Source organism: Lycorma delicatula, chromosome 1 (genome assembly GCF_047948215.1).
Source record: "Lycorma delicatula isolate Av1 chromosome 1, ASM4794821v1, whole genome shotgun sequence".
Classification (NCBI taxonomy): domain Eukaryota; kingdom Metazoa; phylum Arthropoda; class Insecta; order Hemiptera; family Fulgoridae; genus Lycorma; species Lycorma delicatula.
This window is the reverse complement of record NC_134455.1, coordinates 298,253,772-298,325,860: the sequence shown is the minus strand read 5'-3', so window position 1 is coordinate 298,325,860 and position 72,089 is coordinate 298,253,772.

Genomic DNA, 72,089 nt, shown 5'->3' with positions numbered 1-72,089 from the left:
CTTCTCCGGCTAGGCTTCTTACCTACCTCACTATCATCTGTCATAGTCGGAGATGCCCTGACCTAACAGTATACAAACAAAATGCTCGCTGTATTCCTTTTATCTAGATATTGGGCCACAAGCGTGACGACTACACGCAGCGTGTCACGGGCAGATGAAGAACTTCTGTATTGTACTGTCACTCTTTGCACCTCTTTGCCACTACTGGATGAAATGTTTGAAATCTAAAATCAACACACAGTTACAGAGATATCAGCACACACTTCCTAATAGACATCACGTGAACGCCTGCTTCTTTTCGTATTTAATTGGAGTAACTTCATTTTCGGTCAGAACAGTCATCCATCTTGTGGCTCTCCAAACCACAAATCGCAGACTTCTTCGGTCATGTGCAATAGGCCCGCTGGTATCCTTTCTGGCCGCAATTAAAACACAGTTTAGTGCGGTCGGGTCTTTTTCAGGTTGAAAACATGTGCATCAACCCCCATCATCTAAAGCAGCGCTTTAAATTATTGGATTTGCTAGACTTGTATTCACGTCAAGTATGTCATCTCTATACACCTCGGTTAACAATTATTACCATTCAAATTTGGACTGCTCGCCTCTTCTACTCACCTTTTGTAAGACGGTGATAAGAAAGTGGAGGTAACCTATGCTTCATAACCATAGGACGGAGTGGAACTCATACTGAGACTGGATTGAAGAACTGGTCCCATTGAAATATTCTAATGACATCGATTATGCAACATATTGTTTGACTTTAGTCAATGGTGATCGGTACCTGAGGAGAAATATGAAGGAAAATTGCACACTGTCCGGTAGAGGTGATGGACTTAATTAATTCAAAGAGGTAACTCAGAAGGAAGTGCAATACAATGTTAGAGGAAACCTGAGGACAGAACATTTTTCAACAGGGCTGCACACAGATTGAAAAGACTGCTTAAGACCGTTGGGAATGTGATGTTCACAGTTTTTCTCACTTGGATGGAGATGTACGCTCTTTGTGGAAAGCTGACCACAGCTTTCCTCAAGAACATATGGGAAAAAGCCTAAATATTTCCTGCACATCTTAGCAAGGCATATCTCCCAAACAATAGAGGTAGTCTTAATTATAGGGAAATCGTATCATTCGGATTCCGAATAATCAGATGGCCTCAAAGCCGTTCGATTAGGCCTATTTCAACGGGGGAGATCAGTATCTCTCTGTTGAAATAGGTTAGTTAACCAAAGGGAATGTCAAAAAAAGCTCCAGGTTTTAACTTGATGGCTCATAAAATGCTTGTTATGCTCCCTCTCAAGTCCATCATGCATATTACACACCTTTTCAATGACATCACTTCCAACTTCCATCACAGTGGAGGTTCTCTCAAGTATTGATGATTCCAAAACCAGGTAAACTTGCGTATGTCGTGTCTTCCTACAAATCAGCAAGTCTTTTAACGATTCTGTTGAAGTGTTTGAGAAACTGTTTCCTCAAAGACTGTGGCCGACACTGGAGCAGGAAAAATCTATTGCAGATTAAAAATTTAGATTCGGTAGTGGATATTCCATTGAACAAACACACAGGACAGATATTGTCGTTACGAAGTTCCTAGAAAAGAAGTTCTATTCTGCGGCCTTCTTGGATGGTCAGCAGGTATTTTACAAGGTCTTCTTGGTCTCTTTCATAAACTTCCCAACCCTTCTACCTGAGTTTGCAAAACTACCTCTTTAGACGTTTTTGTCGGATCTTATGCAAAGAAAGGTTTATCTGGATTCTCTGACATTACATCAGAGATTGCACGTGGCTCCGTCTTAGAACCTATACTCAATTTTCACTGCCGACCTTCCGGCTCCAGACCATGTCGGCGTCGCTCAATTGCTGGTGATGCAGCAATCCTGGTGTTGAAATTTGCGATGGGAAAAGGTAACTGTCCCTGGATCAACCTTGAAGGCATATTCATTCCACAATCTAATTGGGTACCGTACCTTGGGCTCCACCTTGATCGTCGTTTGACGTAGAAATACCACGTAAAAGAATTATAAAGTAGTTAAGTATAAGAAGTAGTAGATATAAGAACTTTTCTTGTTTTTTAGGCAGGAATTTACATTTGTCACGTCCAAAAACTTTTAATCTAAAAGGTGATCTTAAAACAAATTTGGACATATAGCATAGAGCTGTAGTGTACGACGAGTAAGAGTAACATTAGGATTATATAAAGTTCAAGAATAATTTGGCGAAGTCTATTGCAGAGGCACCGTGGTTGGCACGGAACGAAGAAATTCACTACTACTTATAATTTCCATACGTTCATGGTCAAACGTTTGGTTCAAGGTTAGGCGATAATCATGTAAATTTTCTAGCAATTAGTCTCTCCTATACAATAACGAAGTTGTCCGGTGACTGAAATACCTACATGTCTTAGACTTTGGGGAATCTAAGTGACTCAAATTGCTTCAATATCAGATTGTGATTATCATTTTTATATGCCTTGATAGGAGCCTACCCTATTTCCACTTATTTCCATGAGCTTTTTATGTTACTATTTGCCTGTCTTTTTTTATTATTTAATTGTGTTATAAAATTATTATTTTTTTCGTTAGACCTTTGTGAACTCTTGTATCTATGTAATGTTATTCAGTTTGGGTGTGTTTATGTATATGAACTTTACGTGTATATGGATGTATTTTATTGATATGTACTTTATTGAAAGTCTTCGTCGCAAACTTCTCATCATGTGCTTTTTTTAATACGATTTACTTGAAATTTCTTACTCGGAACCGATTGCAAATAACAAACTGGAGGCAAAAAGAATGTAACACTCCCTCCCAAAAAAAAAACTTTAATATCTTAGCTTGAAAAAATAACTTGTATATAACTGCTAAGAAAACTAAAATACTGCCTGTTGAAAAAACAGTAGAAGTTTGTAGCCCCAGTACAACAATATCTAGAAACATTTTTTAGGTGTATATTTTTTCTTTTTTTTATTGGGCTGAAGAAATAATTTTTTGTACCCCAATAAAATTTATCAGTAGACCAATAACTTTAGTTAACTTGTTAAAATTTAATTTCAACTTTTAACATTTTAAATGTAACTATTCATAATTTTTTTAACTTTACTTAATCCTTAAAATCAGAAAATAAAAAATCCGAAATTTTATAAAGAAAAATCGAATATTTGGAGGAGCAAAGTTATTTTTATATAATAATCTCTTTATAATTGCAAAATCTTTTGCTCAGCAAATAATACAGATGGTTTAACTTCAAGTAGATACCAAGGCCAATAATAGCCCTTTTAAGTGCTTTCACTTACATAAATCGCATAAATAAAGGGTAAAAACAAGAGTTAAATTAGATAACAGTAGGAGGTGAGTTTTTAATTGGTCCTCACTACAAAGTACTAAAACACTCTCAGTAACTTAAGTATAAACAATTAATAAAGTAATAATAGAACACTGTTTTATATTGTTTATATTATTAACCATTACAGCTGATACTTCTATTTGTAATGTGGTATTTAGGATCTCTCAGCATCTATTTAATATTATTAATATTTTACGGATACCAAATTAAAAAAAAAAATATAATAAATTTACTGAGAGTAAATTAATTCATACATAAACTAAAATTAAAAAAACAGGTTATTTGCAAACTCAGTTTCATAAACACTCATGCTTAACCCTCACGCGCAAATATTCACAATCGTATAGAAAATTTATCTTTATAAAATTTATATCCTGTTGTATTTTGTTAAATTACTTATCATTTTTATATAATAATTCTAAATGCTGTATTGTACATTGTAGTTTAAGACATAATATTGTTATAAATCTTTTGATTCTGAAGTTCAGAGTTCGAATATCGGTCAGACTTAGCAATTTTTTACTAGTCATTCAGAACAAAATTTATCTCTAGCAAAAAAAAAAAGTAGCTGTAACTAGGAGTAAGCCAGGAGTTACTGAAGAGTAAAAAAGTAAATAATATTGTATTCTAGATGTCATTTGTACGCATATACTGTTTCACAACTTATATATTTTTACTATTTTATGTTTTGTTGTATTATGGATACTTTAGTATGAATAATGTTACTATATGTAATATTATAACCATTAAAACCATACTGTAATTTATAACTTCCTTCAATGTATAAAGGCCAAGAAAATCTGACCGGTTATAGGTAAAAATAAATAATTTAAATAAATTAAATGTTAACTGATTTCATCAGTATATAGATAAGTTTAAATCACGTAACACTTCATAACATGAATTACAATCTTAAGTTGTAAAAGATTATTCTTCGGGATTGCATTTCCCACTACAGCATTCTGCTTTTAATGTAAAAGATTGAAATATTAGGCTGGATATAACTGGCCAGATAAGGTTTACTGGTCGGTAATAAGTGAATCACGTGTTCTTTGTTGAATCTCTGTTAAGAAACCTACTTCATCCCACCATAATCTTCTTTCTACAGCTATCTTTTCTTAATTTTTTTTAAGTAGAAGTTGATGTTTGGAATAATTTCGCTTATATCAAATTTTAGCATATGCATATATGAATATAACTTATACTCTACCGTTAAAAAATTTAAAAAACTTTTATTTTAATGCATAATATTATTACATGAATGTAAACATGTAAAAAGTAACTTAAATAAAATACGTATGTAGAAATTAAAAAGTAATCCCTGTAAACATTCAATAATCCTGTTAAAGAACGATGCCTACGGGGTGTTAAAAAATTATCGCATGAGGAATTGACGTAAAATCATTTTAAGTATATATATATGTATTTCACAGGGTTAGTGATGAGAATTAATAATATTATATTTTATGTAAATAACAATTTAAGCATTATATTTTATAATAATTAAGCAATTTTAAAAAAACCAAAAACAAAATATATATATAAATAATAATAATATAAACGGTAATTCTGTTACTTATAATTTAATTTACTGCTTACATATTTTAAAAACCCGAAAAACAAAAAAATTGATTTAAACGTAAAAATTGTATTCTTTTAAATTAACTGAATAGATTTTATCAATCAAGCATACTGCTTTTCTTTACTAAAGTCAATTATTACGTAATTCCATTAAAATCTATAAGATATTTAAATTAATTTGCTAAAGTTTCATGACGATTGGTTTACTGATGAAGGTTTATGAATAATTGTTCAGATGTACAGAAAATGTAGTTTATAGTAAAACATTTAGTTTCCTTCTGAAGTTGTTTTTATATAAATATTATATTTTGAAACTTTATTGTGATAAAAAAAAAACGAAAAATAGAACAATTTATAATTAAAAAATCTTTAATGAAAATGTTATTTTTATCGTTAATGAGTTTAATCAGAAGGAAGCAGGAAAGTAAATAAAATCAGTTAACATTTTTTTTTTTTTTTAATGGAAAAAATTTAATAAACAATTGTATAATATTGCTGCTCACAACATGGGTAAAAAAAATAAATTGCGTATAGTCTGTTAAATTTAATAAAAACTATAATAAATATCATTAAATAGGTTACATTAATTTTTGAGTTTAGATCAAACTTTTAATACAATATAAACAGATTCGTCAGACAGAGAATCTCCCTACAAGCAGTTAAGATAAGAAGTTACGTAAGGTTAGAAGTAAGGTAAGGTAGTTAAGGTAAGAAGTAGTACATAAGAAGCTACCTAGAATAAGAAGCTACCTAGAGACTGTTTTTTTCTCATTTGTCTAGTTTTCTGGTCATTTGGAAATGTTGATTTCAGATGGGCCGGATGTGCTTCCCGAGGTAGAAAATGTTGTTAATGAATGTAATAAATATAAAAAAAATACATTGCAATGTAAAAATATTTTAATGGTGTAAAAATAATAAAAATGTAACTACAGTATTGCCAGAAAAAACCGTTAAATTTTCATAAAATGTTAAAATATAAGAGAAAAGTTCAGCCTGGGGATCAATCAATTATTTCGTTCAGTTTTATCGTAAGTCTATAACGGAAAGATAGAGGAAATTCAATGTGTTAAATTCACCGGAAAATATTTTTTCCCTGGGGGTAAATTGTAAACTGTTCTGACAATTCCAGATGATTTAATTTTATCCTACTGAATATTCTTAATTTTTACTTTGTAATATTTTCTTCGTTCTAAGACTTATTTTAATATTTTTCTTTTCTAAATTTCTTTCTTCTAAAAACAGTTTAATTCTTTTTATATTTCTTCTATGTCAGCATTATCACGATCAATAAATACGTAATACCTCATAATACCAAAAGAATATACTGGCCTACCAATTTTTCTTTTTTTCCCAATATTAATAATTTTTTTTTTTAGTTTCAGAGATTATCTATCAGTTTATTATTCATACTTTTTTCATTATATAACTTTTTCTTCTTCCATTTGATTCTTCAAGAAAATGATAATTAGCTTGTTCTAATTCTAACTAACCAGTATTAACCATTTTTTTTTTAATTTTAATAATCTTGATTTATTTACAGATTTTAATTTAGTAAACATGTAAATATTATTTATTTACATATCAATTTTAAAATTACTATCTTTACCTTTCTCTCCCTAAGCTGACACATATACATCTAAGTTTTCTTTAAAGTGCGTACAATCATACATTAAAACTTGCCATCATTTTGTAGAATATTTTCTTGTATTTTGCATTTATTTATCAGATATTTTAGGTATAAATAAAATTTGTTTATATATATAAATATATATTTTTTTTTTTTAGATTATATTGTATGCATTACCCTTATAATCAATACATATGGATAAGCTTTTTCTCATATGGATGAGATCTTTTCTCAGAAATAGATAGTTATATGTTAATCATATTATATAAATTAATAATTTATATATATATAAACATACAAAGAAATGCTTTCCAGGCACCCAATGTTGGTGTAATAAGATTATTTACGAATTATTATTAGAAAATATCCAATAAGTAATGTCCTAAACGTAGTTCATTTTTGAAAAATTTTCACAATGTCTGAGTAACATGTTCAAAAATTTACAAGAAAAAAATTTTATTCTGAATCTTCTACAAATAGTTTAACCATTCCAATTTATTTTTTCTAAAATGTTAGAGAAATGTTTCTTCTTGTTTTATTTTGCTCTTTTTAGACAGTAAGCTCACTAAAGTTTGATGCCATTCATTTTCCCAAATGTTAACTTCAACGATAACCATGGGAAGAAAATCTTTCAATGATTCATGTAATCCAAAATTATCTGTAAGTTTTTAAAACCAATTCCCTTGAAATACACAGAGTGAACCAAAAGTATCCTTACAGTTTTTATTTTTTACAGGTAATTATCAGAATGGTAAATAATTTAAACCAGGAGCAAAGAAAGTAGATACTAAAGTAGAATTGGTATTGTGAAAATGTGGAGCAGGTGTGCACACCACGGTAAAGAGCTTTTAATACTCCCCCACCTTCACGCCAGACAATTTATTACAAGAAACATAAATTTGAAATTTCAGGATCGTTGGTTAATTTATCAAAATCTGGTGGTTCTAAAACTTCTATAACCAAAGAAAATCAGAAAAAAGATGCTCTAACATTTGTGAACAGTTCAAAGAAGCATATACGGAGTGCTTTTATCGAACTATCCATATCAATATCATCCTTGCGACACCTAATGGGTAGACTTAAATTAAATCCATAACATCCACAACTGGTGCATGGTGTGTTGAAGGACAAACCCGATATCCGATTATAGTTCTGTTAACTTAAACGTGACCAAATCATTTAGAAGCCAGATGGCATTGGTTAGATGAGGATTGATTCAAATTGACAAATGTGAACAGGCACAATTGCGTGTACTGGGCTGTACACGCATGTTATCATAATTTCTCAGCTGAATCAGCCTGGCCTGATAATGCGGGGTATGTGTTCAGACCAGCTTAATTTGATAAAATTGCGGATGGGGCAAATTACCTAGAAATGATTCGCATCATAGTAGGGCCACAACTCAGAACCAGAGCTAACTTTACCGAATTGTTCTTTCAACACGTTGGAGCACATGCCAGTTATGATTTGGTAGTAAGGAACTACCTTAACTGAATCTTTTTACAAGAAGAAGTTCCGAAGAAGAGACAGCATTGAATGAGCACTATGTTCACCTGACCTAACACCAATGGATTCCTTTTTTTGGGTTGTCATAAAGAACAACGTTAACCAGAGAAATCTCCACACATTGGATGAATTAAAAGAGTAAGAAGCATTTTTTGAAATTGATGCTGAAATTTGTGTTGTACTTTGTGTCATAGTGTTATGGAAGGTTTCGAAGCATGTTCATTGTTGAAGAAGGTCTATTAAAGCACTTACGGAATTAACCTTTTAAAAAAGTTAAGTGAAGTATTAAATAAATGTGCATAAATAGCATTGAACAAATATGAAATAACAAATATCTATAAAAGTACTATACAATGTATATCTACTAAGTGTAAGGCACCTTTTGGCCCACTCGTTATATGTATGTAGATTAACTTTTTCAACAAGAATGCTGTTACATAGTGCTGGTATAATTTGTTTGTTCTGTATGTATATTCCAAACCATTTGAGGATATGTCGTTTTAAGCTTCATCTGACATTTATTAAACCATTAAAATAGATGGAACATTTTGTTTTTGATAATGATTAAATAATCATATATTATTTTATATACTATAAAAATTATAATTATACACTATTATGTTACAAAAATCTATATATTCAACTGTTGGAAACAAATACAAATTTGTAATGATGAATAACAGAAATCTAGAAATACAGTAATAGCCAATATGACTGTTATCCAATGCAAAATAAGGGATTTAATTAATATAATGCCTAATTAGTTAACATAATACATTTCATAGTTATTCTGCTGAATTTTGACAACAATTTAGTTTATACTGTAACATCTATTTCTCTGAACTTGTCGACACACGATAAGAACCAATGTTAATATAATATTAGTTTTATTTTTAACTTTATGTCTTTTAGTTATTTGTATTAATTTTATTAACTGAATCTTTAACGTTGATTTATAAAAAGTAATATATTTTCATACATAATATATTTAAGGCTACTAATCTAAGTACACCACTAATCTAACGTACACCTGTACTTTGTGTTAGAGTGCCATATCTATACTTAAAACAGATTGTGGATGAAGAAGATATCTCAAAGGTCCATTTCTCCTTGGCACTAACCAGTAGAATGAATATATTTACTGATTTTAAAGAACCTCTCAATCCTGTCAATAAAGATCATTACATTTCTTGCATATAATATTATTAAGCTAAATGCAATAAAAATTGGTACAGAAGTGTAAAAACTTGCGATTCAGAAACTTTTGTTTAGAAATTAGGTTGTTTACAAAATGATAAAATTTACTTGGATTTTTCATTCAAATGAAACAATAAAATGTAAGCTTATCAGATCGTATTAATAAAATTTATCAAGAATCTCAATTCAACCGGTCATTTTCATACGATATTGAATATTTAAACTGAATCTTTTTAAAAATAATTTTTACTATAATTAAGTGCAATTAGATGATGACATGTTCTGTACTATTTACAACCAGGATTAGAAGAAAGAATTACCCTTGCCAAGATGGTGATTTCTATAATCCTGTATGCAGTGCCGATCTGGCAGCGAGAATTACGATTCAGAAGATGTAGGACATCGTTGAACAGGGTTCTAAGAAGGATTGCTCTTGGAGTTATATCCGCCAATCGGGCTGTTTCCTGTGATGATTCTTCCGTTAAAGTCCAACAGGGCTTAGAATAGGGTGGGGTGGCGACCGGAACGTTACCAGGCGGGTGTCTTCCCCTACGGTGCTACGGGGTTGGGATGAATTCCTCTTATGCTGCCTTCGTCATAGCGGGTGTGATGCCTGTGGAGTTGAGACTTGCCGAGCGTGTGGACCGGGCAATTTGTGTCTCGAAACAGGGTGTTCGGGAAAACGTACTGGTAACGTGGCAGAGATGTGGGATACGTCAACAGTGGGAAGGTGGACCTTTCACATTCTCCCTAATATAAGAAGGTGGGTCTGACGGATGCATGGGGGAAACTAATTTTTGGTTGACCCAACTCCTGACGGGCCACGGTGCGTTCAACAGTTATCTGTTTCACCGGAAGAATAAACTCATCGACGTGTTCCTACTGTGAGTGTGAGAATACAGTAGGACTCACCTTCTTTGAGTGCGAAAGGTGGGCGGACGAGAGAGCCCGACTCTGTGTGGAAGTTGGCCAGCTGGATGTAGACAATCTACTAGAGTTGATGCTGGTCAATGAGATGTGTTGGGGGGTGGTCGCCACCTTAGCAAAAAGCATCCTGAGAGTAAAAAACGCCGATGAACATCAGAAAGGATAATCTTCAGCAGTGTAGATGGTGAGGGGACAGTCGGTGGCCTCTTGGGGTTGTCACTGCTACTAACATGGTCAGGACTCCCGAATCCAACCCGCAGGGGGTACGGCAGCCCGTGAGTTATGCCATAAGGCAGGTATCCGGGCTGCAGTACAAATGTGTGAGGTATTTTAGTGGGTCGCCTCACTATGCGGGAAACCTCACCACATATCCACAAGTGTGGGCTTCTGGGCTTCTGGTTGCAGAATTTTCCTCCCACTTCCGGAAAAAAAAAAAATTCTTAACCTCATGACTCAGTTAAACAGTTAATCTCATGACCCCTTCAGTTAAATTCTTAACCTTATTTAATCAGTTTTACTAATTAAATATAATTTTCATAATATAATAGTTAGTTTGTGAGCAATCTCTGTGAAATTTTCTTATGTGAAATAAATAATTCTGAGAAAAACGTTTTAAAGAGAGTATTGTTATTATGTTACACGATACACAAAAACTTAAACTGAAAAGCCGATAATTAATACAACAAAGAATAAAATGTGAAACTGTAGAAATGGCCAATGAATAATATTACTATTAAAAAAACTTATCGTTTTACATAATAAACGTAATTGTTTTAAATACTTTTATTTTATTCACTGTAAAATCCTAGTAAGGTTAAAGAAGGATATCTTTGTCCTGAAGTCAATTACTAATTCAAATTTACTGAACCTTTGTTAAAATTTTGGCGTTGACTTCAAACATAGGAGCGTCCTCTTTGATTATTAATAAGAGTTCATTGGTGCAGAAGATATACCGGACAACACTAGACAAAAACAAAGAAAGAAAAAGAAGATGCGCAAAACATTTGCTGTTTGTGATGTCAAAACATTTGACATCCAAAGGAAAATGGATTTCAATTTTACTGTCACTATAAAAAGGCAGGTACCTTTAAAACACTATACTAATAGCTTCCACAAAAGAAGTAAATAAATAATGGGTATTTTTATATTTTTTAAGGATTATTAAATTTTGCTTAATTTAATTTAAATTAAATATTTCAGGGACAATTTCTTTATATACGTATTATATGAAATTTAAGTGTAAACTTACGAAGGTTATTTTTTTCAGGGTAGAAATATAACTGAAATATATTTCAGCTGTATAATAAAATATATTTGCCACTCATACAATAAAATTTGCTATATAATAATAATAATAATAATATATATATATATATATATATGAATTTTATTATCACTATCATGTTTTTATTTTGATAAATTACGTTTTCTAATTTTTTCTAATTTTTTAATCCACCTACTTACAATTAAATTACAAATATTCGAAAATTTGGTGAATATTGCTGTCATAGTGTAACTTTTCATTCTTTATAGAACTATTCAGAAATTTGACTTTGGTTATTAAAATTGAAAACAATGGTATTTTTAAATTTTATTGTTATTTTTTATATTATTTTATAAACAATTTAAAATGTACACACATAAATATAAGTAACTTAATTAAGTTAAAATTAGCAGGAATGTGTTCTAAATTTCATTAAAATGACTATTACTATGATATTATCAGTTTGTGATTGTATTATTGTAATGGGTTTAGTGAATAATTATGTGCAGTATGGTTAATATATTTATTTTCACTAAATATTGAGATGTCCGATGAAAATTGAATTAAAAAATCGAAACATCGTAAAATGAATAATTAGTGTAATAAATAAATTTTCATCCACAATACTACTAAATTTCAATTAACGTCATTCTAAAAAGTACCTACTACATATTTTTTTTTTTTTTAATAATTTTGATGTTTCATAACCATGTAACAGCTTAATTAATCAATTAATAAAAAAATGAAAGCACTGTAAAAAAGCAACGTAGTTAAAATTTTAGTAGAAAATTATATCATTTTTCTCATTATGTATTTTAACATCTATTTTACCAAATTTTAGATAATTGTAAATTAAAAATAATTTTAGAAAACTTTTTATAAAATTAATCAGCTAAAACATTATAAATTCAATTTTTTAAATATACTTTAACTATATTATAAGTAACTTATATTTTAATTTTATAAATGTTATTATTTATTTCAAAAACTTAAATTTTTATTTTCAAAGAGCCGTTCAATACTTCATAAGTTGCATAGAATCAAATGAGAACTGACAATTTAAATTTGTAGGTTAAGTTGATTGTTATTGAATGCACGTGTATACATCATTAAAATTCATGTAAAATACTCACTTCAATACTGCACATTAAAAATTTGCACAATGTACATTTTTTAATTAAACTTTAAAACGTTATTTCAAAAAGGCTCATGTTGTTCCAGTACCAAAGAAAAATAACAATTTAACAGATCCCAATAGCTATGGGAAAAATAATGGAAAAAATGATTAATAATCGACTCGTTTGGGTTTTAGAAAAATAAAACCTGATATCACCATATCAAGCAGGTTTTCGACAGTACCATTCCACCACTGATCAAATGATCAACTTAGAGAATATTATATATAACAGCTTTATTAAAAGGAAACATTGTGTCGGAGTCTTCTTTGATCTTCAGAAGGCTTTCGATATGACCTGGCGTTATGGAGTAATGCTCCATATACATGACTGGGGCATTCGTGGCAATCTGCCAGTACTGCTCAGCAACTATATGAATGACCGTACCTTCCAAGTACGCGTCAACAATGAATATTCATCTGAAAGAATCTTGGAAAACGGCATACCGAAGGGTTCGCCGTTGAGCGGTACCTTGTTTACCATCGCCATTAACAAATTGATATTAGCCTTTCCAATGGAAATCAGCAAAAGCGTCTATGTTGACGATCTGGCAATTGTGTATGCCAGCAAAAAGACTACTATGGTGAGGTACAAATTGCAACGAGCGATCAATGCTCTAAATGAAGTTGCAAAGAATAACGGATTCCAATTCTCACCAGAAAAAACATGCTGTGTACACTTTTGTAGGAAGAGAATTCCTCATCAAAGTCGTGCGTTGACAATTGATGATAATCCAATACAATATAAAGACAATGTAAGATATTTAGGACTAGTATTGGATAAATCCCTTACATGGGGATTACATATACAGGACTTGAGTGAAAGATGCAAAAGAGCCCTAAACATTATAAAATGTATATCGAACTTAAATTGGGGCTCAGACAAAGAGACATTATTAAGATTGTATAAAGCATTGGTTCAATCTAAAATAGACTACGGATGTATCGTATATTCATCCACTAGAAAGTCGCATTTAAAAAAGTTAGACGTAGTTCATAATAGCGGAATAAGATATGCAACAGGCGCTTTCCGCACAAGTCCGGCGGCTAGTCTGATGCTAGTCCGACTAGCCGGAATAATGCCACTACATTACAGAAGAGAGATCCTTTTGTTAAGATATGCAGCAAATGTATGGGCTTTCCCTGCTCAATAAATTGTTTACGAATCATCCTATGGCTGCAGTATATGAACATCGTGCTACATATTCCAGACCAGCCGGAATTAGGTACCACGAATTAAGAAGAAAATACGAAATTGCTATACCAGAGACACTAGCAATTTCCACAAGATAGAATACCGCCATGGCTCTTGCCAGCGGTAAATACAAGGTTCGATCTCTCTCAAGGAGAAATAAAAAAGAAATCAGCAGTGATCATCCAACAGGAATTTTTGGCAACCGTCAGTAGTTACGAAGAACATATTAGAATTTATACTGACGGTCTAAAACCGAACGTGGGTGGTGTTGGATGCTCAATATATGTAAATGGAGAAGCCCACTTTTGGAAACTGCCAGATGTGGCCCGTGTCTACACGGCAGAACTCACTGCAATTCAGCAAGCTCTTCGCTACACTGAACACTATTGCGAAGAGAGAGTGCTAATATGTTCCGATTCTTTAAGTGCACTTGTCGCAATTCGAAACAAGAACATTAAGGATGTCCTAATTGCAAACATCCTGTCCATTTTATACGTTCTATATCAACGAGGACAGCGATGCGTATTTGTATGGACTCCGGGGCATGCTGGTATTACAGGTAATGAAATCGCAGACGAAGCTGCCAGAAAAGCAACAGTCTGCGATGATTTGGATGCATTTCCTGTAAGAGTGGCAGATGTTAAAAACCGTCTAACAAACATAGCAAAAAACAAGTGGAATCCTGAATGGAGGAGATTAAATACAAAATTAAACACAGTAAAATCTTCTCCTTATAAATGGAAAAGCGACTATAAGTTGACTCGCCGTGAAGAAGTAGCGGTGACCAGACTTAGAATCGGTCATACGCGATTAACAAATTTATATTTGTTAACCGGCGAAGTGAGACCAATGTGCGGTGTTTGTAATAAAACACTGACAATCAAGCATTTTATAGAAGAGTGTACCATATATGAGGACCTCAGAAAGAGGTTCCGTCTTAGAAATAATATTACTGCTGATCTGGATAATGGAAATGAAGAAAATATAGTTGCATTTTTATACGCCAGTGGACTTCTTAAAAGTCTATAAAATGAAAGTTTAAAGCTGTGACAAAAGAATCTCTAAGTGGTAGTTAAAGATATATATAAGGGAGTTTCAAAGCGTGACACGTATAGTGACGGGAGGTAGCCCTCTTGCCTAGGCCGTTTTGGCTCACCTGCACTCAAGAGCAGTGAGTTGGGGTGTATCCGATGATGGCATGGGGGACCCTCAAGGGTGGATTGAGGGCGCGAGACTATAGGTGTGTGCGGTGCATGCCTGTAGCCTGTTTATAAGAAGGATACAACTGCCACGGTACCCTGGCGGGACTGATATACTGCTCAACGGCGGTTCTGGTCGCCCCAAGGGTGCTTAAACTATAAACCAGACTCGTAGAAGAAAGAGAGAAGGATGTGGTATTGATATGTTGAATTTTCTAATTTCATGGTCTTTTGAGAACCTTATCTCAAATTTAATATCGGGGCCCGTTACACCCCGTAAGTGTTATGTGTTGTACTTGTCTTTTGTGTCTTAATGTTTAATGTTGTTCACGGCGAATCAACTTAAAGTCGCTTTTCCATTTATAAGGAGAAGTTTTTACTGAGTTTAATTTTGTATTTAAACTCCTCCATTCAGCATTCCACTTGTTTTTTACTATGTTTGTTAGACGGTTTTTAACATCTGCCACTCTTACAGGAAATGCATCCAAATCATCGCAGACCCAAACCCATTGGCATTTAAATGATGTATTTAAACCTAATAAGAGACACTATGCCAAACCTACCAGAAAAAATCAGTGAAAGGTTTCCTTTTTTTCCTACGGTGTGAAAAATAGAGAAGCACATGATGCATTCAAGCCATCAAATTGCACATGATAATCTGCCTTTCATTTGGAACAGTCACCATTTTCATCACAGAGATGTTTTTATCAATAAATTTATTTTAAATAATTTTATTAATGCATTTACATAAATATATTGTTTTTATTTTATAAGGATTCTGCAAACGTAATTTTATTTCGGAACCATGCAAATTGTAATTTTATTTTAAGTCCAGAAAATGCATTTTGAATTGGTACGCCATCTGCTGAATGTGAAGTTAAAAGAAATTATTTGTCCCAACTTCATAAAAATCAATAAAATTACTGTGGAGTTTTATACAGACGTATAATACATAAAATAAATGCACTTAAGTAAAATTATCAAAAAAATACCCTTCTTTCTTAGTCGAATAAAAAGGAAACGTACGAAGCCTAACAGAAAAAATGAAATAATATATACAGTTTAATAGCTGCAAAAATGAATTATTATTTACGGAAAATTTTCAGGCAAAGCAAAATAAGGCACCACTTAACTTTTTTAACTTTTCCAACGTATGTCTATAACAACTAAGTAACGCAGGAAATTAGAATTAATTAATTAAGCTTCTATATACGCACTTTTTAATTGTGTTGAGAGCATCTCTTAAGAGTTAATTTTAAGTTTTTCTGATATAATTTAAAAAAAAGTATTTTCTTACTTCCGTTTCTTATGTGGGAATAAATTTGTTTTTTTCTCCTTTTTTCAGTATTATCGTTTGATGATGATGATGCTTCATATTAATTAAAACATTTTTCAGAGAGCTCCTTTCCTCCCAACAGACATGCGCGCGCGCTCGCTCAAAACACACACACACACAAACAGAAGCGTGAATTGGAATATTTTTTAAAAGAGTAAGCTAGCGTTTTACTTCATGAGCGGGATGGTTTTTAGAGTGTTTAGAGAAGTCAGTTGGGGTATGAATAGGAGAAACTAACACTGGGAGGGGCTGGTACGTTGTATGCCTGCTGACTGATTTATGAAGTAGAGTAATTGGAAGAAGTCTTGGCATGTTGCCTCTCAACTGCATGACCTACTCTCTCACTAGTCGCGATCCGCCAGCACTTTTCTTTTTGGATATATTGGAACTCGTCGGAATTTACAGCATTTGAATCGTTCGCTATTTTAGTTTTTACAGTTTCCATTTACATGGAACTGTTCACATATTCTGAAATAAATAGGGATACACTCTATACAGTAGTTCTTTTGCTAGTCCACATTACATGTTAGTAGTAAGCTATCCCTTAAATTTTCTATTGACCATTTATACGAACACATTCATTTATAGTTCAAAAGGATAATAAAGTGTGCCATTTTATAACTTCGTTTATGCAGAAGTAGAATAATAAGATTAGCCAGAACCTATTGTTTTTATACATGCATAAATATACGCAGGGCTGTTCTTTTAATACAACTGAACATTTGCAAAGTAACTAATTAACAAATAAAGTACATAAATAACGTGTTATGTCTAATGATTTTCATTTAATATCACTCGTAAAATACTTAAACAACTCGCGCGCCCACACACACACACACACACACACACACACACACACACACACACACATATATATATATATATATATATATATATAGAGAGAGAGAGAGAGAGAGAGAGTGAGAGAGAGTTATATGCAAACAAATCAATATTTATTTTTAGTTTTAATTTATTTCTATGACAAATATATTTAACATCATAACATAATAAAATAGTGATGACATAAAACATTAATAGAGCATTGTTTTCGCATTATGTAATAATTACGTTCTCATCAACATCGTAATAAATGATCTTTTCAATTTCAAAATAATGAAGGTTATTATCGTATTATGTTATTCGTAATAATAATTCATATCAGAGTTCCACGTATAGTTTTTCAATCACTATATATTTTTTTTCATAATGTATGAATACAATTTGGTTACGTCTTACAAACTTTTATATATTAAAAATATTAAAGGTGATTTTCTAATTAATAAAACTAAATTTTTAAATAGAAAATGTATGTCTTATTTTAATAAATAAATATTTGCTCCTTTATAAAGTTGTTCCATACAATTAAGATTATAAAAAAATATTATGATAATATATATTTATTTTATGTGAAACCAATTTTACTGAGAGCAAACCAATTTTAATGAGATTAAAAGGTAATGTCACGGAAATAAAAGAATAATAACTAGTATATTTACAATTGGCTCCTTAAATGGGACCGTAAGTAAATAGTTCATAATAAGCACATAGCAAGGGGAACTCTCATAAGTCTATCCATAACAAAGTTATCAGTAAGGAATGTTTTTAAAATTCATTAGTAAACTAATACAGCTGCCTTCACTTCATAGACCATAAAAACAAATAATAACCACTAAACAAATAAATACACAACAAAAAACAAATAAATAGTCAATCGATAGCGAGTTGATAGTCACATAAAGAATAAATAAACATTTAATTAATATACCGCTTTGTAATAATAGAACTTATAGATCAGGTCAGGAATAAGCACGAATACTAATACACGAGCGGCACCAGCGTTAGCCTTGATAAATTACGAGACCATAACACCTCATTCAAAGCGATATCATCATTTTTACAATACATTAGCTAGAACTGGTTTAAGTCCACATTATTGATTAAAATTATAAATAAATTATAAAATAAAATTAAAATCTTGTCTTGTTGGGATATCAAAATATTGTCTTCTTTTCTTTAATAATTAATTAGTATTGTTTGAAAAATTATTGAAAAGTAATATTTTTTCTATAAAAAAAAAGTATTTAAATTTATAAATTGATAGAAATAATTTTTGGACTAATCGGTAATTTAATAAAAATAAAAGCCGAATTATAGTTAAGGAAACTTTTTTTTATTAAGACAAAGTGTTGTTACAAAGTTAAATTTAATAAATCAAAAGAGTAATTCTGCAAAAAAAAGAGAAAATTTCAAACCTGAAATTAAAAACAATAATATCCCATTATAAAACGCAACCCAACCTTATATTGGTAGGTATTGAAATAATAAAAAGGCATTTGTAAATGTAAATGTAATTTTTATTATTACCATCTATTACCTTACATTTAGAGTAAATGCTGGAAGCCGCTATCTTCTTGAATACAAGCTTCAATTCTTTTTACAGCGTTTCTTGCAACTATTTTCAAAGTTTGTGACTGGATATTTAATACAGCTTGTTCAATATTGACTTTTTAATCGTTCAAGTGTTCGTGGTTTGTTGCTGTAGGCTTTTTCTTTGAGGTAACCCCATAGAAAAAAATCCGCCGCAGTCAAATCTGGAGATCTTGGTGGTCGCAAGCGTCGACCGATAACACGATTACCAAAGAATTCCTCAACGAAATCAGAAGTTGAACCTGCGTAGTTCGATGTCACACCGTCATGTTGTAACCAGCAGTGTCTGTCTTCCTCTTCCAAGAGTGCAATGAACTGAAATAAAATATACTGATATCGTTCTGCATTAATGGTGTACTCGAAAAAAATAGGACCGATTATTTTTTTCCGCGATATCGCACACCACACGCCCAACTTCCGCAGGTGTAATTGTTTTTCGTGATAAACGTGGGGATTTTCAGCACTGCAAATTCTACTGTTTTGGGTGTTTACGTAGCCATCCAAATGAAACCGTGCTTCATCTGTGAAAAATAACGAATCTAAAACATTAATTCCCTCACGCAGAAATTGACGGAACCGTTGACAATATTGTAGCCGTTTTTCTTTGTTGGGCTCAAGAAGTTGATGAACCGTTTGAATGCGATAAGGTCGTAATTGTAATTGTTTGGTCGCCCGATGAACACTTGATTTAGACAAATTAATTTTAGCAGACAAACGTCTGATCGATTTATTTGGCGAGGCGAGTAATCGGTCTTTGATTTCAGTGACTGTATCTGTATTCAACACTGACGCAGATCTTTTGTGTTCCTTGCTATTAACAGAACCAGTCTCTCTCATTTTTGCAACTAACCTTAATACTGATGTTTTGTTAGGAGCTGGTTTATCTGGGTACTTATGGCGAAACAAATCTTGCACTGCAACCGCTGATTTCGTATTGAAGTACGACTCAACAATGAAAACACGTTCATCTAGGGAAAATACCATCTTGTCTCTAGCAATACACTGAACATTATGATTGCATTGTTGTCACTATCGGTAGTTCTACTACGTCGCCGCGATGTTCAGATGTTGGACGAGTCCATTTCAGTAAGGAGTAGGGGAGTAAGCTAAACTTTTAATAGAAATAATTTTTGGACTGATCGGTAATTTAATAAAAATAAAAACCGAATTATAGTTAAGGAAACTTTTAATTAAGACAAAGTGTTGTTACAAAGTAAAATTTAATAAATTAAAAGAGGAATTCTGCAAAAAAAGAGAAAATTTCAAACCTGAAACTAAAAACGATAATTTCATCACCTAAGAAAAAATTGGATAGGAAAAAAGTTCTTCCCTACTGAATGTTAACTAATAGATGGAGGTAGACTTGAATAAATTTCTTATGAGTTATTATTTTTGGCTTGTCATTTTTTGAAACACGTAACTAAAGATAAAAGAAACATAAGGTCTAAAGAGCCTTTAATGCCATGTGAGCATGAAAGGGATCGGAAGAGACTAAAGACTAACTGGACAGAGAGGGTAAAAAATTAAGCAATGAGCATTGGGAACGTAGCAAAAAATGTAATAATATATAATTTGCCATTTATCTATATATACGTTTTATTATCTCTTGACCAATAAGAAACAAGTCAAATGTGGTTTTATGTTGTCAAATTTTATTTTATTTTGCTCAAAGAGGATTATTTATATAGATGTCGTTTTAGAAACACAGAGAGCTGGTAGTGGATAATTCATACCTCAAGAGAATAGCTGTTCCGTCAGCATAGTCGGTATTAATGTGACTCCTGTGAGATGCATAACTCCAGTAAAAATAATATGTTAAAAAAAAGAGAAAAAAATAGTAGCACATAGCTCTGTGGAACACCTGCCACAATGTAAAGAATCACGGAAAAGAAAATTTCGTAAATCTTTATATTTTGACACTAGGAAACCCTTTAAATTATATGATATTCAAGATTTTTTGATTTTTTAGAATAACATCGTTTATCAAATTAAAGTTCTTTAAATAACAATTTTTCTAAGTCTTGTGTAGAATGTATACCTATTTATTTTAATAAATCTCAAAATATATTATCTAACCAAACTTAATTACAAATAAAATTCATAAAAAATAAAAAGGTTTCTTTAAATCTCAAGTGAAAGGAAGATAAACTGTTGAGTATCCATTACTAAAGCTGCCATTTGAGTTTAAAAAAAGTCTCAAAAGTCTCTCATCTCTTTCTTTCGTTTCTAATATCATAAATATTATTATCATAATGTATATATATATATATAAATTACATGTTTTCATGTTTAAATATATAAAAATTAAATTTTTATTTCAACTCAACGTGAAACTATTACATACATCTAGCTTTTGGAACCAGAGCTTTTCAATGATATTTCTTGACAGTCTTGTTTCCGGTGTCCTTATGAGATGACCAAAGAAAGAGATTATTTTTTTCCGCATAGTACCAGGCTCTATTTCTCGATACACCACCTTATTTGGCACAATCCACCATTGGCCTTCTTTTTGGTGTTTTTTATTGATACTCGTTCTGATAATTCTCCTCTCTATTTTCAGAATTTTATCAGTTCGGTTTTTCTGAGTGCTTTTGAAAAGGGTCTCGCTTCCGTAGGAGACTTCTGGCTGAACTACAGTTTTATAATGTTTCTGGTTTGTTTTAGCAGAAAGGCATTTTTTAAATGTATATCTATATCTATACATTACTTTATATTACTGAAATTAATCTTTTTAATATTCATATTATTCCTCTGTACTGTTAAATTATATTTAAATTCGATTAAATATAGCACCTAATACAGAAGAATATTGAGATAAGACATAGCTTAAATTTGTTTTGTTAGTTGTAATGTAACTCTCATGTATCCTTGCATACCTCTACGTTATACCATAAAAATAACAATAAAGAGATTAAAAAGTATCCAAGAAAATCCAAAATTTATTAAAGGTTATCACTATTTACTAAAATATCATCACTATTATAAAAAATATTTGTCAAAAAAAACTATTATGAATTTAATAAGAAATATTATACATAAAATATAGTTTACCTATGAGATTTCCACAATCAGAAATTACGTCAGAAATATATTTAAAGAATATGAGAGTAAATTAGTACATGACATCACTCATATATATAAAGTTTTGATATGTACGTGGAATTTAAAATTCACATTTAAAACATTTGAAAGAGTTAAATGAAAAAATCTGTGACTAACTACTTGTTTAATTATAACCAACCTTTAGAAGAGATGCTGATTGAATCTCTTGCCCAAAATAACTACAAATAATTCTTACATTTTTTAATGTAGATTTACATGTATATGAAGGTCCAAATCTATTGTTGATAATATATTACACAATGATAGAATTGTAAATTATTTAGATGTCAATATCGAAATAAATAGTCAACCAAACTGAAACATCAGTATATAGAAAACCTACATCTAATAACATAAAAATTCATAAAAAATCAATCATCTTTGGTCTCAAAAAATTAAAACTTCTAGAAATAGTATTAAGAGATCAATCAACGACATACACAATAACAAAGAAAAGTTAAATAATCAAATAAATATCATAAAAAATATAACATAAATGGATATGAAACTAATTTAATTAATACTATTTATAAAAAACAAATATCAAAACACAATAACAAAATAACTACCTTACAATCAATACGTAATAAGAAACAAAAGAATGAAAAATATCCATAAAGTATTTTATATACTAATAATATAAAATTGATCTACATGTATTTGAAAAGAACCAGACAAGGAACGTTCAAATCTATTATTCATAATAGATTTGATATTGTATAATGATAGAATTTTAAATTATTTAGATGTCAATATCAAAATAAACAAAGACAACCAAATTGAAAACATTACTAAAACTTACAATAGAGAAATATTTATACCAGAATACAAACCTAAAAGCACATACTAAAATATTTAAAAAAAGAAAAAAAAAGAATAATAAAATAAACAATCTGTATTGAATTTATAAAATTAAATGCAATGATTGCGATGCTGTTTATATATGTAAAACAAATAGATCCTTTACAATTAGATTATTTCTTGGACATTATAGAAATTACAAAAATAATAAATTACGTTTATCTAATTAGTAAATCATTTACTAAATAATGAACATTCTATTTCTGATATTAACGCAAATTTAAAAATTAATAAAGACGACATAAAATGAAATATATTAGAAAAATCAAACCACATATATAAATACAAACAAAATTTCAATTTATGATGTTGTAGTTGTATTTAAGTCGCTAATGACTATAACTGTTGACGCGACTATTAATAAAAGTATAAAAAAAAGGAAAAAACTCAATTTGATAAACCATCAGACAATGTTTGAGAGAGATGGTCTTATAAAAACCGCAATAGATAGCTGCATTCGTGTAAATTAAAACGCAATCTTTTCTACAAAAAAAGTGCGTGGGTTTATTTGTTTGATGTGTCTGCTCACATTTTTATTTTAGCGGCTATTGGCGCAGAGCGGATAATGTGGTGCGCCGGGCCTTTACGCGCAGTGCACGAACGATTCATTCGATCGAACAATTTATCTAAATTTATATTTGTGTTTTGGGGATGAAAAAGGAAAATATTCTGGTTAGAGCTGTGTTAAAAAATGATATCTTAAGAAACAGCTAATCATGATTATGATTTTGAAGCTTTTTATTGTAAAAGGTTTTGTTGTAGTACGCTATATTCATGAACGTTATTTAATTACAATTGGCAAATACATTTAAGAAAATCATGTATAATGAAACATCAACCATGTAACATTTTCGCAGCGGGCCATAGGCCCGCCTTTTTTCTAGATTTCACTTTTTAGTATTTTGTTTTATTATTTTTATTATGCAATAACGAAATTATCTCAATAATGACTGATCGCTTCTCAGCCTCCGGCGTCGTACTGTAAAACTTGTATTTACTGCTACCGATAGCGATATATTGCTTCAACAAGTACAGCGTGCCTACGTTCACGTCGTCGGGGCTGACAACGGTCAGTGGCTAATAAAATATCTTATTCTTAATTTAGTAACCACGATTAACAATGAGATATTTTCAGTCTTATAAATACTTTCATGTCATAGCTGGCCAACGGAGTAAATACATTTCTTGTCAAAACTACTATCTTTCACATTATTCGATCGGTAGTTATATTTTATTTAATTATACAGTTGAGGGTAATTATAAAAAAAAATCTTTGTTGCTGATATTGGAATTCATACAAAAAGTACTACCCGACCATATAAACACGATTATATGTTCAGATATTTCATTCCACGCACTGCGTGTAACATTTTTTGCAAAGATTGAATCCTGCGTTGTATGCTGTTTGCTTCCACGAGCAAATCAGGCTGATGACCTTGAAACGAGAAGGTGTTATCTGTTTCTTTGCGGTCAATTGTATGTCCTTCACTTTTGAATGATTGAGGCTCTGTCTTTTAACATACGCTCAGATGGTGTTAACATTAAACAGAAAATACTTCTCATTAAATAGTCTCCAAGTACACCTGTTTCTACCTGACATAACGTAAGAACACTAACAAGAAATTTAGGGAGACGGGATCGGTAAAGAACTACGAGCGAAGTGGTAGACCATCAACACTTGATGAGAAAACTGCAAAGCATCAGTTGCTGTACAAGTCCGTCCGAAAGTCGGTCAACAAAAAGAAATCGGTGTTGAAACGGCTTCACACAAATTAGTTCTTAAGAAGCTCAGTCTCATCGCACATAAAGTGAAAGTTTCCAAAAGTTATTGGCCACAGACGGTTTCAGGATTTTGTATGGATACTTCTGACGATATTTTTTACTTTTTCTATTGCATTTAAGCACGCTTCCATTAATCAGTAAATGTAAATACGCAGACCTTACCTTTATGGACAGTAAGCAACACACAAACCGTAGTTGAGATACCTCTATATGACCAGAAAATCAGAAGACCAGAAGGAGGGGGTATGGATTGCAATATCCAAGAAAAGAATACTCAGTTCAGTGTTCTCAGAAACAATGATTTCACTTCTTTACTGTGAAATCATACTCTATTTAACGCTAATCAAACGCTAATCAAACAACAAATTAATACTTCTTGAATTCAATACGATGGCGCGACCGAGAGTAGTTTAGTTACGGCAAAAGGTTTTCAGAGATCTAATCATTTTAACTAATTAACTGACCTCTTATCCAAATAAATAGTTTTAAATCAACAAATGTTTTTCTTTGGTTTTACTCTTAACAGTAAAACCAAAGAAATTCTTTAAAAAACTCTTTACTCTTTAATTTATAGTTTTAAGTCCAAGTACTCTTTTTTACTCCTATGAAATTACAGCATTTTAAATATTTATTTATGTTATTCCTTTTCATTTTTATTTAAATTATTTATAATTTAGCATCGTATGGTTTTATATCAACTCAGAGTCTAACCGAATTAAGGAGTATCTATGTTATGACAGTACCCAAGAGCATATTCTAACCTGTTATTACATTTCAAGGAAAAGTTATAAATTGAATTAAATTATAACACGGTAAAGCAATAAATTCTTATATGAACTCTAACTCAAGATTTCATCATAATTGATGGTTCTTATAAAGCTGATAGTGTTTTTCTTTGGAATTTTAAAATTTCAAATTTTGGAATAAGGAGATTCACTGTTAACAATTTAATAAGTAGAATATTTATTAACTAATTACTCAGGGCTTTAATTGTACCATGATTATAAAAATTTTTACCTCTAGTTCTTTAGCACACAAATTTTGTTTGTGTACATTCCGTATATAAATTAATCTGTTTTCAATATATATATATATATATATATATATATATATATATATATGTGTGTGTGTGTGTGTGTGTGTGTATTTTCTTGAAATTTTCTTTAAAACAAACAAAATTTCTTGTTACGTAAAATTTAAGAAAACAGAAAATATTTAACTCATGATATTGAAAGATAATTTTTACATGATTACCGAAAAAGGAATAAAATAAATTTATGGTATGTATATGTTTGTATGTTTTTTCCACCGTACCAGTTCAAAGACAATCGTTTTAGATGTATGACCCCGCGTTGGAATCCTTACGTTACCGGGAGTGTCATAGGCTATATAAATGTGTATAAATATTAAATATAAATACGGACATTTATAAATATTTGTGTGTATGTGTGTGTGTGTGTGTGTGTGTGTGTGTGTGTATATGTTAAAATACATTTTAAAAAAATTGAGAAATAATTTATACTACACGAAAATACTATGTACAAAATTGGAATTCGCACGCTCTTTAATTATCCTATATAAGTAATTATCCTATATTAAAGTGCAATGGTTGTCAGCAATGTTTTTTTTTTTTGGCAGTCATGATTTTTAATTTTTAATATTTATCTCTTATTGTAATTGTTAGAATGATAATAAATCGAAAGTTTAACTAGACAAAAACGGACAAGAATATTTGCCATTTTTGTATCCAGCAGTTCTTTTAAATGTAAGACAATTTTGTATAAACAAAATTTACTTCGTTCAATCAATTTCTTTTCCTGTTTTTTACAAAAAGGTAAATTTTCTACTATTAATTATGAGTATGTGAATGAAAAAAAATACGCCATTCATATTTATATCTTTTTTTTTCCTTTTCTTTTGTTTTTAAAGAATATTACAGGAATTTAAACTGTAAATAGAAAATGCTCAAAAATATTTAATAAAATTTTCATCAGTGATGTAGAGAAAATAGTAAAATTATTGTAATTATAAACACGAAATAAGAATTTAAACAAAAATTAATTAAAATTTTTCCGATCTCCGTGGTGACGTGGTAACGATTGGTCCTTTCATTCAGAGGTCCCAAGTTCGAACCCCAGTCAGGCATGGCATTTTTCATACGCTACAAAATTTCCATTTTATATTCCCATGCACAAGCTTCCATGTTATAAAGTGAGTTAAAATAAAAATAAAAAGGAGAAGTAAATAGTTAAACATGAAAGAAATATTGGCATTATAAAAAGAACAATTATATATAAAATAGCAGTACTTCTTAAACTTTACAAAAAGCTCTACCGATGTTTATCGAAATGCAAAAAGAATTTAAAAAAAATAACCGCTAATTAACTGACCTCTTATCCAATGTGGTAATAGTTTTAAATCAAAAAATGTTTTTCTTTGGGTTTTAATCTTTAATAATTATAATTTTAAGTCCAAGTACTCTTTTTTACTGCTATGAAATTACAGTATTTTAAATATTTATTTATTTATATTATTCCTTTTCATTTTTGGCATTTTTTAAAAAATTATTTTGTTTTTTTTACATTACGTATCTCCCTCTACTAAATACTTATCTAGTCTGATAATGGTAGTATAAGAATTAAAATACACACTAGTATTAGATTTTTGGCTTTTTACACTTTGAATGTTTGTGTACGATTAATACAAATGAAAAGGATTTAAAAATGGTTTGCGTAAAGTTACGAAGCCTTTATTAACAATAATCACATACGTAACAATAAAAAATAATTCCTATAATAGTTCATTATAAAATAACTTTTATGGTTTATTATATTACTCGAGTAAAATAATTTTATTATTTATTTTAATTTTTTTATCTTTAATAAGCAAATCAAGATAATTTTAAATTCAGTATCCCTAAATGCATCGCTACTGTTTATTCGTAAGTTTTATGCATTAACTGATATTCCTTGTTATTAAAATAAAGCAGACGTTTAAAAAATTCGCATAAATAATCTCAGAAGCATCGTATGATTTTATTTCTACTCTGGTTAGACTCTACGAGTCTAACCGAATTAAGGAGTATCTATGTTATGACAGTACCCAAGAGCATATCCTAACCTGTTATTACATTTCAAGGAAAAGCTATAAATTGAATTAAATTATAACACGGTTAAGCAATAAATTCTTATATGAACTCTAACTGAGATTTCATCATAATTGATGGTTCTCATAATAATTTCTATGTATAATTTTAACAACAGAATATGTGCTCAAATTTGGGTCTCTAAATGAATATCTGCAGCTGGTGTTAGAAATAGAAATATCATTAAACAACTGTACCATATTCCATTTTAATGAGATTCTGAGTAATACATAGATAGTTATTATCCAATCTATTTGTATATTCTTGTAACAAAATCGATTATTGTGAAAATTTCTTTTTTTTTACATTTCAATTCAACATTTCCCAACCTATTTTTGTTTCATGAAATTAAACAATTTTTTGTACTTCTTTATACTTTACTCATAAAAATATGAATCTCAAGTCATTTTTATTTTTCATTCAGATAAATTTTCAATAGAAGATAGTTCACAAATTTTATTTCAATAGTAAGGAATTATAGATATCATCGTTTTATTAAATGTAATTTTTGTTTTCTATTTTTTGTCTTATTGAAAATGGTTCTTTTGAGCATAGTTCATGCAACTTTAAATTTACTTAACCTCTGCGTGTGCCTAATTATCAAACAGGAAATTAACGTTATAACGTTACATTTCGTTTTTTTTACTTCCTTGTACGAAGTAAAAGGATGTGTTATAATCGGGAAAAATTTCAGTTTTCAGATTTTAACGGAAATATCCATTTCCACCATTCGCGAATCCATTTTGACTAGTTTCAGCGTAACGTCTGTACGTACGTACGTAAGTATCTCGCATAACTCAAAAACGATTAGCTGTAGAATGTTCAAATTTTGGATTTAGGACTGCTGTAACATCTTGTGCACCTCTATTTTTGATTGCAATCGACTGAACCAAAAGTGTCCAAAAACGCCCAAAATCCAAAACATTTGAAAATTGAACTTTTTCTTAACTGCAGTAATAAGCCCTCATTGAGAGCTTTTCAAAGATATGTCATAAATGGTACTTATTTTCAGTGTTTCCAGAGTTATAGCCAAATAAAATTTTAATTAACTTTTTTTTAATTTAAAAATATTAATTTATTAATAATTACGCGTATTAACCTCTGATTGTAAAAAAAGTTTTACAATAAATAATAATTCAGTAATAATAAAAAAAATCAGAAATTATTAGTGAAACAAAACTTTCTGTACTTTTAAAAATATGTATATTCTATGGAATTTCATAGGCGGACAAGGAAGTCATATGTTTTGTGCACATCAGGTTCTTTTTTATTTTGTAGCAAAATGAAATTAATCAGAAGAATAAAACATTTTAAATCATGTTTAAAATATTACTAGAATATATTATTTTTATTAATAGAGCTCCCTCCGTGTTTAACTTTACTTAAATTTATTAATATTGGTGACTGTTTAGAGTAACTTTGATCTTACTTCAAATATTTTGGCCGTTAAATTGTTTATTTTTCAATGTTCCCATATTTCTTTTGGTTGAATAATTAAATATTTAAAAATGTTCTTCAAAATTTCAAACATTTCTACCGCAAAAAAAATGTGGGTAATTTAAAAAAAATATATATATAAAATATCATAAGGATTAAGTTTGATATTAAATGGAATTTCAAAATATCATTTTTTGTTTAATCTTACATTAAAATGTCACTAATTTCATTGTGATGTTAAAAAATATATATATTTGATCGAATTTGTTTTAAATTTTTTTATTTCACATGTCAACTAGTAATCTTTTAGGCTAAAAATTAAAATATATATATATATATATATATATATATATATATATATATATATATATATATATATATATATATATATATATATATATATATATATATTTATATATATAATTTGCACAGTGTACTAAAAACGAATTTTAACAAAGAGAATAATAAAATGTATCAAAGAGTCAATCATATGAACAAAATATATTGTTATTATTATTACTATCATACAACTAGACTAGTTCAAAGTAATATAAAATGAAATATTACAAAAAAAAGTGTAAATTTTAAATCAAAGAGTAATGTCATGTCATGTGTTTAAAGTAAATCTAAAATTCTAAAATTTATTTCTTTTGATCATTAATTGTGAACTGAACTTCCAATCACCAACTGGCGCACTATATACTTTTCTACTCTGCCACACATCCGCTTTCTTATCGCTTTAGTCCAAGGAAGATGAATGGCTCTGTTTTTTACCATTCTTTTTATTCGCGTTCTGATAATTCCGATTGCCAAATACACACACGCACTCACCCTTTGTACACGATATATTCAGTAATAAATCACAATAATCTATCGAATTGTCAGGTTTTATCGTGTACTGAGCTTTGAGGTGGATGACTAGTAAATGTATTGTGTGAAATTGGCAAAGCGCACAGCTGAACTAGTCATGATATTACATAGACCTTGTTTACACTAGGCGACTCTTTCATTCTATTAGATACGTGCGTTTTGGTCACGCACTGGGTTATACTGATGTAGAAGGAACATTGTTGTTGGAGAGTGCAATGTTATGTACTTAAAGAAAACGTAGTGTAGTACACAATAGACTTTACTCAAAAAATTCATATGTCTTAATCTAACTATTATTACTTTATGTTTCCTGGTAAATTACAACCTATTTATACACTCATATATATATATATGTAGAATATATACTCAGAGAGTATATATATATACTCTACTTGTATATACTCTACTTTAAAATTTCGACCCCACTAAAAATAAAGTTTGCAAAACAAAATAATAATAAATAAAAGAGTAAAAGGGAAACTTTTAAAATTATTTATTGTATTTATTTATATTTTTTAAATTTATATTCTCTTCTTTTTTGTTCAATCAAAATACATATGATAGAATAATATGAAAATTTAACCAAGAAGCTTATGTACCATGTGCACGTAGTTTAAAGAGAAATATCCTAAATCTCTTTAGAAATTCTAACAACAGATTCTGTAAGTTTTTCAAGGTTGTTTGAAACATAAGTATCCACATCTAAAACTTTCAATCCTCATTTGCCAAGTCCATTACTTTATTCAAGACACTATTTTTTACGCTACAGTAAAAATTTTATTATTGATTAAAATAAGGAAATTTTCTCCGATTATTTTTTTTTTTCATTTTATTATTTAAAAATTACATGGTTTTTGTTTTATAAATATTTTAATTTTTACATATGGCGTCAAAAAAAAAATTCAGTTAGTTTTCTACCATTTTTGATCAATTAGTACAATATTTGTTGTAAATTAAACCCTTCAATAACGTAAAAATTTAATGTTTTTTTTTTCTTTTAAATTCATTTAAAATTAATTGATATTAATCGGAAAACGGTACATCAATGGCTAAATTAAATAAAACACATCTGATAGTTTTTGTTATTTTTTTTTGTTTTTGATAACTTATTGTTTAAAAGTGGTTTCGTTGAATTTAAGACTCATAGAGTCTACAAAGTAAATCTAGCACATCATCTGGTACAGTGTTTATTATTCATATCATCTGATTCGTTGATATCATTTATTTTTATTGAAAAATATCACAGTATTTGGGAAATTGGGTGCTACAATACAATTAATATATATATATTAATTTTATATATATATTATGGTATCCTGATCAACTCTTTTGAATTGAACCTTATTTTAAAAGGTATCTGCTCTCTTGAATACCTAATCCAAACAAATTGAAATCTCCCGCAACTCATTTTTATTTTCCGTAAATATATTTAATGGAAATTTAAGATCTTTTTTCTTTTTCTTGTTTAGCCTCCGGTAATTACCGTTCAGATAATACTTCAGAGGATGAATGAGGGTGATATGTATGAGTGTAAATGAAGTGTAGTCTTGTACAGTCTCAGTTCGACCATTCCTGAGATGTGTGGTTAATTGAAATCAAAGTACACCGGTATCCACGATCTAGTATTAAAATCAGTGTAAAATTAACTGACTTTAATAGGGCTTGAACGCTGGAACTCGCGACTTCAAAATCCGCTGATTTGCGGGGACGAGTTCACCACTAGACCAAACCGGTGGGTATATTATTTATCTTTTTCTTTCCCTACTTCCGCACAGCTCAGCACAGGGGAGTGTCCTTTAAACGCTAAGGAACCTCCCCATCTACCGGCAATAGAACAGCCATGGCAAGTCGGACCACCGGTTGGATCTTTTACATGATGCCTCTAATTCCCCAGGGAGGGGTAAACGGGCCCGACTATGTCGTTCTTCCCCCGGGACTGGGACTCGTTTTTTGGTATGCCTGCCTCAAACCAACGGAGAGGGGAACCAGGCCTGACTACGTCATCCCCCAGAACCACATCCGGTGGCCGGGACTCGGTCTTTATTTTATCCCCACCAATTTTCCCATGGAGTCCCCAGCCGTTCATTGGAACGGTGTACCTAAGCATACCGGTCCTCCCGAATAGGGCTATCCACCTGTCCCTAAACTAGTATATATTCGCCTAGGCTCCATGCATTTGGTACTCAAACTTCCGTCGCAAACGAATCCACCAGCCTCCCAATTCTCTGACGAAGCCGGCATGTATGGTACAAGGAGCCCGGGCGTCAAGCCAGCCACACTACCATAGCCCTCTGATCTACCCATTCAGTACATCAAAAAAAGGTGTATTCAGCTGTGTTTCAGCATGGCAATACATCAGTTGGGAGACTCGCGTCTCCCAATGCGATACAAGAACGATTCAAATTCGCCATGGCCTGTGAACATTTGAGTTAGGCAAAAATTCCTCTCACGTTGTGTTCTCCCACACCACAAATCTAGGTCGGAGATCAGCCGTCTAGTCCATTCTGGTGGTTCTCACGTAGCCCCGCTCGAAACGTCAAAATCTAAAAGTTCCTAAAGCAGACTACCGGCCAGTTCGGAGCAAAATCACTTCCCGAATCTTCCAAAGGATCGAAAAGATTATTGGCCTCACGAACCTAAAAACGGGAACACGATGCTATAACAAAGGAAACGCCTTTATTTAGCCAACAAGGGCACTACTGCAACCTCAGCTGTGTTGCTTAAACCTCACAGCAAAGCAGACTGACTGACAGCCACTTGTTGTTGTCAGCCCCGACGACGAGAACGTAGGAACACTGCTCTTTCCAGAAATCGCAACCGGTAACGCCAACGCAGGTTTGCAGTACGAGGCCTTAGGTCCCTTACTAAGGGCCATTACGAGGACAGTATAGTTAGACTCACCTTATAGAAATGAAATAGGCCCCTTACTAAGGGCCATTACGAGGACAGTATAGTTAGACTCACCTTATAGAAATGAAATAGGCCCCTTACTAAGGGCCATTACGAGGACAGTATAGTTAGACTCACCTTATAGAAATGAAATAGGCCCCTTACTAAGGGCCATTACGAGGACAGTATAGTTAGACTCACCTTATAGAAATGAAATAAAATTTCTTCATTTAAAGTCATTTTCAGTCGTTTTAAGTCCTTTTTTAACAACTTATAACTTGTCTAATCCTGCAGAGCACAGAATCTAGCCACTATGATCCTTATAGTACTAGGCCATAACGTCGATCTCACAAAACACTTAATAAAAAAATAATAAGTTAGTCCGTTGTCCGAAAATCACAAACAGTATATTCAAATATCCAGTAAAGTTTTATTGGATATTTGAATATAACCGAATATAACAGTTCCAAACCACCAAATCAATAAATTCAACGAAAAAACCGGTTAAAAACTCGAAAAATATAAAGCAAAGCAACAGCACGTCTGTGCTCCTTGAAGTCTCGTACTCGACTCATATTAATTATGTAACGCTTTCAAACCTTATAGAAAAATTACTCCTTTTACTCTTTCACTGACCAATATGTATAATAATAATATTTATATAGAATAATTAAATCTTATTTTAAAAAACCCCCAAACATCCATCATCAATGTTTCAAAACGGGGAAGAGTTATTCTTATCAATCGAAATGAAAAAAATGTTAAACTCCTGTAACTTCTTGAGTCTCCTTATTTACCCCAATTATGTTTAATTTTTTTTTTTTTAAACTCATTTATTTAGAAGCAAACATCATAATAGAACGAGAGGTTCAGACCCCTTAACATTCTACGGCCTTCACGCACCAAGCCTGCAAAAATGTTTTATTAAAAACAAATAACATAAATCTTACAGGAAAAAAAGGATTCAAAATTTTTTGCTTCCAAAAGGAAATAACGATTATAGTATTCACAATTAAAGAAAGTTGAAAAGAAATTCTAACTCTTGTTTTCGAAATGTGTTTTACCATAAGTAAAAATTAAAATACTAAAAACTGTACTAAAGTTATAGGCTTAATTACTCCTCAACGGACATTTACGCCCATTCCCTAAATCAACTAAACATCAAATACTGGTATAATAAGGCTTTTCTTTTACAAAATGCAATCAAAATTTAGAAAAAAGCTATGGCACCCAAGAGTTATAGCTGACTCTCGTGTCTGAAACAGTATTTAGCCCTTTTCAGCCCAATCATTTGACTACAGTTTTTGCAATATAAGATTTTTTTTGTTTCAAAAACATAAGAAAAAATTAAAACATGATATTGTCCAAGCGATTCAGTCCTTCTTGCCCTTTAACTGATTCTATCTACTTTTAAATTGAAATAGAAAGCATGAGATAATAAATCTCTACTTTTTCAAAGAATATCTTGGGGCCAGTTAGAAATATTATGTTATCAAAAGTTTTAATTAGCCATCCAGGTATTAGATTTCTTACGTCCTTCATTAACAAAATAAGTACATTTATGATCTTTAAAGTTTATTTTCAAACTCACAATTCAATGATAAAACCCTTACTAATACCAAATATTAAAAATTTATTTAAATCAGAGATTAGGAATATTTACAAAAATTGACATATTCTAGGGTTATAAGCATTCTTTTTTTATACTCCTGCTCTTTAAGTGGATAATAATATCCCTCCTCCACGAAATTTTTTTCAATTATGAGGTTCTGATAGAGTTTACAATTAGAATAAAATTAATATTTGGAATATTAAACAGCTATTAAATTTTTCTTCCCAAATATAAATTTATATCTATGTGTACATTTTCCACCAATATGTTTTAATTATCATGTATTAGTGAAATACAAATGCCCATTAGTGTCTCATTTTAAACTGCTTCTATAAATTTTTATTTTTATAACGTAACAGAAAATGGTCATTCCCGACTTCATTCTTCTTTATTTTTAATATCAAGATGTTTATTTCTTTCTGTAAATGTTAACAAACTTATTATTTTGTTACTGCCATGGTTACCAGCTGTTTGCACTTAATTATGTTAATATGCATTATTAAAATTAGTATTTCTTTATATATAAAACGACAGACATCACACTGATAATAACACTTTACATATAAAGGTTAATAAAAAAATTTACTCAAAATACGGCTACTTGTATATTGATATCCGTGAATTAGTGCTATGGTGAAAAATAATGTAAAGAAATTCTGTTATGTGAATCTACAGCAGAACTAGTTTTTACAAAAAAAAGAAATATTTCCATGAGAATTAATTCGTAATTCATGATTGAAATATGAGGTGGGTAGGTTGTAGATAAGTTAACCCGGCCAATCCCCCAACGTTACGTTCACGATGAAGAGGAACGACTCTCCACGAGTTCAACTTAATATTTATATTCCACACAATTTTCGGTACCTGGGTTTCGTTCTAGATTGTAGCTTGACATTGAGAAACCACCCAAGGGAAAAACGAAAGCAACTTAAAATTAGGATGAAATTGATATTCTAGCTTCTAGTCAGTAGTTTTCAGCTTTCTCTCTCTATACGACGCGTTCTTATAGCCAGTTTTGAAGAATGGAATTCAACTATGGGACAATGCTAATAACAACGTCGATGTCATTCAGCGGTTTCAGAGCAACAGACTAAGGAACATAGTGCGGCCGCCATTGTTTCTGAGGAATAGGGAGATTCATGGGAGTCTGGGTGTCCCATTTTCCCTTTAGGAGATTGGGCGTTTGAGCTTGAAATGCCTAAGTCGACTGAATTCGCATGCTAAATCATTTTGCTTTAAATTTACTGGACATTGGTGGGAATATTAGACGGCTCAAAAGTGCTCCCCGTGCAGGACATAGGGGGCAATTATTTCTTTCAGTTATTTCTTTTTGTCTTTTCTTAATCTGTGGTTCGCTTCAATTAACTATTGTTTATTTTTCGTATCTTTTTTATCGGACATGACTAATCGGCCTTATCAATGCATGTGTTATTGTGAAATATGCAAAGATGATGCCTGTGAGGCAACAGTAAGGAAGACACGTGTCTGAGACTCGAGTACTTAATATGTTGTACCAATATTATTATTATTATTATTATTCCTTACTTGGGATTTTACTTACTGGACTCTTTTAAAATTACTTCAGTTGCTAATTGGATAATTTATTGTCGCATTTATTTGTTTATTCTTAAGGAATATTTTTGGATGATCCTCTTTCATGCCATAGTGTCATATTGTGTTAAAATTTTAACATGCGTACGTAAGAGGAAGGAATTAACCCATCTAATAACTTTAAAAAATTCGCTCCAGAGCATATTAATAACAAGCATATATTTAAATAACAAATTTTTTCCGGAAACTATATTTTCCATTTTTAGGGCTATTGACAACATTCGGGTAAATAGAATGCATTTAATTCTAAAAACAGTTAAATTCACAACGGAACAAAAAATTTTATAACTTTAAATTATCTTTTCTACATACTTTTTTTATGATTTACATTTCATTTACAAGGAAATGCATGTATCTTGGTTACTTACAAATACCACACGAATTTCGTACTTTAAAATATTTCATTGTTTAGTAGTAAAGAATTTTACATAGATTTATAAATACGTAAAGTATCTTTATTTACTTTATTAAATATATTCTTTAAAGTTATCACTTTTACACATAAATAAGGTTTACTTTTATTGTAATAAAATATGCTCTCTATTAAAATAATAATATGCTCTACAGTTAAGCAATCATATTTTAGTAACAGATGCATATAACGCTATTTAGATTATTTTTTTAATATTCAGGTTTTACTTTTTTTATCAGATTTTAATGATTGTAATTAAAAATTTAATAATTGATTAAAAATTAATTCGTTTGAAAATTTTTTTTCTCTTCAAATGAAACTCTATTTATAGCCGAACAATCGGAAATGTACAGCAGTGGTCAATGCACAGGCAATGGAGTTAAAATTTTCGACGATTGCATTATATCAATTTATTATGAATAAAAGTAAAAAATTAAATTAAATTTAATGGTTAGAGGGAGAAGTTTTGGTAATACAGCCAATAATTTGAACAGCTAATGACACGCATACAGAACTATTACAACCTACATAATTCATTATTTTTTTCGATTGTTTTAATTTTACATCTTTCTCAAAATCTGCATTAATTCTCAGCCTTTTAATTTTTTCTCATTAAAAATCATTGTAATCCTTTCGTTTACATTTTTTTTCTTTTTGTTAATCAGTTTTTAGGCAACTAAACCTATCCTGATTTTTTGTATTTCCATAGAATAATATTTTATTAAACTTTTCTACTAAATTTTTTTCCAAAATGATTTTATATTACGTAATTTTTATTTATAAAACCAGTACGTATAAGAATTTAAAAAAAAAAAAATTTAAAACAGGTAAATCACAATTATCATAATTGTTGTTTAAAATATTTTTTTAAAAATTCCTACGAATATCACTGAAATAACTGAGTTGTTTAAAGCAATATTCAACAGCAGTGAAGTACTAATTGTACGATTATTTGTTCTATTCAGTTAAACACTAATTCTTTCAAATTAATAAAACAATACATATACAAATCATTACTCAGATTAGTTACGCAAATTTTAACAAATTCTAGGGTATATATATCTTTACTTTAAATATAACATTGTTTTAATTCAAAATTTTATTTATAAAAATCTTTTTTATTGAAAACATTTTTTATGGTTTTTTGTATGTATTTTATCAAAAAATTTTCAATTAATGAGAAAATATCAAAATAATTTAAAAAAATATATATATATTTAAATATATAGAGTATATAAATATAATATATATAAATATGTATTAAAATGTATATATAGTGATTAGTGAAACTTTTATACATTTTCAATGATTTTTCTTTTTTTTATTAGAGTTAATTTTTGAGGAAAGATTTAAGAATTATTTTAAATTTAAAGTGAATACAAATTCAAATTAATCATATCTTTGACGTATAACACATTTTAAAAGCTTTATTCAGAGCTTTGCAACAATTATTGAAGAATGCTTTTTTATTCCGTTCATTTATCGTTTGTTTTTAAATTTTTGTAACCTTTCAAAAACGATTTAATACTACATTTTTCTTATCTGGTCTTAAAAGAAAACATTTTTATGGAATTTTGACTTTCATTAGGCCTACATTGGTATAGTAGATAGGTAAGCAGTACGAAACTAAAGCCAAATATTATGAGTATTTATGACGAAATTATTCGTTGTATATATGTAGATATTTCTCGTATAAAATGTAATATAGACCTACTGTGACAAATAATCCGCTTTCATTAAACGCAATAAAACAATATCTAAGTTTTTATTATTGACTTAAATAAAATGAAGTAAAGTATGTTTATTTCTTATTACTCGTAATTTTACTCAAGTTTTATAATTACTGAAGAGGAGTATTAGGGCAAACGTTGTATAATTATCACTAACCCATTATACTTTAAAAATGACTGGTAAATGTAACTGTATCAATAGAAATAAAATTGATTAATACAGTATCTAAAAATTAATAACTTGCATATACATCTTTAAAGTTTTCTGGTAGAATCATAAATTTAAACACACAGTTAAAGTGGACTGATAAAATATAACGCGTAACAAACTTGTAATCGAAATCGGAAAGTTGGATTAAGCACAGAGACTTTATATCTCGGCAGCTGAAATGAGATAAACTAATGGTTGCAAAAATCAAAAATTATTTCCATCTAAAAATTATTTTCATCGATTGATTATTTTCAATTCCTTGGCGATCGTCGATTCAATAAATGAAAAATTTCTTACATTATTATTATTGATTGCATGTAATTTTTGTTAGTGTATAAAATTTTGTCGGTGTACGTAATAAATATATTCAAAACTACGTTTTATTCTTCTGTACGTAAAACACAAACCAATTTGCCTTATTTCTGTTTTACTATGGATGTGAAATACAAAAGATATAAATAAATAATGAATATAGCTTATTCATATATATATAGGTATTTAACATACCTCCATTACATTATTCCCAAATAATGAATGATGTCATCTTACTGCCATTTTCGAAACCTGGAACAATAATAACAATAATTATTAAACAAAAAAATTATAATTTAAACGACTTGTTAAAAATTTTAATTCTTTACTTTATTTTATTTATATATTTTGTAGATAATGCGATATGTTTGACATAAAAGATAAAAGGTTCGAATATTTTTCAATAAATAATAAAAAAACGAATTGTTTAAGCAGGCTTTAACGTTTTAAAAATATTTAAGCAACGGATTTAATTAACTGATTTTTCTTTTACTTCATTATTAAAAATAAAAATTTTCAAATAAACATTCACAAAATAAATAATACGAATCAGACTTCAAATAAATTATTCATCCTAAATAAATAAACAAAAGTTATTATTTTGTTACATTATTTTTATGCATATAAAATTTCATTTATCATAGGATATAAATTGATACAAGATCTACATTATCTACAGGTTTGTTTTAGTAAGCTATATCTCCCCTAAAATTCCTTTTAACGGCTAGATTTTATGTCATTTTTACTGTTCCTAGTTTAACCGTCAATCTCCAAGTTCCTGACCATGTCACAGTATCCGTTTCCTGAAACTGGCTTATAAAAATGGTAATAGAAATATACGGCAGCCATTTTTTGTTTGTGTATGTCTATGTATGTGAGTGCATGTATTTTTTTTAATACAGTTTGTTGATGTATGTTATCCATGGAAATGTTATGTTTAATCTAACTTTTCTGATGACTGAAACACCAAACAGTGAGAAGTGTAAATTTTTAAAATGTCTTTTTGAAAAAATTTTACAATTGATTATCTTTTACGTATAAAAATATATTTTAGAGATAGTTTAATACAATTTCATTACATTTTACTAAACTGTAATATTACAAAGATAAAAGTTATGTAACAAATATTTCACAAAAATTGTTTGAAGTAAAATATATTATTCTTAATTAGCAAACATGCTCATGTAGTTTTAAAAAGAAAGAATTTATATTACTTTTTGTTGTTGAGAGATTTTGTTATTACCTATATGAACTGTGAAATGTTTATTTCAAATTCAGAATTATTTTCTAAATTTTCTACTAATAAATGTGATAAGTCTTCCTAATTTACCTCGTCTGTTTTCTTTTTTTTTATTTTAGTTAAAAATTTACTTTAAAAAGACGTAAAAAGGTTTTATAAATTATAGTTTTCTTTTGTCAGCATAAAAACTAAATAAACAAAATTAAATAATAGAGAGTAGCTATTTTCATAAAAATATGAAGATTTTTTTTTGCCATTTTGAATTAATAAACTACAAAAAAATAAATAAAAATGATAAAAAGTAAAATACTTTTATTAGCACCATTTGAAATAAATAGTTATTTTTTTGATAAGCTTAAATTATTTTATATATTTCCATAAAAATCTGTTGGTTATAATTTAAATACTAATATAATTAATTGAAACAAAATGTAATACTTTTCAATCATTCTTAAAATGCAATTAAATACATGTATAATAAATTATTTTGTTAACCTACTTAAATTATAAGAGGTAGGATATTAATAATTCTAATGACATTTTATTATAAAATATCACCCACTGATATCTATATATAATATAAATCTCCGGGTGATTAAAAAAATAAATTAACTTTAAAAGCGTATAAAAACTTCTTACAGATTCGGATGAGGTCTCAAGTTTTTGAATCAAGTAGTTCATTAGTACCGAATTTGGCCACCAGTGCTGTAACCAGTGTTATTAAAAATTGAGTCATATACTGGAGTGGAACGTGCTCGCTGTTTGTTTTAATTTCACGATTTTCAGTCAACAACTGCAGTACAACGTAAATTTCGTACACAGTACGGTAGGGAGCCTCCTACTAGGCATATTTTCGTTGAGACAAGTTGTTCTGTTAAACATACAAAATCATCAGGACGCTAACGCGTCCCTGAAGTTGCTGTAGAAAAGCACAGAGAATGTTTTGTATGTAATCTAAAGAAATCTTCAAGACATGCGTCACGCGGGACTGGCATTCCACAGACGTCTGTTTGGCGCGTGTTACGTGAACGACTGCACTTAAGCAGTACAAACTAACAATAGTTCAAAACATTACAGATGACAAACAAAGCTGACGACAAAGTAACTGTAGTTTTGTTTAGAAATGTTAGATAGAATTGCTGACGTTACATTTTTAGACAAAGTAATTTTTACTTTGACACAGCATTTCACAGTGGCGAGGAGTGACTCAGTGACAAGATGAACGCCAATAACTGCCGAATATCCGGTAGCAAAAACCCTCATGCAACACATTTGTCATAGACCTAAGGGAAATATATTTTATTTCCTATGCAAACATAGATTGAAAGGTCCGTTCTTCTTTCATGGGCAACCGTAAAGGGTAATGTGTATGTGGACATGCTTCAAAATTTTCTAATCTGTTAGTTAGACGATGATGACCAAGGTTAGTTAAGGTTAGCCTTAACCATGTTAACGTTAGTCTTGATGATAGATAGTAAAGGTTGCCTTCACTATCAGCAAGACTGGGCAACACCTCACTACCATCTAGAAGTCGAGATTTTCTTGATATTTGATTCCCATATCGGTGGATTGGTCATGAAGGCCCAATTGCACGGCCACCTCGCTCCCCAGATTTGACACCGCAAAAATTTTTTCTTGTGGGGTTTCATTAATGATCCGGTTTATATACCACCTTTGCCTGCTGATTTTGTTGAGCTAAGACTTCGAATTAACGCCGCAGCTGCAGAGGAAACGTCCGACTTGCTGGCTGCAGCCTGGAATAAAATCGACTTCATGTGAGATGTATGGGGCATTACAAATAGAAACCATATCGAACCAAAGTGAATGGTAGGTGACAAAACTGATGTGTTTTCCTGAAACGAGAACTCAACCAAATTTGTAAGTTATCTCGAAAAATGTTTTTATGCTTTTAAAGGTGGAAAGTCCTTTTTGAATTACTCGGTGTATAATAAATCAGTAAATCATATTTTCGTGCGTTTTTTTAATTAATTCATTTTTTTTTTTATAATTCGTAAACTTTAGAATTTGAAAATGTAAGATTTAATTTAAATACGTAAAAGGTTTTTTATCAAATAAGTTACCATTAATGTTAATCGTAGTCTACAATATAAATAGCGTTATTTTTCGAATTACGTTTTTATGTTGTTAATTCAATGATTATTTGTAAGTAGACTATTTGATATATTGATTCATTTTAATATACTAATTAAAGAATTATTTATAACCTTTTTAAAAAAAAAATTTATTTATTTTTTCAATCTTACATACTCGTATGTAATGCCCTCCGAACAACATTTTCCCAATTAACCTAATATTATAAATTTAGAATTAAGTAAAACAAGATATTGCATTCACTCTTAAATACTATCATTATTATAAATGTTTCACTCATGGGTAATCAATTTATATATAGTGTAGGTTATGTTGGAATACAGTATCATATTCCGAACGTAGTGGAGGAAGTCCGTTCTGATCTAATAATATCCATGTAAGGAATAATAATTAAAAATTGTGTTTTTCCAGGATACTTGTACTCTAATTTGAAACCTGATAGAATAATGATGAGCGAAAACATCACGTCACTTATCTAGCATTTAGGCACGTACACAAACACTTAGATACTCTTTTTTCACCATGACTGCTCCTTCTAATGGGGATTAATAAAATATCCTGTCACATCTAATATCCTAATATCCATTAACAATCAAAACTAATTCACTCATTAAATTTTATTTTTAGTGCAGCATTGCATACTATATAATTAATTTATTACGTATAAGAATTCTAAAAAAACTTGTAAACTCATTTTCATACATTAAAAAAAAAAAATTTATGGCGAAAATAAAAGAATTTATGATTCAATTAGAAGCAACTGCTACGAGATAAAATTATATGTATTATTTTATGTATATTGTATAATAACTAGTGAGTAAAATTGATTCTGTTCAAAAATCTTAAAAATTTTAAATTCCCAAAAAAACCTTAAAATTGAATATAATATTTACAAATATAAGTATAATATTAGAATACTAATACATAAAATTATACATTTTTGCTTATTTATGATAAAAAAAGAAATAACATTTTTTTTGTTACATACTCGTATTGACAGAATAAGTCAGAATAATTTTAGTTTTTCTACAAAACAATTACCACATGATTTAATAAAATTAAGCAAGCAGAATTTACTTTTATTTTTTTTCTAATGCAAATATATCAGTAATATTAATATTATGGTAGACTATTTTTGATTAGATAAATAATTGAATATTATGAAGTGAAATTTAAAGTTAAATGGACTGCATAAATAAATGAGAATTGAATAAAATGCTTATCGCATGTTACTAATCGAATTAAAATTTTCAAGGATGCTTGCATATCCACTTTTCATATCATCGCGCGCGCGCGCGCGCGCGTGTGTGTGTGTGTGTGTGTGTTGGGAATTAAAGTGTAAATATATTGAGATGTAACAAATTGATGATTTGATTTTCATTACTCATTAAATAATTCATTTATTCAGAAAGTTATTTTTTTATTTTATCTACATCATAGTTTATACGCTGATATTATGTAAGAACGTGAAAAAAAAACTTTCAAACAATATAGCACTCTAATCGATTACATTGTACATTGTATAAAAGCATGTTTTACCGTTTCTCCATCTGCTAGTTCTATTGTAGTTAGTTACGCTGTAAAAGACTGCTAGAGCAGATAAGTATCAAAACTGGCATCTTTTCCAAAAACAATCACACAGTTTATTTTATAAAATTATAAAATTACTAGCGGACCCAACAGACGTTGTCCTGACGCGGCATTATTCTGTAATAAATGTAATAAAATTAGCAGGAATGTGTTCTAAATTTCATTAAAATGACTATTACTATGATATTATCAGTTTGTGATTGTATTATTGTAATGGGTTTAGTGAATAATTATGTGCAGTATGGTTAATATATTTATTTTCACTAAATATTGAGATGTCCGATGAAAATTGAATTAAAAAATCGAAACATCGTAAAATGAATAATTAGTGTAATAAATAAATTTTCATCCACAATACTACTAAATTTCAATTAACGTCATTCTAAAAAGTACCTACTACATATTTTTTTTTTTTTTTTTAATAATTTTGATGTTTCATAACCATGTAACAGCTTAATTAATCAATTAATAAAAAAATGAAAGCACTGTAAAAAAGCAACGTAGTTAAAATTTTAGTAGAAAATTTTATCATTTTTCTCATTATGTATTTTAACATCTATTTTACCAAATTTTAGATAATTGTAAATTAAAAATAATTTTAGAAAACTTTTTATAAAATTAATCAGCTAAAACATTATAAATTCAATTTTTTAAATATACTTTAAACTATATTATAAGTAACTTATATTTTAATTTTATAAATGTTATCATTTATTTTACAAACTTAAATTTTTATTTTCAAAGAGCCATTCAATACTTCATAAGTTGCATAGAATCAAATTAGAACCGACAATTTAAATTTGTAGGTTAAGTTGATTGTTATTGAATGCACGTGTATATATCATTAAAATTCATGTAAAATACACACTTCAATACTGCAGCTTACAAATTTGCACAATGTACATTTTTTAATTAAACTTTAAAACGTTATTTCAATAAATAATAATATTCTCAATAAGCGCGCAATTTTAGCAGACTCGGCAATCCTTCGCTATTGCTAGATCTGAGTTTACATACAGATTAAATGACAACAATTGAAAGTTTCATAAAACCTTAAAAAACAGAACATTAGTAATTCAACAAAATTTAACCTTTCACTTTATAAAAGTCAGAATGTAAATAAATCCAAATGGCAAAACAACAGCACTACCTATCGGATTTAATTCACACCACTCTCTAATCACAGTATTCGGTGGGCAACGCCCATACGGGCTCTTTGTGTTTGGTCGTTGTGTTTGACAGCGGCCATCTTGCATTAATCTGATTGGTTTTCCTTTGTTTACATTTCCATTTGATTTATTAGCCCCTTTTTTATTCAAAAACGGGTTTCTCGCGATTTTTTGTAACACAATAATAACACAAAATTACGAAATATTTTTCTCAATTTGATCGCAGACCAACTGTCGGGACATACTAAAATTAAAATAGAATATTATTGAATATTGGTTACTGCCATGGTAGCGCAGTCTGCCGGATCCAATGTAAAGCATTCCAAAATCAACAACTACTTATAAATAAAAACTTAATTAAAAAAGCATTTTGCAGTGGACCAAATTGTGAATCTAAATCATTCTCGATTCCCCTTGAACATACACAAAAAATTTCATCAAAAGTCAGAATGTAAATAAATCCAAATGGCAAAACAACAGCACTACCTATCGAATTTAATTCAAATTATTCTCTAAATACGAATTTTAATGTAAGAACAACAACTAAACTACGACGGAAGTAACTGATATGCGAAAAAGCAACAAAATAAAAAAAAATCCTTGAATCCGATCGCAGCACCAACTACCGGGTTTGACTGATAAACCAAAAATAAAAAAAAAAACTTCTAAAACGCGATCGCAGCTCTGCCTACCGGACCCAATTATGAACCTTAACCATCCCAAGATGAACAACAATAAATAAATTTAAAAAATATTTTCACTTCAATACTGTACCTTACAAATTTGCACAATGTATATTTTTTAATTACACTTTAAAACGTTATTTCAATAAATAATAATATAATATTTCTCAATACGCGCACAATTCTAAACGCAATCGCAGTGCTGCGTACTTGATACTTAATCAGTTGTGATTTTGTTTACATTGGCAACGGCCATACGGGCTCATTGTGATTGGTCGTTGTGTTTGACAGCGGCCATCTTGCATTGATCTGATTGGTTTTCCTTTGTTTACATTTCCATCTGATTTATTAGCCACTTATACTTTTTGGCAGTTGAATGATAAGGGTGCGAATATTGGATCTAAAAATAGAAACATCAAAATAAGATGTCTATCTTTCACTGATGATCAGGCTCTTTTGGCTTAATCGAAAGAAGATACAGTAGCACAAATAGAACAGTTAACAGAAACAGCCAAGAAAGCAGGCCTACAGGTATCCTTTATCAAAACGGAAATCATGACAACCATAAAATGATTCACACAAAAGGCTCCGTGTTTCACAGACTGAAACCAGCTCACCACAGCCCTCTGCTGCAGCTGAATCGATGCGTTTCCCTTCTTCCTTTCTCGAGGTTTACTCAGTAGTTGCTCCGTATGCCTGATCTCCTCGACCGCCATTTCCACAAGACTCACTTTCACAACTCTCTGACTCAACCTCACGGAAGACAACACAGAAGGGCCTCCTCCTGGATCTCCACCCCCAAACGGAGTGAATACCTCAATTGTAGAAGGGGGGACATCGCCGGGTTGATCTTTTTCAGTCACAGTCCAACAATGTGAATGGGTGATTCGAAGTTCAATTACCAGTGGAAGAGTATTCTTCTGCTAACTGAACTAGAACGGGAATATTTTCCCTGCCACATTCTAGAGCATGCAGACCAGGTTGTTTCTACTGGTTGTATGTTAACAGGAACAAAAATGTGAATTATACTGTGAAATTTTATTCTTTTATAATTATAATATAATTTTTATTGTGAAGCAATTAGCAGGATTAACAATACATACCTGGATTATAATGGATTATAGAGAGAACAAAAATGATTGCTACTTTCGATAGTAAAGTATTATATTGCCTCTAAAAGGATATAATTACGCTTTAATCTACTGTTTAAGGAACTTTATTCATGTTTTCTTTTATTCAGTTTTTGTAAGCTTAGTTAGTGGTTGCTGGAAAAATATTATCTTAGCAAAGATTAGAAACTACCCTAATTCCACTATCATTCTTTGGCTCTCTCAAAACTCCTTTTTTTTGCAGAATTATTTTAAGTACTTACTTTATTCTTTCTTTTAGAGGAAGAAAAATGTTTTTACTTATTATAAGTACTTACTTGAATAACAATAAACCTTTCTATTTTATTTACGTAGTAAGTAGAAATAAAAAATAAAATTAATTTTTTTCCGATCTTGTAAAGATCAGTTGTACTAGTATTAAATAAATTTACAGTTAAATAAAATCTTTTGATCATTTTCAGTTAAACAACAGTTTAACTTAATTTGGCTTTAAATATCTTACATTTTGAATTTGAAAATGCCCCATACAATTTATTTTTATATATTTCCCTTTTAGCTTTATTGCTCATCACTGTAATCCAGTTATGTTTAGTTTTTATCATTATACTTTAAAATTTTATAAAAAAATTTTTTTACTTTCTGCGTCCATTATTTATTCGCTCATTTTTTCCTATAATTGATTTATAAGCAACATAATAATTATATAATAATTTCCAATTCCATTAACTAATAAAAACTTGAAAAATTATGTATAGTTATCCTTAAAACTTAAAACTGTTCTCATTTGTATTTCGCATTGGGTATGTCTTTAAATACAACTTGGTTGGCATTCCTTTCCTCAAGTAACAGATATGTTTTTTTAAAATAATTACAGTTTTAAAAAAACATTAAACATGTTATCATGCTTAAAATTATAAATAAATTTAAAAGAAGATGGAAAATGTTATTAAAATTTGTTTTTTAAAACTTTTGAAATACCTTATTGTACCAAAGAGGAATCTCCAATGAAGACTTGGTTGAATGGTTTATGGTTCAGTGGGATGGTCACATATACTGTTCAATTATGGGAACACGTGGGGTATCTCCTTTATTCCTTTATACATTCTGAACCTGTTATTTAATAGTTCTTTAACTCCTGTAGAATAAAAAATGTTTACAGTATGTATTTAATGAAATCAATGTTAAATCATCGAACAGATACGTGATGCAGCCACTAGAATGAAAATACTACCTTATATTTGAGTGGGGTATTTTGCTTCTAATTGCTTCTTGTTGGAGTGTATGTTGTCTTTTCTTATAACCTACCTTTTTTTTATTATTATTGATTCCTGCTTCCCTACTTTCATTTGCGGGTCTGTAGGTAAGAGGTGAAACTGCAGAGATCTACAGTTTGTGTATTATTATTGTGATCTAGCGGTAGACTATGGCTATGAACCCGAAAACGTCGGTTATTTTCTGATAGCTAGTTGGCTCCATGATATTCCTAATGAGTAAAATGTCTACTAAGTAAACCCAAAACACCTATTATCTCTTAAAATACAAATACATATATAATCAAGATAAACGTGACTAACAGAACACTAATGTAATTTAATTTACGTTTACTTTATTCAGTTATAGTAAAAATTTATTTATTTTGTGTTGAAAAATACCGTATTTATTCGAGTACCTCCCGCCCCCGAATAGTCCCGCACTTCGATTTTCCGGGAAGAAAATAAAATAAAAAAATCGAGTATATACCGATATTTTAAACTGCAACAGATATGATAAAAAAATATGTAAAACGAAAATATTCATAAAGTATTTAATTTGTACATTTAAATTACAATATTAATATTACATTTATAATAAATTACCGTAAGTACTACTTTAGTTCAGAATCAGTAGGTCAGTAAAACGAAAAGAAAGTATAGTTGAAAAGGATCATTTCAATTCACTTTTTAATATGGGATTTTATTTTTAATTAATCACTGTCCAGTCAATGTCTGTAGAAGAGTCACCCGTAGTCTCCACGTCGTTCTGCCAAAGGTGATCGTCGTCACCACCACCAAGTTGATTAAATATTCCGCATTTTTTAAAACTTTTCCTTATTAATTCCATGGAAGTACCTTCCCAACATATTTTATCCAAACACAAATCTGGTTAAAATCTGGGCGTTTGATTCTTCCTGTAGACGTGAGAAACAAATTTTCATCATCCATCCATTTACTGTACAGCTGTTTTAATGCAGATTTGAACGGTTTTTGGAGGGAGGCAAGGGTGGTCTTCCTCCCTAAAGGCGGCGATGATCAAGGTCTGTCGATTTAGATCGCTGAGTCTCTTAAATAACTTGGGCAAAGCGGTAGAGAAGATGCTTGCCAACAGAATTGTATGCAAAATTGAAGAAGGCGGGGTATAAGCGTCAATCAATTCGGGTTCTGGAAGGGACGCTCCACCGTGTTGGCAGCGAAGAAAGTAACTACATGGATAGCAGATGTCAGAAGAGGTACTTGGAGAACAATAGGGATTCCGTTACTTGTCTCCCTAGACGTTAAGAATGCTTTTGGCTCCATCAAATGAAGCCATATTCACAGTGCATTATTGGCTAAGAACGTAAGCCCATATCTTAGGAGACAGGTGAGGAGACACCTCTCTGACAGATCATGCAGAATTGCAACGCAAAGTGGAGATTTGGAAGTCAGCATACACGGTGGAGTTCCCCAGGGCTCCGTTTTGGGCCCGTTATTATGGGTTTTAACTTTTGACGGAATCCTAAATTTGGATTATCCTGCAGGTGTCGAGGTCATTGCCTACGCAGATGACCTGGTGATCCTTGCGAGTGATAGAAATCCACTGGAAGTACAAAATAAGGCCAATTTGGCATTACAGATGATAGAAAACTGACTATGTAATACAAGTTTAGTGCTGAACATTGATAAATGCAAATTTATCACTTTCACTGGAAGAAGGATCATTGATCGGCTGGATATCAGGATCAACGGTGAACCAATAGCAGAAACTGATAAGCTGAAGTACCTAGGCGTTACCTTTCAGAGGAACGGTTCCTTCACTGAACATATAAACGAAGTTTGTAACAGGTCTGACAGAATGATAAAATCTTTAAATATCATTATGACGAACCAAAGAGCGCCTAAGGCGTCAAAGAGAAGGGTCATAGCGTCTTCGGTAATATCGTCCATACTTTATGCGGTGCCGGTTTGGTGGTTTTCAGTGCAAGTAAAGAAAAACCAGGCACGTATGATCAGGACCCATAGGAGACTGTTGCTTGGAGTGATTTCTGCATATAGGACGGTCTCCTATGAGGCTTTGTGTGTGCTCGCTGGAGTCTCACCGATTGATTTATTGGCAGTTAGGCTAATGGCAAAGTGGCAGGACTGGTGGAATGAGAATGGCCCTGGAGGTAGAACAAAGAGACTCATCCCCGATATTAAAAGCTGGATATATAGGAAGCATGGGGAAGTGAATTTTCACCTGTCACAATACTTTACAGGGCATGGCAACTTTAATTTTTACTTGCACAGAATCGGTAGAACAGCATTGATGGAATGTATGTATTGCGATCGCGAAGATGATGTTGAGCACACATTTACTGACTGCCATAAATGGAGAGAAGAATTAGTAGACATCGATCTATCATCTGATGGTAACGGCAGATTAATTGAACAATTGAACAATCACATGTTGCAGAGTGAAAAATCCTGGAAGAGGATTGATTCAGTTATTAAGAAAATATTAACGCAGAAAAATGAGGACGAGAGGAGATTGGGGTTCTGATCTTAGTATAGGGAAGGGCGGATAGCCCCAGTGGTGAGGACTGGCATGCTGAGGTGTGCCGGTTTCGATGAGCCACTGGGGACTCCAAGGGTTTTCTTGATAGGAAAGATCAAAGAAAAGACCCAATGTCACGTCAAGACAATCATGATATGGCGTGGCGATATATATAGATGGGCATATCAATAGACTCAAAAGAACTGACCGGTGGGCCGACCTGCCATGCCGGACATACAGCCGGTAGGTGGAGAGGCCCATTTGAGTACAACAGGCACTCCCCTGAGTGGCGCAATACCAACCAGTCGGACCGGCCCACGGGAGGAGAGTCAAAAAAAAAAAAAGAAAAAAAAAGAAGATTTTAACGGTTTATTAATGCAGACATCTAGTGCTTGAAAATAGATGTCAATCCATCTGGAATTATTACTTGGTCTGTCATACCCTTTTTTAAAATGTCTTTCAATTTATCAGTCGTATGCCCCCGATAACTATCCATTACTAGCATACCAGTATGTTTTTTAAGTTAATCTCCTGATCGCTTTTGCCATACACACCTGATCCAACCTAAAATTAAGGTTTCCTACATCCAACCTGATTCCTGTGATCTGATAATAACTCCATTTACCTGTACGGTAGGAAGAGTTTTTCTTTTAAAAATGAAGGTAATTTTGATCCATCCGAAGTAATGCAAAGCTAACACTACACCTTTGTTTTACATTACCACCAGCGCGAATTGTAACATTTTTTCACCTTTTTTGTTTACGGTTTTGTCAAATGCCATTTCAAAATATACGGGGGTTTGATCAGCGTTTCCTATTTGAGAAGGCAAATATCCTCTATCTTTTTCTAAGATTTATTATGTATTTGTAAAAATGTAATATTTTTTGTTCATAAGCGTCTGGAAGTCGTTGAGAAATGGTCGTCTTTCGTCTTATTGACAAATCATTTCGTGCAAAAATCGTGTTATCCATCCACGGCTTGCTTTAAAATCAAATTTATTAAATGATTTAGCGATTTCACGAGCATATGATTAACACATTTCTGTCGTACAGCATAACCGCATTTCCTTTTTTCTATAACAAAGTCATACAACATTTTTTCTATTGTCTGTGTATTTTGGTTTTAGGCCACGAAAAGCCCTTTTATTACCAGTACCTTTCACCAGAAGTTGTTTCTTCTTACGCCAGTCTCAAATGCAGCTTTCATCTACGTCAAATTTTCTTTCTGCCGCCCGATTTTCAATCTTTTCAGCCTCTTCTATAACGCGCAGATTTTCATTTACTGTAAATGATCGTAGACGCTGTCCTTTTGTACTCATTTTAATGCCTAATTAAAATAAATCACCGTATTAAACTTTAAAAGATAAACTAAACAGATAAAATGCACATAACCGTCCACATATACAAACCGTACAATGACTATTGCGAATAGACAAGACGACGATGAGTAACTGATATTGTAACTGTAGTGTCATTAGAACCGGATGCAGCCTATACAGAATGAATCAGTTTTATAAAAATACCGTAACTTCGTTCCTATCAATAATATGAACAAGATGTTAATAGTTGAGGATGTATTCTGTACAAGCGGCATCCAATATTGATAAACGAAAGCCTAATGTAATTATATTTATGTGATTGAATTTAGGTACTTCTAAGAAAATATTTACTTTACAGAAATTATCCTGGCTAAAGGCTATGTTTCAAGTAAGCCCCGCACCCTTACTTTTGTCTCCAATTCCAATAAAACAAGTGCGGGGGGTACTCGAATAAATACGGTATATAAAATAAATATTACAAAAACACTGAATTAAACCAAGAAATGGCAAATCACTCCAAAACGATAGTTAATATGAAATTACAGACCAACCAAACGATGCAGGCAACTAATTAGCTCGTAAAGAAAAGTTACTTAAAACTTTTTTGGTTTTCTTAACCTCCCGCAGCACCGTTAGGTATTGCTTCAGAGGATGAGATGAACGACAAGTAGCGTGTGAAAATGCCATGCTTAACCGGTATTCGAACCCGGGACCTCCAGAATAAAGTCCGAGACGCTACCACTCGCGCCACGGAGATTTACTTAACACTTACCCTGATCTATGTTAACGTAGTAGGAAATGATGAAATGATTGGAAAGTAAAGTATATATTCTTCCAAAGTTGGAGTTGATCATTTCGTTTATTTGTTTTTTGTTGCCAATCATTTAATCGCTCTTTGATTTGATATAATTCTTCTGATTTTAATTTGTGTACACGTTCTCTACTTTTTAAATTTTCTCTCTGTTTATATTCATCATCCCCTCTTAATCATTTTATTATTTCCTTGGTCTTAATGTTTTCTTCCTCTTTATATTTATCATCATCTCTTAATGTTTTTATTATTTCTTTGTTTGCAACATTTACTTCTTTTTGTTTTACCATTTTTTCCTCTTTACATTTATTTATCACCTTCTCTAAATATTTTTATTCTTCCCTTGTACTTAAAATTTTCTTCTTTTTCATATTCATCTTCTTGGCATTCTTTTGAAATATATTTCTTCATGTAATCTTTCTTTTTCCAGTATGATTGTTTTTTTTTTCTTTTTTATTATTTATCACATTATCCAATAAGAGCCTGAATATTTTACACCGTAAGGTTGAAATTAAGATTTGTAATCAGTATACAGGAGTTCACTAAACGGAATAGTTTAATTATTATTAACTTTTATTTATACGACTCACCAGAAATCTGAAAATTTTTGTAATCAGCAACTTACGAAGATACTAATAAAATTTATTGATCTAGTAATACGATTCATAAAGGGACTTTAACTCTATCCTCATATTTCATGTAAGATTGTTGAATTAATAATTGAATAGATATTTGATGTTAATAAAAACGAATATTTCAGCAATTGTATAACTTTCTACTTTATTAAAGAAATCTAGGATCGTATCTCACTTTCAAATGAAACAAATTTAAATGAAGTGCAGCAAAAAATGTGTACATTTAATTTAATAGGCGTACGTGGAAGAGTCCACGTCAGATTTTGTTTTTGAAAAGAGAGAGCAACTGTTGAATATATTTAGTCCTAACATATATATTTAAAATACAATTGTTAGTTTGTTAAATCTCTTGCAGTATTAAATTGATATTACAACCACATTCAGAGTTGTTGATATTTCAACAATAACTTTTGATGTTCAGTACAGTAAGTTTCCGCAAATCAACTTCTAACTACGTTTTACGCCTTTCCTAAACGAAGACCGGGATTATTCAGTAGAAGGATTGACTTTCTGATCAGTTGAACGTTTGTCGTATCCGCTTTCTCGGTGTGATTTCAATGGAACAACTCTTGTAAGGCATTGATCCAAATTTGAGAATTTTCATATACAAATTATAACTTTTTTTTTAAAGGAAGGAAAAAGTAAAATAAATAAATATTTCTCGTTACGTGTGTATTTACCACTTTATACTGTAAAGGAATAAGTAAAATAAAAGTATATAAAAAAAAATATATATATATACATATATATATATATATATATATATATTACATATATATATATATATATATATACACATAAATACTCAAGGTAAGAATTTTCAGTTAAGTGATTTAAAATGAAAAATACTTCTATTATTTTGTACAAAATAAAGTAGTATGAAAAACTCACTCCCTCTCTCTCTCTATAAAAATATTTTATATATATATATATATATATATAAATATATAGTATTTCATACTACTTTAGGTAGTAAAATATAAAAGAAGTATTTTTCATTTTAAACTAATTTATTGAAATTCTTACGTTGAATATTTTACCACACTAGTCTATTCGTTTGCTAACGATCTCATTGATTTTAGTAATGATTTATTTACACATTACAGCATCATTTTGTATTTTTCTCTCTGTGTGTGTGTGTGTGTGTTTGTGATAGTTTTTTTTTAGCTACAGTTATTTCCATACTCTTGTAGAATTAAAAATGAGTACTAATCTTTCCATTTGACTTACTATTAATATAGTAAATTTTTTCAAACATGGTACCGCTGATACGTTAAACAAATAAATTAACAATTCATATAATCCATCTTACCAACACGCTGATATGTCTCTAGATCTTTTGGCTTAGTTGGAAGCCATTATCAGGAGTTAAAATTAAGTATACTTGAGTATACTAATAGGACCGGCACAGTCATGAATGTTTTTAAATTTTAACTACGCTTTTTAAACTATGACTTTAATGCGTTAATTTTAACTCCTTATGATGGTTTCTAAGTAAGCCCAAAGATCTAGAGACATACCAACGTGCTGGTAAAGTGGATTATATTAACTGTTAAGTTATTTATATATATATATTATTTATTTATATATTATACATATATTTATATACATGACATTATTATTATTATTATTTAGTATTATATTTTAAATAATAATAATATTATTATTATTTAGTATATATCTTTCATGGCATATAAGGTATTTTCTTTATTGAGTGTAACTAACTAGTGTTTTTCTTGCAACTTATTTTCAATAATTTTATTTACATAATTGATTGAGAAGTAATATTAAAACTAAACGAATCTTTAAACAAAAAAATGTTATTTCATTTGTGACAGTTTTTGGCTTGTTGTTGTTTATTATGCCAACATGGATGTAATAAATTATGATTTCAGTTTTGTTAACATTTCTGTATTTCCTCTTCCTTGAATTACAATTTTCAGCTGGGTTATTATAGAATTAAATTATTATTATACGGAGCGTTTTAAGTATTTTAAGAGGATGAAGTAAGTTGTTATTTTACTATTAAATACAACAAAATAATTTACTAAACATTAAAATATTTAATAGAAATAAAGAAATATTATGTAATAGTGAGAGGGAAAGAGAGAGCGTCAAAGAAATTTTATTCCGTTCAACATAAAGAAGAGGTTGAAATTTAAAATATTAATTCGTTATAAACGGCACAAAAGAGTTGCTACAATTGAAACAAACAAACAAAACCATGTAACATCCTTTTTTATGGGAAAAAGATTTGCAACAACATTTAATTTATCAATACCATGTGTAATGAAACATAAACCAACATTTTCGCGGCGGGTCATAGGCCCGTTGTTTTCTAGTACATCTATATATATATATATATATATATATATATATATGACGTGGAAGATGATTTTGACGTGTAAAGTTTTCTATTTATAGATGACATGGTATTTAATTTAGAATGAAGTTAAGTAGATCAAATAGCTTCTACAACCAATTAAATCATGGATTTGTAGGAATGGGTTTAAACGAAGAAAATATCAAGAATATCCGAGTAGTAGTACTCTAAGTTAAAACCATGGTAAAATACTTATAAAGTTTAAATGAAGTGGAGTAATTACAACCAACAGAAAATTATAGAGGTTGGCAGTAAAAATGTTCAGTAAGCCGCAATTAAAAATTCCTTTCCTTCGGACAATTTCCAACCAAACCTTGAACTAGTTCTATATGTGATATTTTTACTAAATCTTGGTACTACATGGACAAAATAAACTCTTTAAAAAAATTGTTACCTACTAATATAAAACTAATAAAATGTTCTAGTTTTAGTTGGCCAAATAATGAAAATATATTAATACAAAAGAAGAGAAAAATAAAAATTATATAATAAAATTTATTTCCTTTTATTTTGATGACATATGACTACAATTTATTTTGGTATACAAAATTACAAGAAAAACTGTTTCTTAATTTCATGTAACAGCAATAAATAAATCACAACCTAAATTACAATTAAAATAATATTTATCATTAATCGCACAAATTAAAATTATTTCACATGAACAAAATAAATAAATCCTAGTATTCTAAACGGTCGTTTCATAATTATAAAAAAAATTTTAATTTTTTTACCGTGCATTATTTCTTTACCCTCTAACTCCATGGCCAGATGCTTCAAACACTCCGTATATTGATAAATTTCATTAAACGAGCTCAAAATTGTAATTCAGAGGAAGTGGAGATACAGAAATATTAACAAAACATAATTTATTATACGAGGGTTATTTTTTTTGTCAAGGTCCGATCGGTCACAAAATTAAAACCACAGTGAAAATAAAAAAAAAATATTTCTGACGAGTACTTACGCTATTTATCTACATCGTCACACTCCGATTTAGACATTTGTCGTAGCGTGGTACCAACTTTCCAATACCCTCGTCATAGAACCGAGCCGCCTGTGTTTTCAGCCATGTTTCTACGCTGGTCTGCAGCTCGATATCTGTGCCAAAATGTTGTCCTCCTAGCCAGCGTTTCATGTGAGCAAAGAGGTGAAAATCGGATGGAGCCAAGTCCGAGCTGTATGGTGGGTGATCAAACACTTCCCAACAAAAACGCTGCAGGAGCTTCTTTGTTACAGCTGCAGTGTGCCGCCGAGCATTGTCATGGAGAAAGACTATGCTTGATAACAACATTCCTCTCCGCTTATTCTGAATTGCCCTCCGTAGTCGTTGAAGAGTCACGCAGTATGAGGCTGCAGTGATGGTCGTGCCACGTTCCATGAATTCCACCAAGAGAACTCCATTTCGGTCCCAGAACACAGTAGCTATACACTTTCTGTTGAGAAAGGTTCGCTTGAACTTCTTTGGTTTACTGAGATTGCTTCTCTTTAATGAGATTGCATCCACTGTTTGGATTGTTCTTTTGTTTCTTCAGTTTCGAAATGGACCCATGTCTCGTCCCTTGTGACAGCTTTCTTCAAAAAATTTTCTCCTTCATTGAGGTAGCGCTGGAGAAACGTTAGGGAGGTGTTTATTCTCATTGTTTTTTGATGGTCGGACAGCATATTGGGAACCCATCTCGCACACAGTTTGCGGTACTGAAGTCTCTCACTCATAATGGTGTAGAGAGCTGACCTTGAAATTTCAGAAAACGAATCATTCTAAAGCGAAATTGTGAACCGACGATTTTCTCGAATTGCCTCATCCACTCGCTCAACGAGATCATCGGTTGACACTCACTTCCTTCCCTGACCGCCTGCATCATGAACATCTGCACGTCCTGCTTTAATGTTCCTGCACCATTGTCGCACTTTGCCGTCACTCATTGAAGTTTCACCGTACACATTACTTATTCGTCGATGAATTTCAGCTGCATTACACCCCTCAACCTGAAGAAATCGAATTACCGCACGCACTTCACACTTGGTGGGAGATCCTATTGTTGTAGACATGTTTATATGTAGCTGCGTGTTCAGAACTAAATTCAGAATATTAATACGAGAATTTTTGTTTTTCAAGGTCCGATCGGTACGAAAATAAAACAACAGAGAAAATAAAAAATTTTTTATTTGCAACAAGAACATACATAGTTACGTTATTTCTCTACATTGTCGCCACTCTGATGTAGATATTGTCGTAGCGTGGTACCAAATTTTCAATACCCTCGTCATAGAACGGAGCCGCCTGTGTTTTCAGCATGTTTCTACGCTGGTCTGCAGCTCGATGTCTGTGCCAAAATGTTGTCCTTCTACCAGCGTTTCATGTGAGCAAAGAGGTGAAAATCGGATGGAGCCAAGTCCGGGCTGTATGGTGGGTGATCAAACACTTCCCAACGAAAACGCTGTAGGACCTTCTTTGTTACAGCTGGAGTGTTCGGCCGAGCATTGTCATGGAGAAAGACAATCCCTGATGACAACATTCCTCTCCGCTTATTATGAATTGCCCTTCGTAGACGCTGAAGAGTCACCCAGTATGAGGCTGCAGTGAAGGTCGTGCCACGTTCCATGAATTCCACCAAGAGAACATTCCGGTCCCAGAACACAGTAGCCGTACCCTTTCTGTTGGAGAAGGTTCACTTGAACTTCTTTGGTTTACTGGGAGAATGAGAATGCATCCACTGTTTGGATTGTTCTTTTGTTTCTTCAGTTTCGAAATGGACCCATATCTCGTCCCCTGTGACAATTTTTTTCAAAAAATCTTCTCCTTCATTGTGATAGCCTGGAGAAACGTTAGGGAGGCGTCCATTCTCATTGTTTTATGATGGTCGGACAGCATCATGGGAACCCATCTCGCACACAGTTTGCGGTACTGAAGTCTCTCACTCACAATGGTGTAGAGAGCTGACCTCGAAATTTCAGGAAACAAATCCCTCAATACAGAAATTGTGAATCGACGATTTTCTCGAATTGCCTCATCCACTCGCTTCCTTCCCTGACCTCCTGCATCATGAACATCTGTACGTCCTGCTTTAAAGTTCCTGCACCATTGTCGCACTTTGCTGCCACTCATTGAAGTTTCACCGTACACATTACTTATTCGTCGATGAATTTCAGCTGCATTACAACCCTCATCCTGAAGAAATCGAATTACCGCACGCATTTCACACTTGGCAGGTGATGCTATTGTTGTAGACATGTTTACGTGCTAGCTGCGTGTTCAGAACTAAACGAAGTGATGCGGCGTGATTGAAGGCCATACTAGAGACGCTGCGCAACACATATGCGCAAAGATTTATCCGATTTTTGCGCGGGTTTTTATTTATTGACAGATCGGACCTTGAAAAAAATAACCCTTGCATCAATGTTTATTTAATAAACCACAACAAACCAAAAAATGTAATAAATAATATGATAATATTTTTCCGTTGAAAGATTCATTGAGTTTTAATATTATTTCACAATCAATCACGCTAAATGAAATTATTGAAAATTAATCCACAAGAAAACCATGATTTAGTTACACTCAATAAATAAAATACCTTGTAAGCCATGAAAAAGTTTTTATTATTAAATTAAACGATATAATTTTTTTAAAATGAAATCGAGTATGTGAACACTCAAAAGATTATAAAAAAAATTTTCTATAAATACAATATATTTTCGACATTCCTATACTGTTAAATTGTTGTTGATTTAAAATGATCAAATTGATGAAGATTCGATGATGGTAGCGGAATTATTATTTTGTATAATAGTTTGATAATAGTAATCAAAACCAAATTATAACAGTATTTATAATAAGTTTTCGGATCCTTTCTGTTATGCATCTCACACCCTTTTTTTTATTTTACGTAGTTTACATAAAATTATCATGTAACATCGTTTAAATCATCATATTAAATTATGTTGAAGAGATATGATATTACAAAAAATCTTACCCGAGTAGCCTGTACGACTATTAGTAAGATCTGGAATTATCTATTTGTATGAAATATTAGTATCTCGTAGTTCTGTGCTGATAGTTCTGTTATTGTATTTGTTCAGCGATAACGATTTTTGTCATTCATCTTCTAGTATTTATCAATTTTATTCTTGAGCAGGTAGCCTTACCTAGTCGTGCAATATGATAACTTTCGTTCAGTTACTTCGTGCAATCGACAGAAAAATATTAGGTGGTCGATTTCCTTAGGGATAAAGGGATACTGCATAATAGTCGGTTGTGTCAACGGGCATGTAAAGCAGTTTTTCTTTTTCAGAAAGACAAGACTTACCATAAAGGAAACAGTAATTGGGAAATAGGCTTCTGAAAATGGACATGGCTGGAGAGGAGTCAACTTCCGCTCGACACAATCAATTTTTTTCTTTGCTCCTGGTCGAAGAAATACGCGATGAAATTTTGGACGAGAAATCAAAATTGAATTTGGAAAGCTTTAGTAACTGGAAAATTTATTTAAATAAAGTTTGCACTGGTTCGCTTTTGAGAAATCAGAGGAAAACTGGGGAACTCACCGGGTTGGTCTAGAGGTGAACTCGTCTTCGCAAATCAGCTGATTTGGAAGCCGAGAGTTCCAGCGTTCAAGTCCTATTAAAGGCAGTTATTTTTAAACGGATATAAATACTAGATCGTAGATATCGATGTTCTCTGGTGTTTGGGTTTCAATTAACCACACATCTCAGAAATGGTCGACCTGAGACTGTACAAGACTACACTTCACTTACACTCATGCATATCATTCTCATTCATCCTCTGAAGTAATATCTGACGGTAATTCCCGGAGGCTAAACAGGAAATCGGAAGGAAGAGGAAAATTAGGTGTATAAATAAAACCGTAGATATAGTTGAACTGATCACATCTCGGGTTCGCATACTCAAACGATCGAGTCTTATAGGGCTTCAGCGAAAAAGAGAAACCGTAAGGAGTACGGTACAAGCAGACAGCTGCAGGACTCATATAAGTGAATCTTTGTGGTGAAGTTGGTTGCATCAAAACGATCCCTTTCAATAAAATTTGTAGGATTTGTTATATTTTATCTTCATAATAATAATGATCCGTAATTGGAAATATTTTTTAATTAGTTAAGTATGTAGAATAAGTTAAATATGTGAGTTAATTATGTAGCAAAGTTTATAAGTACTACATATTTTACTTTTCTTCTTACGGCAAATCTGCTTTTGGGTGACCTAATTACAAAATGGTAAGTGAATGTTTGCATTTTTAAATATTCTACTATTGTATGTTTCTTTGTGAGATTAAGGTGATGTTTCCTTTGTTGCCGTCTTCAGTTTTGTACGTCGTAAAACTGTTGTTTAAAACGACGCTTAAAATCGTCTTTGTTGGGAAATGATGTAACTGTCGTTATTATGGGTAATACGAATATATGAGCCAAAGGTTCTCCTGATTTACCATAAATTATCGTGGAATTTATGGTAACAACAATAATCCTACATATTAGATAAAACAAATAGTGCAGAGCACATATCAGAAAAGATCACAGTTTTTTATTTAATTTTAATAGTGTGTCAAATAATTTTCAGCTTAAATAATAATATGTCTCTTGAACACAGTCCGGTCGAAAAGTTATATTCGGCCGTAATCGGTAATTAATTAATCTCAGACGATTGGCATCGTTGGCATGGCATCAGAAAATTTCGTTGACCCGCAAGCAGGAGCCACACTAAACCGATAAAACGTATATATAGGTCAGACAACGGAAGAAAGTTGATTGCGGGACCAGTAGAATACTGTTTGATTCGTCTCTCGTTAAGTTAATGTCCCGTTTAGCATTACCAAGATGCTAGGATTTGTTTCAACAACTCATGAAAAATATTTCCACTTATTGATCTTCGCAATGATAATTGAGAGTAGTTTTTATTTATTTTTTTTTTTTACTAAATGCATTTTAGTTGAACTCGGACAATTACGTAAATTTATGGGAAAAAAATCTTTACACTTAACGGTAAAGAATCAACAATTAATAGTTTATTTTTTTATATCCGAATATTATATGTGTTGGATGAAGAACAACTAATAGAGTTATTCATGTACCGTAGGTTGAATTAAAATAAATCAAACTTTCGAATTTTTAAATTAAATTTTTGAAAGGAACGTAAAATAGAGACTGGAAATTCTTACACATCAGCCAAGTAAAATATTTTATATTATCAATGTTGAAAAATAATTTCATTCTGTTTCTTGTTTTACTTTTGCTAAATTTTTATTTTTTTAAGAAATTTAATTTTTAGAATAGTAGGAAAAATTAAGCAAGAAATAAATCTTTCTAATTAATTTAGGTCACGTTGATCAGTTACAAATATCGAGGATTATTCGTTGGATGATAAATGTCAGGTTTGGTTGTACAAAAGAAGATTAACAAACTCTGAAATTCGAGTTCAAAGCATGGTTTTAAACAGATCCGCTGTGTACGCCTCACCCATCACCCGAAGGCAGGAAGCTTCCTGTTATGAACATATTTCAATTCTTCTCACGCAGTGAACTTTCCTCAACTTGTTCATCGTCAAAATGCCGTTCTTACTTTTCCGCCAAATTTTCTCATTAGATTCTCTCTGTTTCTATACCGTTTCCAAAAAGACAATTTAGTATTTTATCAAGGAATATATTATGAATTATACTGTCAAATATCACTGCAAAAGTCACACTCCACGAGAATAATAATCCAACAGTGGAAATAAACACGTTTCAAGTAACTGACGTGTAAATTAAAATACTATCAGATCATTCTAGTAAAACTTTTGCCATAAAGTTAAATTTTAGTTTTTAAATTATTCAAAAACAATAGATCAGAAAAGTAAATATAATATTCTGATGTTTTAAAACAATATTTTGTCTTAATTTTTTATTTGAATTGTGTAATTAGTAATGAATAAACAATGAACCAAAATTATTATTACATTTTTTTTTAAATTAATATTCAAAGGACATTTTAATTGAATTTTACAAATCCATTTTCTTTTGTTTATATTTCTTTAAACAGTATTTTTTTTTAACATCCGAGACCACCGTTAGGTATGGCTTCAGAGGATGAGATGAAAGCGGATGATCTGTAGCGTGTGAAAATGCCATGCTTGACCGGGATTAGGAACCGGGACGTCCGAATAAAGACCGAGACGCTATCACTTGTGCTACGGACGCCGGTGCCTTCTTTAAACAGTATTTGAAACGATTCAATTTAACCTTATAAATTAATTTTCTTAATGTCAATATATTAACATTCAAAAATTTACATTTATTATTTTTTGTTAATGCAAATCATTTAGTCATATCTGCATCATCTCTGTTTTAGGTCAAGTATTTTCCAAACAATGTAGTAATTTTCGATGGTTTCTTTGTCTAGATGTGAAAAGGAAAGGAATCATGAGGTCATTCTAACGGGAAATTTTCAAATTTCTGAATTTTCCCATGGATTCTTCAGCCAAAGAACAGATGAAATTTTTATTGTTTAGCATCCAAATAATTAACTGTAACTTAACAGTTTTAGATACAAAGAACCAGCTAGAATGGTTTAGTTTTTAATTTAATATTTTCAAATTATTTAGAAATATTAAAAATTCAATCAATCGTATAAAATTACATTTCCGTAAGAAAAGTTGAACGCCAAAAATTATACTTTATATGCTACCTATAGTAAATCTTTCTTAAATATATTTGTCTGAAAAGGATACTTAAAACGGAGGGCTTTATACTAAAATTGATAATCACATTTCTTCCTAAATACTATACTTACAAAGGGTGGAAACAAATTATAACCAATATCTGTTTTATACAGATTTTTTGTTTTAAAATGCAACCAAAAAATGCAAATTAATTTAAAGAAAAATTATGTGCTATATTTAATGCGATTAATGTTACAATTATTTACGCCAAATAGTATTGAGAAATAATAATTTCATAACAAATGTTTGAAAGGGTCCACCATTTTCAGCAAGTAAGGCTTTATCCACTTTCTCTTAATGCGTGCTACCTTTCGAAGTGTAATTCGTCAAACTTCTAGTAATTTTTTAAGTATATTGGCTTGCAACTCTTCAATTATGCAAAGATCATTTTTGAATACAAAAGCATTGAGATATCCCCAGAGAAAAAAATCTGCAAGAGTAATATCAGGTAACCTAGATGGACATAAGCTATTGCTCTTTTACCAAAGAAATTTCTCTAAAGGTCCATTGTTGCTCTTGCCGTGTAACATGTAGCCCTATCTTGTTAAACCCACGTATCTCTATCATGCAATTCTAAATTTAGAAGGTAGAGGTCTGCATTAAAATGTTTTCAAAAAATATGGGGCCAATTAATCGCCTGGCAATTGCATGCCACACACCAGATTTCTGTGGGTTAAGATCGTGAATGAATGATGTGACGATTGTTTGAGCTCCAGTAGCGATCATTTAGACTATTAACGTAAACATTCAAATGAAACCAAGCCTCATCTGTAAAAAATATATTATCCAACATTTTAATGCTGGAATAAACTGATTAAACCATTGATAGTAATGGAGCCTAGCAGTATAATCAACCAGGTGTAATTCATGTGATACATGAATTCAGTATGGCTTTAAGTTAAGTAGCCAGGAAGCTTTAAAGGCACTATACAGAGATATTCCATTTTGTTCCGCAAAGGTTTCCTCAAAGATTTGATAGGCGAGTTTAAAGAGCTTACCCTGACATCATCCAATTTTTCGTCATTAAGTACTGAACATTTTCGGCTATGTCTCTGCATCAGAACCAATCCCTCTTATATTTCTTTATGAAACGATGATTGACAATTTATTTGGTACATTCTTACCCGAAACTGCAATTGAAAAGCTTCTAGACACAAAACAAAAGATTTAGTTTTTAAATAACTTTCCAAAATAAAAATCCTTTCTTCCGTGTTCAAAATTATTTCTTCTTAACGAAAAACAAATATAAGCAAAACTAACTAATCAATAATTAACCGTTTACAAAAAATAAATAGAAAACTATATCAGCTGATTATAAAACAACAACAATAGGTAGTGCTGCCAACCTCTTCTTCCAAAATTATTGTATTAACTTTTCTAACAGGTTTTTGCTTGGGTTGCGTTTCAAAACAAATACCCAGTACTATAATTTCTATTAACAATTAAAAGATAAACTTTTAAAGCCATTTGCTGTTAAATACCGTTATCCAATACCCTTAAATAAGTGGTGTTATGCTAGCAAAACGATGGTTGTAGGTTTTGAATATGTCTATTGTATTATTGTTTAAAGTAGATTTATTTAAGATAAATAACAGATATATCGTTACATCAATGTAATTATAATTAAATAATTATTACCTTGTATGAACTAAAGCTACAAGTATTTAGAAAATCTTTCTAATTCTACGTAATTTTAAACTTCTTGAACATCGTTCCGCTGGTATATTTTAATAAAATATTGAAAAACCGAAAGATTTCGAGGACAACACTTATTTGCTGGTAAGGTGGATGTATCACTTACTAATTACTTTTAATTATTCTTTGTAATTTATTATTATTTTATTAATTTAAATAATAACTGCTAATTTCAGTCTTGGGCGGAGTTAAATAAATGTGGAATAAAATATACTGATTTAAAACAATAAATAAATGAAACGCAGTGATTGGGATACTGTGTTGTGATAAAAATTAAGGTCAGTTTATATATAATAGCAGAATTGGCACTAGTAACGTAGTCGGGTGAAAGGGTAGTTTCTATTCAAATATGAGACTGGATTAAAAGGAAAATGCCAGATCGTCTTGTCTGCGAGTCAGTTGTCAAAGTATAGTTCTTCAGATAAAGTGCGCTTATTAGTTATGAAAATTAATTCTCGATAATAGTGACAATATATTCGAATTATAAAGTGAATAAATGAAAATTAAATATTCACGAACAATGTTAAGCTTTTAATGACCCATTACGACCCATTAAGAGTGTAAATTTAAAAATAAATTTTAGTGACCCATTTAAAAAATAAAATCTTATCATCGATATTCAAAATCGTTAGCAATCCTAAACCCTTTAATTACACTAACATTTACGTATTATATTAATCTTTATACCAGGTACACAGGTCCAGTCATCTTGAATACCACGAAAATGACATCGCATAAAAGACGTAGTTACCTTCAATTCAGCGTACAAAACCTTAGGATACTACATCAAAAACTGCTGATCTCTACGTTAAAAACTACTATTATAAGCCGTAAAGTAATTTTAGATTTTTTTCAAATATCCTGAAATATATCTGTAATTTTATGATCAATTTTAAATTTAAAAAAAAATTATTATTAAGCATCTTAATCAAGAGTCGAGTATTAAATAAAACATGAATTTAGGTTGCTAAATAAATTTTCTATTGCATTGAAAAATTACGGTGTATGTACGTTATTTATTGCGTTACATAACATCTTTTTTATACATCAAATCCGTTCTTTTATTTAATTTAAGTAAATTAGTTTATCTATAAAATGAATAATTATTTACGTGACGGATCTCTCGTTATTAATGTACTGCATGATTAATATCACTGACTGAATGAAAACTACATTGACATGATTAATTATAGCAATCTTAACAGCTTGACTATATTATTAAATGAACAACCCGTGTTATAGAGAATCATGAATATCGGTAACCAAAAATATTTCCTGTTACTGAATGGTTAAAGATTTTTAATGTTGATAATGTAGTGTAATATTCATGATTAATTACACCATATTAATTTAAATAATAATAAAAAACATTTACTGGTAATAATTATGTATAATTTAAATTAAACGTAAGCCAGATTGTAAGTTTTTTTAGATTTTCTTACAATATTAACATACCTCATAAAAGGAAAATAGTTCAGCTATTTTAAAAGTCTAATATTTATTACTTTTTCTAGTTTATGGTTTTGAGTGCGTTAATGTTTTTGTGCTTATTGATGTTTACATACAACAGTTACATAATAAATTTATGTATACTATAATAGACTGATAATCATGCAAATCAATTTCAAAAAATGTGTGCTTTGAAATTTATAAATTGAATCTCCTCCGGGTAATGTTAAAAGTGTAAAATTACGAAATCACAAACACAAAAACACATTTGTATTCTTGTAAATTACAAAACTGTTTACGATTCTAATGATTACTTCAGCTGATCTCTACTATGATTATAAATTATTTACCGTTTCATATAATAAGCGTCCATACATGAAGATGTCATAAATTAAGAATTAATATGCTCTCATTAATTACACAATTAATAAATAATAGTATATTGTAACTTATTTTTGAAACAAAAAAATTACTCTGATAATTTTCTCTATAAAAAAATTATTGATTAAAGTTTCATTCATGGTGTCTATTAATTCTTTAAAAATATTGGCCTAAGTAGAAGAAAGATCTTGTTGAAAATATTGTTTAGAAACCTGTTATAAAATCACTTTAATTTCTACAGAAAAGACAATTTTTGTTGTAGCATATTTAAGTGTATAAATATTTATTTATATGCCAGTATATGTTACGGTAAATTTGATTCATCCAGATATAAATTCAATCACCGCTAAATCTGATTAATCGTCTCCAATGTGGGATAATCTAATAAATAACTATGTAGCAACTTATTAAATATACCGATCATTTTACATATTCTCTATATTGACATATTAAAATGACAACTCGACTATAAGCAGTAATTTCTGAATTTATTATTTTAATAATTAAAACATTACTGTTAATTAATCAAGGTTAGCATAGGTTTTGTTTAGTTAGCTTATCTTGATTCCGCTTACGAATCGCACATACATTAATATAACCTTACCAAATAACGAACGTTCTCTTCGCTCGCTAACCTCATCTTATTAATGACTATTTATTCCAGTAATTATTCATAATCACCGAAATAATAAAAAATTTACCGTACATATATATCTTCAATTCAAAATCATTGACCTACTGTCCGATAATGCACGTAGTACTGATAATAATCCATAGTATTTGTTGACCTGTAAAAATGCTCACATTTTTTGATATATTATACGTGGTGTACAGAAACCTGAAAAGGACCATTAAGCTTTCCTACAGGTGATGTTACCCACCTCGCACTATAATTTTCCCTTTGATAAATCGTTTTTATTCAGTTGGTACCCCTTTTCTTCATACTCCACTATTTTATTCCAGTTATGGATGTAGATTTGAGCCTAAGCACTGACTGTATGTTGTCATCTTGAATTTTGTAGGGTTGGGGTGTAATAGCTAGAGTGTGCATCGATTTTTAAGGACGGATCCAGCAATTCTGTAACTTTACTGGTGTTTGCGCAATTAGCATATCTCTTGCTGAATCCAGTAGCGCAAGTGCCAATAAAATAAATCCTTATCTCTTTTATGACAAAAAATACTCCTTTAAAATATACTCAAGCATTTTGTTAGGTATATTAGATCTTTTTTTTTTTTTTTTGAGTGGCATTGAAGTAAAGTAAATGTACTATAATATTTAATTATTGAATATTGTATTATAATATTATCTATTGATGTTACTTATATATATTAACGGTAGAACAATGAACTAAATGTATATATTAACGGTATCGATGATATAAATATATGCATTTAATTTTATTAATTTTGTTAAGCAAATAATTCAGTTAAAATTAGGCTATAATAAAAACAAAAATTCTTTTTATAATTATCAACTAAGCATTAAGTAAAAAAAATCATTCCTTTTGAAAAATAACATAATAATAATTTAATAATATATGTGTTATTCATTTTAAATATGGAGTATCAAATAATAATCATAAATTATACTTTTGGCTGCAGGGATCTAATTTTGTTGTCTGTCTCAGAAAAATTAATGATCGTAATAATAAAAAAAAATAATAAAAATACAAATAAAATATTTGAAAATATATATAAAATAAATACATATTGTAAATATGAGGTATACGAAGATATTTAAGTAAATAACGGGCTCCATTCTTTTAATTACTGGGAATTAGTAAAGATCATGATTAAAATTGGAATATAATTTTTCCAAATATTATTATTATTGACAACTCATGTACTACATATAATACTTACAAAATTGTTTTTGTATTTTCTTTTTTTGTTGTTTTAAACAAATTGTTTTTTTTTCTAGAGTTAGTAGCATGGATTTTCCTAGTTAATTTTCTTTTTTTGATGTCATTCTGTCTGACAGAATATAGTATGAAAATTTCTAAAACGTGAAAAGTGTCATGACTGATTGGAATTTATAAACAAATCCTTCAGCATGAAAAATTGAACGCCATACACTCTGCGTGGAGAATAAAAAAAGGGCTGAAAACATAGTTGTAGGACTTTCCCGTGAGAAGGCTTTTTTCTGATGCACAGCATACTCATACATACACATACAAGTTAAATTAAAATATTTATAATTTTATATAAACATAATATTATTTTGTTTATTTAATGATTTTAACTAAAGCGCGTGTGCATACCGTACTTCATTCGCGCGGGTGTAGCGGTACTAGGTGTAGCGGGTAAATACTTTTTTTACTTTAATTTTTTTTTTTTAATTCTACTGCGTACCTGTGACGTCAAAACATAGACGACTACAGCAGCTGTAGGTCAGTGTTACTATCGCGATGGTGATAGTTTTACTATTGATATAGTATACCCACTTAGCCACAACTTTATTTAGAGCGTGTTTTTTTAATGGGGGGTGCTTTTTTTTGGTAGCAGCGAGGAAGACCGTTCAGAAAGTACAGATATGGACCGCATTCAGGACGAGATATCGCAATTGTTGGACTTGTGTAAGCGGAGTAAAAACACGAAACGGGAGATAGCGGAATGTGCCAAGAGGATCCGTGCAAAAGCGAATGAAGTGGAGGTTATCGTGAAAGCACTCTATGACACGGCCCTATCCAGGTCATCACCAGTCACCACCACTGTGACTCAGGCCACCAAACTGGGGATAGGTTTCCGACCGAATGATTTAGGGAGCATGGGATAACGGACATACCCGATACAAATTTAAAGGATGAAAAGCTAATCACACTACTGGCCAGGAGATGGCCAGCTGAAGTAACCAGGAGTATCGCTCAGGTTAATTACTTATCTAACGAAGAGGATGTGATTTGCTTTTATGACGTTTCCCATCAACTGAACATGCTGGAACACTCCGCCCACAGGCTGAAAGAAATCAGATCAGGAGGAAATCAGACTTAGTCAGGTAACTTGCCCGGAGGAGTTTGTTGCAGTTTTAGTGGATGAATGTGAGAAAGCTGGAGTCATGGTGCGGAAACCCGCGAAGAGGCACATATTCTGGTGGGGTCTGGAACTTGAAGTGCTCCGTAGAAGGTTGTGGTCGGTTCTCACCAGCGTGAGAATAGGAGTGACTGCCCGGTCTCCAGGGGTCATACTCGGTAGAGACATGTGGAGGCCAAGGCGGCGTACTCTACTTCCATCAAGCAGGCGAAGAACAAATGCTGAAGGGAACTCTGCCAGGATAATGGCAGGGCCTCTAGGGTCGAAGCTACCAGCTAGTAACGGGGAGGCTGGATTGAAGACTGCCTACGATTGCTGAGAACCTTTTATGTGACTGTGTGAGAGTGCTCTTTCCTAAGAACGAGGACCGGGAAGAAGTAGTGGCCGACGAAATGCCGCCTTTTTGAGATGCATGAACTTTTCATCGCGCGGAAGAAAGTGAGAATAAATAAAAGCCCGGACGTCATCCCTGTAGAGGTCGTCCTGATCCTAGTGTAAACGGCCATGGTGGTTCTACTCAATGTATCATATACTTTTCGGCGACTACGTACGTGAATCTTGGAAGACATTTAGGTTGGTACTGATTAAAAAGCCAGGAGCGGAGGATTCCCCAGTCCAATAAAGGCCTATTTGCCTCACAAACAACTTGTGTAAGCTCCTAGAGAGGATGATGGAGGCTAGTTTGGTAGAAGAAAATGACGCAAATGGAGGTCTCAGCTCGTGCCAGTGTAGATTCAGGGCTGGGAAGTCGACTAGTCATTGGCGCCGCGGAGCTTACCTGGAGGACTCGAAAAATACCTGTAGTCATTTTACTAGACGTGAAGAATGTCTTTAACTCCCTCAGCAAGGTATCTATATTTAGGTTGCTGATGGACAGAGGCATTCGAAATTATTTTCGGCGGCTGATACAAAGGTATCTCCAGGACAGGAACCTCATATACCGGATGGGCGAGGGTAAAATAAAGTTCAGAGTCTCGAGTGGAGTTCCCAGGGCTTTATCCTGGGCTACCTTTTCTGGAACTTCGTTTATAAGGATGTCCTGAAACTGGTATACCCTGATAGCGTAAATTATATGGTGTTCGCAGACTATCTCGCGATGGTGGTTACAGGGTGAGGGTGGAGGAGGTTGCTGATACAGCCAATACAGCGACAGGGATAGTTTGATTGGATAAGAGAGCGGGGTCTTCATCTATCTCACGCAAGGCTACGATGATTCCGATAACGAAGAGACTCAGGATAAAACCGATCCCAATCAGAACTACGGAAGGCTAGTTCAGTCTTTGAAGGCCGTGAAATATTTAGTAATGTGGCTCGATTATAGAAGATCGTTCACGGTCCATGTACAAGAGACCATGGCCGAACGGATAGTCAGAAGTCTGAGCAGACTCTTGGGAAACACAACGGGACCACGAACCACACTAGAAGGATAATGTACTTTCACTTAGTCAATCTTGTTGTAAGATTTTGTTGTTTTCCGGTTTGACAGAGGACCTTACTGGTTGACAGGAACAGACACCAGTTAGGGGGTGTGCAAAGGAGGATTGCCCTTTGGATAGCGTCTTCCTATTCCTCGGTTTCCACTATAGCGATCTTGGTTATTACTGGGATACCTCCGTTGCAATAGCTGGCTAGACTACGTATGAGGACCCAAGAAGGAGTGCGCAAGAAAGTCGCTCTCAGTGAAATGCTGACGGAATGATAGTCTTGATGGGACGTTTCTAATAAGGGTCGATGGACTCGCCGGCTGATCGGAGAGATTGGGCCGTGGTTTGGAGCGGGTTTGGTGAGTTAAACGTTTGGCTCACCCACCTTTCTCACCAGAGAAAAAAAATTTTTTTACAAATATTATTTTTCAATTATTAACAAATGTGCCTTTAGGTGAAATCTCGAGATACTGAGGATGACCTTGCTCTACATCTTCATCTTCTTGACCTTTTACGTTGAAAATCAAATGACATCAATGCCCCATATATAAACGTAATCTGACCATTTTTCGTCCAAACGGATCCAGTAGTTCAGGAGATACAAGGTGATTTAGAAGGCGACACCGAACTCTAAACACACACATATGTACATCCGCACAATTTGCATCCGGTTTTGGGGTTTTTTGGATTCCTTAGATGTCAGAACGCAAAGATCCGGCGAAAACCGCAAATGCCCAAATTGGACCGATTATAATACTTTCTCTTCTAATGCTATACCTCTGCTATATCGCTAGACGGGAAAGTAAAAGTGTATAATGTCCAATTATTTGC